Here is a 65,967-nt window from a genome sequence, read left to right as displayed (position 1 = left end):
TACGGTCAATACGTATCTAATAAAGCACAATCCATCCAAATACGTTCAAATTTGGCCAACCTACAAGCAAAAACGGCTTGCCGCCCTGCACCTAGTTCACACCAAGGGGTCTAACAAACGCGTCGGTCATCCAATTTCCATAAACTTTTTTTTTGTCGATCGGTATTCTAAATACCTTTCATTTGACGTATCATTTACAAGTGTAGCCTTTAACTGGCGGCCAGAAATCAAAATTGGTGACACTGTCATTGAACGAGTCGACAGCTACGTATATCTAGGACATAAACTGAAGTCTGGACAACCAAACTGCAGAAATAAGACGTAGGATTGGTCTTGCATGGGCAGCGTTCGGAAAACTCAGACTAATTTTCAAAAGCAAAATGAATAATAGTCTGAAACGCAAAGTTTTCGACACTTGTGTCCTTCCAGTGCTCACTTATGGAGCGGAAACGTTAACTTTAACGAAAGCATCCGAAGATAAATTGAGAGTGACACAAAGAGCCATGGAACGGAGTATGCTTGGAATAACACTCAGAGACAGAATGACGAATCAATGGATTCGACAACAAACCAGTGTCGTTGATGTCATGGAAAGAATAGCAACTCTGAAATGGACCTGGGCGGGACATATTGCAAGAAGGACAGACGAACGTTGGACCAAAAAGATCATGAACTGGCGACCATATAAAAGACGAGCTAGAGGTCAAGAGAGATGGACAAACGGAATTAAGAATATTGCAGGTACAAACTGGCAGCAAATGGCAATGGATCGTACGAAATGAAAAGAAGTTGGAGAGGCCTACATCCAGCAGTGGATATAAACAGGCTGAAAAAGAAGAAGAAGAATGTTCAGCGACCTCTTCGTTTGTGTTGATTGTAAACGTCACAGCAGTAAACGTCGTCCAAAAGCACTTTTCGCAAACAATGCGGTGCACATGATCAAATTTGGACGATTCACATATTTGCCTAGCATAAATTTCATGAAAATGGCTCCATTGTCTTTTGTTTTCAATTTGTTGATTTTAATGGCACTTTCCTAATGCGAACTTCAAGAAAATTAAAAACACTTGTTGAATCGAATTAATGAAACAATTTCGGAAATATTGAGAGCTCTCTGGTTTAATTTAGGCAAAAACAAAAAATCTAACAAGACAATGAAAACCGATTGACGTTTGTTGGTTGCGGTTGTGTATGCGTACGAGCAATGTATTTTTGGAATGACAAATTTTAAGGATTGAATTATGAATTAAAAATTGTGACAAATTAGTGGAAAATAATTAATTTAGATACTTTGCCTACTACATTATCAAATTTATTTAAGTTTTCTTTAAAAAAAGCAACAGCCGAATGAGTTATGTACGAAAACAAATCACTCAAACACAAAGTAAAGTTTACGATTTTACGGCCAAATTGGGGTTTATTAAATAAGAACACATCTAAGACCTGCACAATTTAATAAGACTTTATAACAATTTTAACACAAAACTCGAAGCTGTTTCATTCCTTGTTACAGTCGAGGAAATTTAGATTTCGGGTTTTCCAAAGGTATTAATCTTATTTAACCCACACTTTATCCCACAACAATGGAATCCACAAATTAAAATTTAGTTAACACAACGGTCACAATGACGGCGCTGCAGTCACGATTTCAAAATGTGATATAGGGTGGATAAACTAAATTTTGGTTTTGGTTACATTTTCTCTTGGTTTTTAATTATTACATCAGGCTTCTAAATTAAGAGTACCTTTATGCAATATAAACCGTTTGAGTTTGAAAAAAGATGTTTTGTATCAGTGAACGATATAGGAAAGCGTTCAGTACGTCTCAACATACAAAAGAACGTAAAATATAATTGTACATTTAGCCACCCTACGTCCGTCATCGCTTCTATTGTCTTCAAAAACATATTGTGTGCTTGTCATGATAATTATCAGACGTTTGTTTATTTATGTGTCTCATCTAAAATGCTGGCCAGCAAAATTTTGATCATTAAATTCAACGGCAAAATTGATCTAAATGTTAAAATAATTGTGAATAATAGTGAAGTTAATGTGGTTTTGTTTTCTCTTCATAAAGGAATTTGCATCAGTTCGATGTAAAGTGCGGAGCACCATTGGAAAAAAAACTTGTCGCTGAAGAATGATCAAAAAGTTGCTGGACGCAATAGCTTCAACTAATGCTTTGCAGGATATAGAATCGAAATTAGAGAAACACCAAGAGCCGTCCATTTGAAATCTTCATCATCATCATTTCAACTAAAGGTTTTTTTTAACGAAACGGAAGTTCGCTCGCAGATTCGGATCGGAACATCTCATTCGTTTTCGCTAAAGCTCGTAGCCGTCATTAATCATGATTCCCATGAAGAATCGCCAAAAATACAAAATTGGCAAGGGATGAAGAAACGCCGGCAAAAACAAAGAATGATAAATTTGTCTTTGTTGCGTTTCTTCACACTTTGGCGATTCTTCGTGGTGATTAAACAAATCCTTGGAAATTTATCCTTTTACGAAATTTATCTAAAAGGCGTTATTTGTTCGAAGCTAGTGAATCTATCCTTTTATAAAAGTTACGAAATGCTGCCTGGTTCGATCCTAAGGAAACTCTTATTTTACGTCAGGTAACGGCATCTTGTTCGATCCTAGGGAATTCATACTTTAACAAAAGATCCCGAGGACACTATCATTTTACGAAAGATAATGTAGAGACATTTCAAAAACGTATTTTTACACCTTGGCGTTTCCTCACACTCTGGCGATTTTTCTCTTCTTCTCTTCACACTCTATCGATTTTTCTTGGCAATTCATCATTATGGTTGATTTGTTAAATCAACAAGAAAAATCGCCATAATGTGAAGAAAAACCAAGAAATATCGCCAAAGAGTAAAGAAACTCCAAGGATCATAGAGAATTGAAAATTTGTCTTTATGGCGTTTCTTCACACTTCTGAGACTTTTCTTGATGATTTAACAAATCAACTAAATATGATGAATTGTCAAGAAAAATCGCCAAAGTGTGAAGAAACTCCAAAATATGACAAATCGCCAAATAATACAATATTGTCGATTTGACTATAACTTTTATTTAGAAAAAGATTGTACGGGACAGCAATGAAAGTAAATAGATAGGTATGGCCAAACGTTCAAATTTGTTCTAGCTGGAGCACATACGGACTTGCATGGCGCCACCTCAAACAAACTCATTTCTAGTGCAAATTTCCACTAGAAATGAGTTAGTTTGAGGTGGCGCCATGCAAATCCGTATGTGCTCCGACTTGTATGGACTGGCCATACCTACTTATCTACTTTCATTGCGGGACAGTATGTACTGCATATCATATAATTCCTCTCTCTTGTGTTTATCTGTGTTCTACGAAGCCAAAATATAATTTCGGACTACAAGTAAACCGTCTCGACCAGTAGTTATTTTCCTAAGTTCCTAATGAGTGCAAAAAGGCTATTTCAACATTAGTTAGGAAAGCATAATTTTTATGTGAATGTTTCTGAGGTTTTCCATCTTAATATTTTCATGAAGTTACAAATAATCCACAGAAAATTTTATTATCCTAGAACGAGGTCGGAAATACATCAAATAAATCAAATAGAAAACAGACTTGGAAATTGTTATTTTGTCTAAAAGTTGATATTAAAATTCTTTGGAAATCGTAAATCGCATAATTGCATGAGCAGGCATCTCAGGATTATAAATCAGGAACTTTGAAGTTCGTCATATATTCATATTCTTATCTTATTCCTGACCAGATTCTGTTTTCATGATTGAGCTCAATCATGAGCTTCACTTATACAAAGAGTCTAATTGATTTCCTATGCCAAATTGTAATTTGGCGAAAAAGAATGTTCCGAATCTGCGTTTCGTTTAAAAAAAAGCCTTTAGTTGAAATGATGATTGTGAAGATTTCAAATGGACGGCTCTTGGTGTTTCTCTAATTTTTATTCTATATCCAGCAAAGCATTAATTGTAGCTACTGCGTCCAGCAACTTTTTGATCATTCTTCAGCGACAAGTTTTTTTTTCTAATGGTGCTCCGCACTTTACATCGAACTGATGCAAATTCTTTTGTGAAGAGAAAACAAAACCACATTAACTTCACTATTATTCACAATTATTTTAACATTTAGATCAATTTTGCCGTTGAATTTAATGATCAAAATTTTGCTGGCCAGCATTTTAGATGAGACACATAAATAAACAAACGTCTGATACATATCATGACAAGCACACAATATGTTTTTGAAGACAATAGAAGCGATGACGGACGTAGGGTGGCTAAATGTACAATTATATTTTACGTTCTTTTGTATGTTGAGACGTACTGAACGCTTTCCTATATCGTTCACTGATACAAAACATCTTTTTTCAAACTCAAACGGTTTATATTGCATAAATTTACTCTTAATTTAGAAGCCTGATGTAATAATTAAAAACCAAGAGAAAATGTAACCAAAACCAAAATTTAGTTTATCCACCCTATATCACATTTTGAAATCGTGACTGCAGCGCCGTCATTGCGACCGCTGAGTTAACTAAATTTAAATTTGTGGATTCCATTGTTGTGGGATAAAGTGTGGGTTAAATAAGATTAATACCTTTGGAAAACCCGAAAACTAAATTTCTTCGACTGTATACCAAAATGAATTAAAATGTTAAAATCGAAAAGCACTCGACAAAACCAACAAGTCAACAAAACAAAAATTAGAAGTCAATTACGTAGCAGTCGCTGTTTCTCCAACCACTTGCGTTCCACACATTCCACATGACATTTGGTATCCGTGTTAAATAAATTAACTACGATCATGGGACTTTTTGTATGTTTCGAATCATTTTGCTTTTGTACTAGTCACAATAAGAATATCAATGAATAAACCAGCTCAGGCATAGAAATGCTTACAAGCGCTGAACACATAATAATAGTTGATTACAAACCGAGTTTACAATGATGAATTATTAATAATTTCAGTAAAAAACAATACGTCGTAATGATGACAGTATGAGATATGATTGTGATATTAGCATACTGGAATGCGTTGGAATAAGATGCATTTATAATGCATCGAATGAATGCATCTTATTCGAACGCATTACAGTATGCTAATAACACAACACAACCATATCTTATACTGTCATCATTACGACGCATTTCGTTTCTAATACAATGTTAAAGCTTATGGACCGGTTCTGTGAGCTGAATATTTGTTGTGCGTAAAATAACAGTGAAGCCACGTGTTTGTGTCAACGCTTATACGTGTATAAAAGGACGAGAAGCACTTACAATTATCATCAGAGCAAACAAGTTCTTAGTCCAGATCAAAAGTCTGCAAGCTGAAATTCGATCAGTATCAATAATATCAGTGAGTTTTTATCATCCTGTTCTGCTGCTTCTTCTTTAAAAAAATATTTAATTAATTTTCCATTAAAACAGTTCAACAAAATACAGTTATCACAATGAAGTGCACCTTCGGTTGGATGATCATGGCTGTCTTGGTTATTTTGATTGCAACACCAGGATTATCAGAGCCGGTGCCAGAGCCAGAACCAGTTTTACCAATTGTACCAATTTTGACTGGTCTTGCTGTAGCAGGTGGAGTTGCTGGCGGTGCTTCAGCAATAGCACGAAAAGGTGTATCTGCAAATGCATGTGATAAAAATTGTTTTCTAAATAATTGGCAAGCACGTGATAGTAAATGTGGTGGCGGCGGCGGTAGATATTCTTATGCTGCACCTATTCAGGGAAGATGTTACTGTTGCAAATAAGAATTTTTGATTATTTTCCTATTTTCATTCGTTTAAACTGATTTTGAATCAGTTTCGTTGAAATGTTGATTATTTCTCAGTAAAAGTGTCATTTTTCGTGTAAAATGTACCGATTGAATTGTTGCAATTTTTTTAGAGAGTTTTTTTTATTGATTAAACGCTAATATTGTTGCAATAGTTTTCAAAAATCATGAAAAATATTTGGATGTAAAAGAGAAACGCAAATAAACAAAAAAATGTTCTAAATTCATCGGTTTTTTCTACTTTTTTTCTAAGTGAGAACTTCCTTTCAATATTCGATTTTCAGTCATCAGTGGAAATCGTGTGGAACTCTTCCGTTTGATAGGATTCATTTATGTAGTCTTGTTGACGTGACTCACAGCAAATGAAATTCTTCCGCTAATGCAAATTCTACCGATTACATCAATGCTACTGGGTCACCGAACCGTTAATGGTTAAAGAAGAAGAAAAGTTTCATGAATTGATAGTGTATAAAAAAGTACCTAGCAAGTATTAAGAAACTAGCGCCGGCATGATTGACAATGACACTCAAAATTTAGGTAAATAGGTAAAATAGGTAAAATTACACTATTATTAAATAGTTTGCGATGAAATAGAAGCACTACAAAATAAGAGTATAATTTTGATTATGCAATCTTAAACTCACTTCAAGCATGAGGGGTACTCTAAATCGCACAATGGAACTGGACGGTGTGCTATGTAACTATATTTGTATATCATTATAATGACCCGATGAAACAAAAGTATGCATTAAAGTAAAACCCTTGGAATGAAATTGATTGTAAATTCTGATTTGTTTTTTTATAATTTGAGTTATGATTCACCCTGTGTGTAAGAGAGAGTCCAATTAAAATGTAACAAAAATATTGCATGTTACGGATTCATATAATTAAGAAATAATTATTAAAATTTTATAATTTGAATTACTCTACAGTGAACGACATCTCAAAAGTCTCATATCTTATGATTTCCACGTTTTCAATGAATTCCACACATTCCACACAGCTCACACCGCTGTGGTAGTATGTGTCAGTATCAGTATCAGTATGATCCGCTGTGGTTGCCAAGGTTGTATATTATTCGGAGATAGCGCCAACAGCCTTTTTTCGTGGTGACATTAAATCAAAAAAAAATGGTCGCTGGTGTGTTGTGTTTCAAGTAAGTTGAATTCTTCGTTGTAACATTAACGCAAAAAAGAAGTGACAGCTGCGAAGAATTCACCTAATACAAATAATACCACAGTTGCGGTCATTTCTTTTTCTCGTTTACTGTGACAGTTAATCGCGCGACCATCTAATTAAAAATCTAAGTCGATGCGGTAACTTATTTGGTTTCATTAGACGTCACACGACAATCCTATAGGTTTATTCCGAGGCCATATGATTGTCGAATTTCATCCATAGAGATACAACCTCATCAATATTTATATGAAACCGATCTCTATGGATGAAATTGTGCTCGTTCGGCCAGTGACAATTCGTGTTTACAGCTATTTGGAGCAAAGCTATTTTGTCATTATGAATTTATGAATTTTCAAAGAAAGCAGAACGAAATGTAAAAATTGTGTTGTTTCAGAAATTGACAGATGGTGCAAATGAAATCTTCACTATGAAAATGTTGTGAAATTTTTGTCAGATAAAATAGAGATGCATTTATTTTAACTTGTCTTCCAACAAGAATTTGGCAAACGGATCTACCCTCACCTTTCAATGGACATGCCTTGGTACATGATTTTTTTTTCATTGTTCAACTGTCAGTCAGTTTTGCATTTTCTAATTGATTTCTTTAAATTTAATTTTAATGTTTGTGTACAATTTGTGAGTTCAAATTTAATTAATTTGGCGTGAACGTCGTCGAAAATTCAGCTTGAGGACATAAGTGTAAATGTGTATGCAGAAAATGCGTAAGCCAAGACTTTGCATTATTGTTTACAAAAATATCAACAATCAACGTCTTGGTCGTCTTTTCGCATGTAAATAAAACGACCACTTTTTGTCTTCAAATTATAAACTATGCAAGCCGAAGAACATTATTTTCATTTTCTATAGCGATGTGGAAAGAAACTTGTATTGTAATTGGCTCCGAAACGACGGTCAGTTGTCGCTCGGTGGCTCTATGGAGGAAAGATAAAAAAGAAGTAAAAATGTAATGTAATGAAAATATGAGAGACTAGCACTGATTCCCGGCCTTGGGCCGGGCTGTACTGATGATACTAATTTTAATTTTATTTAATAACGGACACAACTAACTCACACCTAACGTCACTTAGCGAGTTCAAACTTATATAAAATCATCTCTTTGGTAAGACCTACAAAATACATATTAAAAGTCCTTATTTAGATTGAGAATATTTTTCACATACTAACTATGATAATGCCTTTTTATATCGATAGATTTTCCTTCTAAGGCCTCTGACCATGATTTGCGAATAAGTTCTTCTTCGTTTTCTTCTTAATCATCCCGTTCACTGCTGAATGTACTATGTAGGCCCCCTCTTTTGTTTTCCATTCTGAACGATCCATTGCCATTCACTGCCAGTTTGTCCCCACAATTAGCTTGATCTGAGTTCGTCCATCTTTCTCGTGGCCTGCATATTACTTCTGTCATTGGTGGTCTCCAATTCATTATGGTTTTAGTCCAACGGTCGGCTGTCATTCTCGCAATATGTCCTGCCCAATTCCACTTCAGTAATGCTATCCATTCCATCACGTCTACGACTTTCGTTTGTTGCCGAATCCACTGATTCGCGATTTTATCTCTAAGAAAAATCCCAAGCATACTATATTCCATTGCGCTTTGTGCAACTCTGACCTTGTTCTCGGATGCTTTCGTTAGTGTTAAAGATTCTGCTCTATACGTCAGCGTCGGTAGGACACACGAATCAACAATTTTCCTCTTCACCACTGTTGTTCATTTTGCTTTTAAAAATCATCCTAAGTTCCATAGGCATGCGAAAATTAAACCGAACGTAGGTTTAATGAACACGGATCAAGGCAACGTTTCATCGTATTTGTACAATTGTATTAAATAACGTAAATATAGAGAATGTAGAGAATTAGAGTTGAACTTGAACTTGAAAATATTTTGATAAGTTTGTCACAAAAGAAATTCAAATTGATTGATTTTAGATTTTAGTTGTGTGTTGCTGATGATGGAGGATAGGTCCTTCGAAATGCATTCAACGTAATTTTGATAATAATTTTAGAAATTATATGAAATAAATCGGTGAAATCAATAAAGGAGTTTAATTATTTTCCAACCAGTAATTTATAACGATTTCACGTTTAAGATTCTTGATTTAAAAACATTTATCATCCTAAGTTTTCCGCACGTCGCCCATCCAAGACCAATCCTATTTTTGACCTCTACTGTCTGATTGTCTAGTCTATCAATAAAAAAAGGCATTATCATAGGTAGTGTGTGAAAAATATTCTCAATCTAAATAAGGACTTTTCATATGTACCTTGTAGCTTTTACCAAAGATATGATTTTATATAAGTTTGAACTCGCAAGGTGACGTTAGGTTTGATATGTTTTTCGATATTGCATCCCATTGCATTGAATGTAACAATCGTGATTTAAACATAATAACCATTTAGAGTCAGTTTTCTAAGGACTACTTTTTAAATTCCCTATGTACTAACGCTTCCATGGCCATGTATCAGCGCATAGGCGTGCGTGGAAGAAAAATTTTGTGCCGGCCCACCCAAGTCAAAGGCTACTTTTATACAAACAAGGCATCAGAACAGTCGGAGCGTTTGCTGCGACTTAGCCCCGTACGACCCGTAATCCTATTTCGTCCGTAACCATAATACGCCCGTAGCCGTAATACGCCCGGAACCCTAATACGTCTACAACCCTCTAATGCGTCTGTTACCAAAATGCAAGTCAAGTTGGGCATGGTCAAATTTACTGAAAGTGTTCATTTTTAAAATTGCGCACAGCGCAATTACGAAAGCCCGTACGAAGTACCTGTCAAATAAAACCAACAATTCACGACATTATTTTAGAAACCCAAAATTTTTTGCCAACTTTCCATTGGGTATTCAATTACCTCTCAAATGAAACAAAAATTAGCAAAATCGGATAATATTTACTCGATTTATGTGCAAAAAACACTTGGGGCCGAGTAGCGGCCTTAGTCCAAGGGACCAAATTTAAAACTTTTTTCGCCACGTTCTTTTCGGTATTCAATTATCTCTCAAACGAAACAAAAATTAGCAAAATCGGATGAGATTTACTCGATTTATGTGCAAAAAACACTTAGGGCCGAGTAGCGGCCTTAGTCCAAGGGCCCAAATTTGAAACTTTTTTTGCCATCTATTCGGCATTCAATTATCTCTCAAATGGAACAAAATCTAGCAAAATCGGATGAGATTTACTCGATTTATGTGCAAAAAACACTTAGGGCCGAGTAGCGGCCTTAGTCCAAGGGCCCAAATTTGAAACTTTTTTTGCCATCATTCTATTGGGCATTCAATTATCTCTCAAATGGAACAAAATCTAGCAAAATCGGATGAGATTTGCTCGATTTATGTGCAAAAAACACTTAGGGCCGAGTAGCGACCTTAGTCCAAGTGCCCAAATTTAAAACTTTTTTCGCCACCATTCTATTCGGCATTCAATTATCTCTCAAATGGAACAAAAACTAGCAAAATCGGATGAGATTTACTCGATTTATGTGCAAAAAACACTTAGGGCCGAGTAGCGGCCTTAGTCCAAGGGACCAAATTTGAAACTTTTTTCGCCATCATTCTTTTCGGTATTCAATTATCTCTCAAACGAAACAAAAATTAGCAAAATCGGATGAGATTTACTCGATTTATGTGCAAAAAACACTTAGGGCCGAGTAGCGGCCTTAGTCCAAGAGACCAAATTTGAAACTTTTTTTGCCATCATTCTATTCGGCATTCAATTATCTCTCAAATGAAACAAAAACTAGCAAAATCGGATGAGATTTACTCGATTTATGTGCAAAAAACACTTAGGGCCGAGTACCGACCTTTGAGCCCTCCCAACAAGCCCGGGTTGCATCTTACCCAAAAACAATGTTCAGCAACTTTGTTCTACTCGTCAATACCTTTCATTTGATATATCACAAGCAGCTATTGCGTGCGTATTTCGGTAGATATCGTCGAAAGACTGAAAAACACCTATAGGGCCCTAGCTCTGGAAGGGCCGACCCTACCATGTCCATTTTCGAACTTGACCTTACTTTTGTCGATACCAATCGGGGAAAAAAAGAATTTTGAAAAAAGGTTGTGATTTACTCAAGCTAGAGGGGTCACGGACGGACGGACGGACGGACGGACGGATGGACGGACGGACGGACGGACGGACGGATGGACGGACGGACGGACGGACGGATGGACGGACGGACGGACGGACGGATGGACGGACGGACGGACGGACGGATGGACGGACGGACGGACGGACGGACGGACATTTTTTTTATTGCGGATTCGTTATCTATGAACATAGACAAATGCTTTGCCCTTACCGTCTGCTTCCAATTCAACATGTTACAAACGGCATATTAATCTTATAAGCCCCCAGTACTTCGTACGGGGCTAAAAAGGTCGTCCGCCAGACGCGACGGCCGAATTACTGTCAGTTTCTTTAAAAAAATTTCAGCGCCCGCTGGATACCTGTTAGTTTTCTAAAAAGTTTCTGTCCACGCGACACAATTTTATTTTGTTTTTTTTTTTAATTATCTTGTATTTTCGACAGCTGAATCGAAAGTAAATCTTTTTGAAAACTCATAATATTTAACAACATACTTTGATTTCTCTAATGCGTGTCATTTGTGCAAATTTACGTCTGAGAAGTTTGGGTCGCCTACATGGTAGATAAGCTAAGGTAAGTCCGATAAATATTAACCCGTGGTTAGTTTTTTGTGGACATGTAAGATATTGGTATGAGTACCCAAAAAACAACTCAAGCAAATTGAAGAGGTATGAGTGACTTTAACTGTACAATTCAATTGATACAATATCATAAAATCGCTTGGTATATCTGTTACTCCACTGTGAAATTTCAAATACGTAAGTTAAGCTCCGTCTTACTTAGATAAAGTAAGACTTATGAGTAAACAATTTTTTGTCTTTGGCGTGAACGGCTCCTTACTGTTCGACGGCTGTGTTGTTTTTGAAATACATCCTCGGAGGTGTGGCCCCCTGACCAATCGGAGGCCGAGGTACCACTGTGTTTAAAGTAAAGAAGTCTGCCACACCGTGTCGTGGGGCGCATTCGAAGAACTTTTTCGCTGACCCATCGTTTTAGAAAGACACCCTAGCGGGTTCGGTCCACTGATTCATCCTTGGTGCACTGAGGTGAGCCGTAGTGCACCGAGGTGAAGCGTGGTGCACCGAGGTGAAGCATGGTGCACCGTCTTTGTGTTTTATATTATAGACTAGCGTTTGAAGCCGGGCTTCGCCCGGCATAAATTTGACATAAGGTAAATGACATTCTGAGTCTTAGATTATTTGAGTGAATATTGGCACAAAAGAACATTCTGAACATAACACGTATGGAAAAAACTAAAAAATTGACTACCCAAACTTTAAAAGACACAATGAATTCAAAAATATTTTTGATATATTACAACCCTTTATTTCGAAAATAGAATTATGAAAGTTTTACAGAGGAGGCTGTACACAATTTTTTAGAACACTTGTATGATTCACGGCCATTCTCAAGAATATTTGACATATCTGGTACTTAGTTATAGTTTTATTGATCGTCTTTCGGATTTTTTTGACGATATGGAAAATTGCAGAAATTTACTCTATGAACATGAACATTGCGTGTCCCAAAATACATGACAAATGGCTGAAACATGTCTTAACGTTGACATCGGGTGTTATTGCTTTTGATGTAAATTAAATTTATTAAAACCAAAAGATTTTGTATCCTTTTTGACCTAGGCCCAAATTCATTAAAACTCTCATGAAGTTAAGAAGTGCTAGAGAAACAACCCCAAATATAGGGATCGGGACCGTTTCATCACAACAAAAATTTGATAAAAAATTTTTAGAAAGAAAATTTAAAAAAAATCGTTGCAAAGTGGCAGATGATTAGTTTTTTTAGCCCCGTACGAAGTACGAAGGGGCTTATAGGATTACGATGCCGTGTGTAATTGATGGAATTCGAAGCAGACGGTAAGGGCAAAGTGTTTGCCTATGTTCATAGATAACGAATCCGCAATAAAAATTTTGTCTGTCCGTCTGTCCGTCTGTCCGTCTGTCACGTCGATATCTTAAGTAAATCAAATCCGATTTCAAAAAAAAAATTTTTCCCTGAAAGGTAGTTGAAATAGTGAGGCTAAATTCGAAGATGGGCGATTTTGGGTCGACCCCTCCAGAGCTGGGGCCCCATAAGTGCTTTAACGTTTTCCAAAGATTTCTCTGGCCATTTAAAGGCTACACTTGTAAGTGATACGTCAAATGAAAGGTATTTACAGTACCGATCGACGAAAAAAAAGTTTATGGAAATTGGATGACCGACTCGTGAGTTAGACCCCTTGGTGTGAACTAGGTACAGGGCGGCAATCCGTTTTTGCTTGTAGGTTAGTCAAATTTGAACGGATTTAGATGGATTTTAATTTATTAGATAGGTATTGACCGTACCAATCAGGGAAAAAAAAGTTTATGAAATTCGGTTTACCGGAGCGTGAGCTAGGTCTCTTGGAGTGAGCTTATATGTGGCTACTCGGCCGTACAGTGAAGGTGGTGTTTTTTGTTAATATCTCGAGTAAAATTTAACCGAATTTCATGATTTTTTTTTGTTTGAAAGGTACTAACGAATGTAAAGCAGCCGTTGTACTTTCCACCTCCTAACAAAATGGCCGTCGGCCGCCATTTTGGATTTTTATAAAATCAATATAAATCGGTGAAAATGATAATTCCAAAATCACTGATCAGTGGGAAGTGTAGTTTGTGTTACTTTTGAAAGGAACGTCGTACGGGGCTTCGTAATTGCGCTATGCGCAATTTTTAAGACGTACACATTGCATAAGAATTTTACGACGTTTACGGGCGCAATAGGCTTACGGTAAGAGTAGGGCGACGGACGAAGTAGGGTCACGTGCGCAATAGATGTACGGGTTTGTACGGGGCTCAGTCGCAGCAAACGCTCCGACTGTTCTGACGGCTCGTTTATTTCGAATGCCTTTCTTCAGGACATATTTTTCCCTGTAACAATTTCGTTAACTGTAGTTTCCTCAACATCTGCCACGTGTCACCTTTTTTTTAATTTTCTTTCTGAAACTTGTGTATAAAATTTATGTTATTCAAATTTTTGCATACAGGCGCAGAATGCGTCACTTTAAATGATGTTAGTTATTTTGTAAGGACCTTTTTCTCCTACCACCTTCTTTTGCAAGTTCTAAGGTTGAAGTGTTTACATATTAAAAGTTTCTTTTAGATTTTGACTAAGAAACAAATACCCCATGCCTTGTAACACCGAAGATAGCCGTCATCCACCCTCAAAACTCTGAAACTTTGCCGGAGAAACGAATATTTCATCTGCCATATAGTTCGAAAATCGAAAAGCCTAAAATTGAAACACTTTTCCAACTTTTGATCATTCGCTGATATTATTATCCCAAAGCTCTAAGACTTTACCGAAGAAACCAACATTCCATCTGCCTTCCGAAAACCACTCTAAAAACATAATTGAAACAGTAAATTCCACCTGCCCGACATTTTTCCAAAAAACAACATATGGTTAAAACTATTTGTGCAGAAGTTGGAATTTTCTGTGTAACTTCAGTTACAATATTTTAATTTCGAGAAGGTTGATACTTTCGTTTTTTATGTAGATCCTGTAGAATGCTAGTAGACCTGTTGTTATATACTTTATTAGTGGTAAAATTAATTAATTATTATAGAAAAAAGACTAAAGTTGGATCGGTCTTACGTTACAAAATTGATACTTTCACGTGTGGAATTTTTGATAACTTCTTTTAATGTTCAGATATAGTGTTCTTGGATCACATTGATGGGATTACTTCATCAAAATTAATTATGTTCATTTAAATTATTCAACTTTATAAAATGTTCTTACGTTACAATTCCAAAATATTTCGTGTGCGAAACACAGTTCACTTTGTGAAGTTCACATACACATACATTTATCACATATGAAAAACCAAAATTTTAACGCACACGGAAAAACGCTACGTTCACAAAGTTCTGTAGTTTTAGCCATATGTTATCTATTAGAACAACAAATATATCATTTTGTATGTCACACACACATAGCTACTAAAAAAGCTCGCGTACACCCATTTTTCAAATCTTATTTTGATCTAGAGCTTGACCTATAACCAAAATTTCAGGAAAATCTATAGAAACGTTTAGGAGTCACAAAATAGCCACTTTTCTATAAGAACTAACTAATTTCTCCTAAAACTATGATCGTGTGGGAGCTATGTCATTCATCGTCGTGAAACTTTTATAAAAAAACTCATATTTTTGTTTTGATTTCTAAAACCCGAAACGTTTCCACTCATTATTAAACCCCATTAAAACCCTGGCCGGGAAAGCTTAACTGGGAGCCTCCTTGAAATCCTGGCCGGGCCCATCCGTAGACCCGGCTGGGGAACTTGGGTGTAGTGAGATGCACTAATATGTAGTAAAATGTACCTAGGTGTAGCGAAATGTACCAAAGTGTAGTGAGATGCAGCGAAATGCATCAAAATGTGGTGTCATGCACTGCAGTGAAATGCAGTGAGTTAGGGTTTTATATATAAGATATTATAGATGTTTCGAACGGTTCAAAAACTTCGAAATATGTGAGACGTCTGAAGTGATCTAAATATATGGATAAATTTTCGGTCTGAAATGTTCTCGCCGCGGCCGCGGGCGGTATAATAGCATAGTATTAAACGGGGTATTATGTGTAAAGTGCGGTGTCAGATCTGAAAAAATTAGCAGTTATTTTTGTGAGTGCTGGTCGGATCATTCTGCAATCGTCAAAGAAAATTTTATTGGAAAATAGGAAAATTCTGTTTATTCTGTATGTTTTTTGTGAAGTTGTTTGTTTTGTGACGGAGGCACTTATTGATGTGTTTTGCATTTGAAAGGATGGAAGACGAAGTGACAAATAATCCTGTTGTAACTCCGGAAAATGTTGCAAGTGCGGAATATGGTCGAACAGCTGAATATGCCGGTACACCTGGTTACGTAGCAGCGGTCCAATATTTGGTTTCGCCGGAGGCAAAATTGCAGTTTATAGTACAAACCCCGAATGGGGCAAAAGTGAGTGGGATCGATAGGGGGAGGTCCCCTGATGACAAAACAACAAGAATCGGGACGCGGAAATGAATTCCGGACCAGGACTCACAAAAGTAAAGTTAATTGTTTGCGTATGTGTTATGTAGTCGTTGGCACTTCGTACAACGAACATGAAGTTATGTTCAAGCGCGCAGTCTAGTCGTCGGCATCTCGTACAAGGAACATAAAGTTGTGCTGTTGTGGGAGGGGGTAATCTAGTATTGTATTCGTCTAAAAAGCGCGAAAAGTTTAAAAAATATGAAAACTTTGGAGGGCTCTAACGCTTCGGGAGGGGTTTCCACGTCCCAATTATTGTTGCTTTGTCATCAGTGGACCTGTCTCTATTAATTTCGTCAAAAAAACGCGAAAATTTGAAAACAATATGAAAACTTTGGAGGGCCCTGGCGACGCGGGGAGGGGTTTCCGCGCCCAAATACTTGTTGTTTTGTCATCAGGGTATCTTCCCCTATCGATCACACCAACTTTTGCCCCAATCGATGTTTGTACTATAAACTGCAATTTAGCCGTTAATTATATCAAAACAAAGAAAATTCGATCAGTCAAACAATTAGATTTGTTCGATAATTTGATATATATATATTTACTCTTTATATGTTTTTCAAAATGCAACAAAGGAAACCGATTATCCATTGTATAAGTTTTGGAGACTGTTGGTCACATGTACTAACTGTAAAACTCGGGATTGTGCATCTATTTTACCAACTTTATTATTACGGATAGTTGATCCCTTTTACAAACTGCGACATAACAGAGTGTTGCCCCCTATAACAAACGGTAACATTACAGAGCGTATATTCCTTTTACAAACTGTAACATTACAGATTGTCGCTCCCTTTTACAAACTGTGACATAACAGAGTATTAAACGGCATATTAATCTTATAAGCCCCCAGTAGTTCGCACGGAGCTAAAAACGTTGGGGAAACTAGTAGAGAGAATCAAAGTAGACCAGGATAAACTCGAAAATGGTAAGGATGGTCCGGATCAGAAGAAGGCGGAAGCGACCAAATTACAAGAAGATCACAATTTGGACAAGTTGTAAAGACACCAAGCAGATGTAGATGTTAGTTTTTTATTTTTGGAAAGCGGAAACAAAAAAGAAAATGGTGGAAGGATGTAAATACAGAAATCAAAACTCGATTCAAAGCATTGGTCAGAATTCACTGTATTGACAAACGGCGAATAGTGGGATTACATCGCTGAAGAAGTCTTTCATTTTAACGAAATTCAAATATTTTTCACGATTTTTAAGACTATTGTAACAATTTAATCGGTAAATTTTACATGAAATATTAACAGAAGAAAAGACATTTACTTTAGACATAACTAACATTTCAACGAAAATTTATAATAAAATCAAAAATTATTATTTTTTGCAACAGTAACATCTTCCATGAATAGGTGCAGGAAAAGAAAATAATTTTGATTTTCCACCACATTTACTATTACGTACTTGCTCATTATGCCAACAATTGGATAGTTGACATGCATTTGAATTTGGTTCTCTTCTTATAGGAGTGCCTGAAACTCCTCCAGGCCATACTGGTTCTGGCTCTGGCACCGGCTCTGATAATCCTGGTGTTGCAATCAAAATAACCAAGACGGCCATGATCATCCAACCGAAGGTGCACTTCATTGTGATAACTGTATTTTGTGGAACTGTTTTAATGGAAAATTAATTAAATATTTTTTTAAAAGAAGAAGCAGCAAAACAGGATGTTAAAAACTCACTGATATTATTGATACTGATCGAATTTCAGCTTGCAGACTTTTGATCTGGACTAAGAACTTGTTTGCTCTGATGATAATTGTCAGTACTTCTCGTCCTTTTATACACGTATAAGCGTTGACTTAAGCACGTGGCTTCACTGTTATTTCATAACTGAAGTATTGAATATTACAGTTCAGCTCACAGAACCGGTCCATCAGCTACAACATTGTATTAGAAACGAAATGCGTCGTAATGATGACAGTATAAGATATGGTTGTGTTGTGTTATTAGAATACTGGAATGCGTTCGAATAAGATGCGTTCATTCGATGCATTATAAATGCATCTTATTCGAATCGAATGCATTCCAGTATGCTAATATCACAACCATATCGCATAGAGTTGACGAAAAGTTTAAAAGTCACTTTTACTATATTTTCAAACATTTTATTAGAAATTATTACTTTTCACAATAAATACAATTCAATTCTTAGTATTATTAATTTACCAGGGCATGCCTGGTTTACTGGAAATACTCACTCTCCCCTCATACAGCCTCATACCACAAGCTAAACATAACCATTTTAATGCCTTGGGCATAAATTTCGGAATTTTTCTCGCAATTTAGGCCCTCAGCATGAAAAGTTGTATACACATCTGTTGTGTACGGTTTATTTTAGGCACCTCTGTATGTCGACCTCACTTCGTTCGGGCTACAACTCGCGAAATTGCCTAAAATATACCGTCCATAACAGATACGTAAATAACTGTTGTCTCTCAGGAATTATTAATCAAAAACTAAAATGGACCATCGGTTTCTTCGGCAGTTTTGTAAAATTCTCAACGCTCGAAATTCCACTAGTACATTGTTTTCAAAAATACACTCAACTTTGCGAGCTGTGACTGGAAACTTAAAGTCGTCCAGGGGGACTTCTTCCCGGGCTCCACCGGAACTATCAACAATCAGCTCGGACACAGTTTTCGATGATCTAAGTAAACCATATTGAATCGGATAATGCGGAAATGTTATCCGCTTTGATCATATGTCAAATAGACTTACAATATTAAAAATAATAATATTACAAATGAAATCGATTCGAAGCTCACTAATTTGTTCTAGACATATGCATGCAAATCAAGCATGTGCAAGAAAAGGAAAATTGACACAAAAAACAACCATTTGGCATTCGCTGTGGAAATGCATTCGGATGATCATATAGTGATGAAACGATTAGGACAGGACCAATTTTAAATTCGAAGTCAGGAAATAAATTTGCACCAAAAACTTTTTTTATTACATTCTTTCAAAATGAACTGGAAACGATAGATCTAGTACAATTAAATATTTTCGTTCATTCGAGGTTTTTTGATCGGAGTGCACTGTCGTTCGAGTTGACAATAAAAATATTGTCAGTAAAATATTGTTTACGATATGACATGCGAGGACATCCTTTTATTTTATTTCCAAGTGGTCCAGGACGCGATAATTCCTAGTGACTAAATTGTAGTCTTTTGATTATGATAGCGTCTAATGGATAAGTCATAGATATTTTTTGTTCTTCTCCCCTGTTGCAGTTAATATTAAAATCAACTTTAGGCTCGATGGCTAGACAAACAACCAAACTGGAGTGTATGTGTGAATTGCATGTATACAGTGTATGTGTGACTGCTTAGCTTTCTGTCAATTATTTGTTCGGCCCAAGTTAACAAAATTTCCTTCACGTTTTCATTGATTTCTGGGCGCTCACTTTCTTTGATGAATATTTTGTCAATGTCCACGGAAGAAGCTCCAAATTTTTTTAAAATTTGGAGAAAGTATCTCAGTGGCCACACAGTGATTGCAGTACAGCGATAAAATTTGCAAATTTTGATGCAATTGTTCCCTGTAGGCTCGACAGTTTTTCTGTAGGGATCGACTTCGTCGAATATATCGTCTGGAATTACTTCTGCTTCCACATCAACATTTATAAGCGAAGGAGTGAGAAGTTGATCACCATCGGATGTCACTAAGCTTTTTAGTGTGTAGCTGTGACATACGTCGAGAGCATCACCATCCGCTTCAAAAGTAGTTCCATCTACATCATGTTGGTAACTGTCCGAATCGAAAGTGTCATATCGCAATGAACTTGTTTTATGGAACACCCCCAAGAGAACTTTCAAATCTGATGATTCCGCAATGTCCAAGAAAAAATTACCAACAGTCCTATCAGCTGCTTTCAAGTTTGAGAATAATAGGCCTGATTCAGAGTATTGGCCTCTTAAGGCGTAGACCAATTTGCTTTCACTCCTCCAATTTTCGAAAACAGAGCACAAATTTTTCGCACAAACGCTTCTTTGAGGTAGTCTTATTGTTGACGCTCGAACAGGCGCAGTGTTTTGTTTAGAAGACGAATTTTTAACCGATTTGGTAAGGCCATCAGTTTCACAGTTCTAGAACATTCTTTTAACTTAATATTTGAAGGAATAAGGAAGTGGAGCATCAGAAATACCCATTGATTGGATTCAAGCTCTATCACTTTCTGCAAAATGTTCAGCACTTCATTTTTAAATTTTGAATTTTCATTTAATTTACGACGTTTTGGGCCACCAGTATCATCAGGTGAAATGTTCATTTTGGTTGTTTTTTCTTTATAAACAAAATCAGTCGCTTGACGAATTGTTCGTTGACATTATTTGTCACCAAATAGTTTCAGAATACAAAGGATAAGGCAACCTTGGTTCCTTTGATAAAAAAAATTCCGTTCGATCAAAGCACTGCAAACAAAAGTAATCGTTGCCAAGTGGAGTACTATTTTGTATGAAATTATAACCCGAAATTGTGCCCATCTTCATTGGTCCGTTGGTTCGGTCTAACATTGTAATAGAGCGAATCTTGCACCTGACAACACTCTTCAAATAATTATTCGTTAGCTACCCAGTACAAGAATGACATGTGGAACGGAACTGAATAATTGAACCTTTCGATACAGTATTTACAAAAGTTAAATTTTTTCCAGAACTAAACAGCCACAATCTCTTGTGAAACAAGAGATGACTTGGAATGGTTCAAATCGTCACATTTTTGTGAAGCCCAAATGTAAGCCCTTCCAAGTTAATGCCACTGCCAATCCGTCTACTTTATGGATAGATGACACCGAAATTTTCCTTTTTTTACCAGACTTTTTTTACCTTTCCATTTGTACTCAATGATTTCTACGTCTACACATTGAATAGCTGTTGTTGATCTTACTTTGGTCGGAAGCCCACTTAATTTGAAATAAAATTTCTTGAGGTTTACGATTACATAAAATTCAGGAATATTCGAAAATCGAGAAATATTGTGAAATTTAATAAATTTTATCTGTCTAGAACGATAATCTCGAGCTTATCCCTTTAGGGAGTTTTTGTTTATCTCGATACATCTGTTCTCGACAGATAAAATATGATATGCACCTATTGCCAGACTGTTATTTTGACGTGTTGGCATTATGGCCCACGCCTTCGGCTAGGACAATAATGTCCTACACGTCAAAATAACAATCTTGGCAATAGGTGCATAATATATATAATTCTCTTGGACGAGGCACCTCACCCCTTTGAGTATGTTTAAACAATGAAGTAAAAGATTTATTTTATTTTATTGATCAACAATAAATTTAAATGAGCAAAAAATATTTTCAATGGACCCAGTTGTTTGGATTACGTTTGACCAAAACCTTGTAATCGGAAATAAAGTCTTGGATGATGGTCTCGTACTTTTTGATTAAAACCTTACACCCATTTTCATCAGATTCTTCATAAGTTTCTTCGTTAGATTTTTCATCAGATTTTGCATATTTCACTATCATGGATTCTAACGAAAATAAAGTTTTGTACCATTGGTCGATTACAATGTAATAACATTAGTTTGGCAATTCAAAGAAGTGATGTAGCCGCAATTTCAGGAACGTTACCTTCAACCTGCAAATTTTTTTTCATATAAATTAGTAGATTTTATAAGAAGCATTATTCACAGATTGTAAAAAAAATTATCAGAAAATAAAATATGTTTCACATGATTGCAACAATAAATTATTCAAAATTCGAATCGTTTTGCTTTTGTACACAATAAGAATATCGATGAATAAACCAGCTCAGGCAGAGAAATGCTTACAAGCGCCGAACACATAATAATAGTTGATTACAAACCGAGTTTACAATAATGAATTATTAATAATTTCAGTAGAAAAGCAATACGTCGTAATGATGACAGTATAAGATATGATTGTGATATTAGCATACTGGAATGCGTCGGATTAATAATGCATCGAATGAATGCATCTTATTCGAACGCATTACAGTATGCTAATAACACAACACAACCATATCTTATACTGTCATCATTTCGACGCATTTCGTTTCTAATGTTGAAGCTGATGGACCGGTTCTGTGAACTCTTATTACATTTCACTTCAATTATGAATATTTATTTTTGCGTAAAATAACAGTGAAGCCACGTGTTTATGGCAACGCTTATACGTGTATAAAAGGACGAGAAGTACTGACAATTATCATCAGAGCAAACAAGTTCTTAGTCCAGATCAAAAGTCTGCAAGCTGAAATTCGATCAGTATCAATAATATCAGTGAGTTTTTAACATCCTGTTCTGCTTCTTCTTCTTTTAAAAAAATATTTAATAATTTTTCAATTTAAACAGTTCAACAAAATACAGTTATCACAATGAAGTGCACCTTCGGTTGGATGATCATGGCTGTCTTGGTTACTTTGATTGCAACACCAGGATTATCAGATCCGGTGCCACAGCCAGAACCTGAACCAATTTTACCAATTGTAGGTATTCTTGCTGCTGCAGGTTCAGTTGCTGGCGGTGCTTCAGCAGCAGCAGGAACAGGTGTAGCTGCAAATGCATGTAGTAACGATTGTTTTCTAAATAATTGGCGAGCACGTGATAGTAAATGTGGTGGCGGCGGTAGATATTCTTATAATGCACCTATACAGGGAAAATGTTACTGTTGCAAATAAGAATTTTTGATTATTTTCCTAGTTTGATTAAAATTGATTTTGAATAAGTTTCGTTGAAATGTTAATTATTTCTCAGTAAAAGTGTCTTTTCTTCGTGTAAAATTTACCGATTGAATTGTTGCAATAGTTTTGAAAAATCAACTTTTTGAAGTTTTGCAAAAGCGACAGAAATAGGTCCCATTGAAAGACTTCACAAAACCTAAGATTGTATTGAGCCCTAAATTATCTCCAATTACAAATACCACAATAAATTTGACTCTTTTATAACGTAAATGTTTAACTGATATGCCCCGATTACTTTATTTATTAAGAGCAGCTATAATTGGTGAGAATATAGCGTTATTGTTACTGTCTTCCCTATCACCCGAAAAAAACAATACCAGGGGTAAGATGTACTGCTATTTTATACGCCCCTGAATGGGATCCAATTCCATTTAAGGGCGCGAAATCGTCAAAGTAACAAAGTGGTGGCAAAAAAAGAATTTTATCATCATGACCTTCGGTTTTTAAAAGAGATGTCCACAGTTTCTTCTTTTTCAGCCTGTTTCTATCCACTGCTGGATGTAGGCCTCTCCAACTTCTTTCCATTTCGTACGATCCATTGCCATTTGCTGCCAGTTTGTACCTGCAATATTCTTAATTCCGTTTGTCCATCTCTCTGGTGGTCTACCTATAGCTCGTCTTTTATATGGTCGCCAGTTCATGATCTCTTTGGTCCAACGTTCGTCTGTCCTTCTTGCAATATGTCCCGCCCAGCTCCATTTCAGAGTTGCTATTCTTTCCATGACATCAACGACCCTGGTTTGTTGTCGAATCCGTTGATTCGTCATTCTGTCTCTGAGTGTTATTCCAAGCATACTCCGTTCCATGGCTCTTTGTGTCACTCTCAATGGAAGGACACAAGTGTCGAAAACTTTGCGTTTCAGACTATCATTCATTTTTATATGGAGATGAGACTGGATGAGTCTAGTTATTTCGAACCTTTGAGACCGATAATTCATCCAAAAATTCATCGGAATTCATCCGAAAGTAATGAGAGGTCTCATTTCAAAGATTTATGGAGGATATTCGAGGCTGGATGAGTGGTCTCATTTCGGATTTGTTAGACGTTGTGAGACTGGATGAGTGGTCTCATTTCAGGATTTGTTAGACGTTGTGAGACTGGATGAGTGGTCTCATTTTGGATTTGTTAGACGTCGTGAGACTGGATGAGTGGTCTCATTTTGAAATTGTTAGACGTTGTGAGACTGAATGAGGATAAATGAGTGTCTTATTTAAAAAAAAAACTGTTTCAGACGTTTCAGACTTCTAATTTTTGAGTTTTTTCCAGACTGTTTGAGACTTCTCTTTTTTGAGTTTTTTCTAGACTGTTTGAGACTTTTAATCTTTGAGTTTTTTCTAGGCCGTTTTGAGACTTCTCTTTTTTGAGTTTTTTCTAGACCGTTTTGAGACTTCTCTTTTTTGAGTTTTTTCTAGACCGTTTGAGACTTTTCAAATTTGATTTCCTTTTAGGCTATGCTTTGGAACTTTTTTCTTCGTTCGCAAGATTTTTTTTGTACTTCCTCTGTTGAGTTCACAGATGGCCACTGCCCTTTTACTTTTCTTATAATTCGCTAGACCAAATCGACTGAAATTATTTAGAGAATCGTTAGTAATATTTGATTTTTTTTACCTTTTTCTTATTTGTAATGTTTTTTCTGGTCACCCATCCAAGTACTAACCGCGACGAATGATGCTTAACTTTCAATTTGGACTGCCATCGACGTTACGCATGTTGCTAAATCAGATATATCTATTAGTAGTTTTATTTATTAGTATTGCTGAGACCGGTTGAGTGGTCTCATTTGAAGAAAATATTTTCCTCGATTTCTGAGACTGGTTGAGGGGGCTCATTAAAAGTTTTTTTTTTATTCGACTTCTGAGAATGGTTGAGGTGTCTCATTAAAAGTTTTTTTTTTAATTCGACTTCTGAGACTGGTTGAGGGGTCTCATTTGGAGAAAATATTTTCCTCGATTTCTGAGACTGGTTGAGGGGTCTCATTTGACGAAAATATTTTCCTTGATTTCTTCAAATGAGACCACTCAACCAGCCTCAAAAGTAAAAAAAAAAATATTTTCATCAAATGAGATCACTCAACCAACCTCAAAAATCGAAGAAAATATTTTCTTCAAATGAGACCACTCAACCAGCCTCAAAAGTCGAAAAAAATATTTTCGTCAAATAAGACCACTCAACCAACCTCAAAAATCGAAGAAAATATTTTCTTCAAATGAGACCACTCAACCAGCCTCAAAAGTCGAAAAAAATATTTTCGTCAAATGAGACCACTCAACCAGCTTCAAAAGTCGAAAAAAATATTTTTGTTCAATGAGACCACTCAGCCAGCCTCAAAAGTCGAAAAAAATATTTTCGTCAAATGAGACCACTCAACCAACCTCAAAAATCGAAGAAAAAGTTTTCGTCAAGTGAGACCACTCAACCAGCCTCAAAAGTCGAAAAAAATATTTTTGTTAAATGAGACCACTCAATCAACCTCAAAAGTCGAAGAAAATATTTTCTTCAAATGAGACCACTCAACCAACCTCAAAAGTCGAAAAAAATATTTTTGTCAAATGAGACCACTCAGCCAGCCTCAAAAGTCGAAAAAAATATTTTCGTCAAATGAGACCACTCAACCAACCTCAAAAATCGAAGAAAAAGTTTTCGTCAAATGAGACCACTCAACCAGCCTCAAAAGTCGAAAAAAATATTTTTGTTAAATGAGACCACTCAACCAACCTCAAAAGTCGAAAAAATATTTTTGTCAAATGAGACCACTCTGCCAGCCTCAAAAGTTGAAGAAAATATTTTCGTCAAATGAGACCACTCAGTCGGTCTCAGCAATTGAATAAAATACTCGAAAAGTATCTGAAAAATCTTCCACGGTGAGACTGCTCACTTAGCCTCGACAATTCCGTCAAAGAATACCAGAAAAGAGACTTCTCATTCGGTCTCATGCGGTCTGTAAACTTATCCACTGTGAGACTGCTCACTTAGTCTCGACAATTCCATCAAAAAATACTCGAAAAGAGACTTCTCATTCGGACTCAATAGATCTCGAAGATGACAATTTGTTCATCCAAAAGTTTCATCACACAAAAAAAGAATTTTGAGACTGCATTGAGACTACCAACCATTTTTAGACCGAAATGAGACCGTTGAGAATACTTTTTTCGTGGTCTCATGAGTCCGACATTTTTACCCGGGGATACACACATGGCGAATATGTTCTTTGTTCTCAACAATTATTTCATTATTTGCCGTGATGTGGGTGGTCAAAGTTTTACTTTCTGAGCCTGTAATTTGTAATCTGAGCCTGTAAATTAAACATCCAGTTTCAAAGCTGGTATGTTCGACACACTGAAATAATTTGGAAGGAAAAAGTCTGGCCGAATTACTTTAGCTTTGTAGATGGGCAAATATGGCGCGTCGATTGTCTTCAATGCACATTATGTACATATACAATAGCAGTGGTGTGATCAACTGTCAACGATATTCCGAGGTAAATCGGTCTTTGCTCTGAACTGTGTTTTGTACGTGGTAAGTCAGGCGAATTTGTATTGAAATGGAATATCGTGTACAGGCAGTTGCGACAAGCTTTGCTATGCCTAGCTGATGTCCCACTCAGCAGTTATGTTGTTGCTTTGACACTCTGTTGCCTTGTGTCAACCGCCGGTTCAACTTCCAATCGGTTTGTGGAACGGAAGTTTTTGCCTTGGATATGGTTCGCCAACGAGACCGTTCCAGTGAGCGAAAATTACATGTTTGCCTTGGATATGGCTTGTCAGCTAGACTTTTCCGATGCGCGAAACCTTTCGAGCTACAGGGTGGCTGAGGTCAGCGGGTGGATAAGTGATGGCATACTGCAGAGAAGGGATGGCAGGTGGCTCGGTTCTGTTTTTGTCGAGGCCCAAACAGGAAAGTCATTTCGATTTTATGACTAGACCTGGATTGGATTTAGTCGCATAAATAGTTTGGAAGGGAAAATTTCCGGTATTATTGCGAATACACACAGCTCTGTATGAATAAGTTGCGCGTCGATTGTTTTCAATGTGTATGCAATGCATACATCAGCAGTAGTGTGAATAACTGTCAACAATGTTCCGAAACAAATCAGTCACATTTGCTCTGAACTGTGTTTTGTACGTAGTGGACCAGGTGAATTTGTATTGATTTCGGTTTACGTTGTGACAGACGTACCAGCGCTTTGGCTAGCTGTCGTCCCACTCAGTGTCTATGCTATTGGTTTAACTGATATCTCGCTACAGAGAAGAGATGACATTTGGCTTGGTTCCGTCTTAGTCGAGGCACAAACAGGAGAATTTTAACGATTCTACAAATGTGTAGAATACCTGGATTGTCCTCGACACCCGGCCGCTGGTATGAGGCTTGCGATTTAGAAAGGTCGGGAGAGGTTGATGTGTGGAGTGGAGGTCCGGAAAAGGGCTTCCAAAAGATTTTAATGATGACTGAGTAGCACAAAGGATCCCAAGATCTGTGTGCGTCGATCAGAAATGGTCGGCTCAAACTGACGAAATCTACTTACTAATTGAGTTGAGTTGAGATGTGAATCTCAACTCAATTCCTAATTTTCGTCTCGCCGTAAGGGACTGTTCATAAATGACGTCCGCGGTCTGGGGGAGGGGGACTCGAGAAAACGTGGCGGCCCTAACAAAATTGGGTCAAATTTGACCATTTTTGCGTTTTGTTGGTTCCTAGGAGCAATCCGGCCCATTGTCTCGGAGCGATGCGGAGGGCCACAATGCGAGCCGGGCGCCGGACCGAAGGAGTTAATTTTTTAGACAGGCTAGGTCTTTTTAGAATTTTGATCGATGCTACCTAGTGCTTGGCGCAAAGTAGTTAATGAGAACTTAAAATATGAACGTCAATGATGCCGATCGACACAATCAAAAATGAAACTGAATTTGTATTTAGGTGAATTCTTCGCAGCGGTCTTTTATTTTTTAACGTTAATGCCACAGCGAAGAGTTCAACTAATTTGAAACGCAACAGCAACACAGTAGCAACCAGTTGTTTTTGATTTGATGCCACCACGAAAAAAGGATGTTGGCCCAACCTCCTAATAATATACATTCTTGGCAACCACAGCGGATCATACTGATACATAGTGTGCAATAGTACATTTTCTACCTTGGTGTATATTTCGAGAATAACTTCGTATGTACAATTGTGTATAACGAGCGCCAGCGAGTGTATATACAATTGTACATAAGAAGTGATTCGAGAAATATACACCAAGGTAGAACAATGTTTTATCTCCTGCAAGCTGATATTTCATACATTAGCGAAATAACCACAAAAATTTGGATTTAAAATTAATTAATTAAGCATGTTGTTTTAAAACGCATTCACAACAAAAAAACATCATACAGAGAATCCTTTATTTACTTACTCACACACATATACTATCCACCTCAACATTTCGTTCAAATCACATCCTTCCGACTACTCTGATTATTTGATCGATGTAGAAGTGACTAACCAACCACTACCGACACCAATTGCATCTCGTTATGTGATTTGTTGGCGTAGTGGTCAGTATGTTTGGTTGATATGCTGCTGGTCCCGTGTTCGCTTCCGCCGTTCGGCGTTTTTTTTTTTTCAAATATGTAGATGGAAAGTAAATTTACCCTAGGTGGGTTATGTGTGAATTATCCAATCGTATAGGCTGTGGTTATGCATGTGTTTGTGTTTATATGCAGAAACGCGTAATGTATGAAATATCAGCTTGCAGGAGATAAAGTATATAAACATACTGAAGGTAACGCAAACGCTCAGCGGATCACAAATTTTACGGAACCCAAGTTTCGGGTGAGTTTCGTATGTCGCCAATACATATATTTACAACATGTTGTATGTATGTGTATCGATATACAATAAATTCACCTCAAACTTGGGTTCCGTGAGTTTTTGTGGATTTGCATTACCTTCAGTATGTTTACATACTTTGATAGTGTGAGCTGTGTGGAATGTGTGGAATTCATTGAAAACGTGGAAATCATAAGATGTGAGACAATTAAGATGTCGTGGACTGTACAAGCGTAGAATCACCTACAACGATATCAGAAGTTTTGATTGTTCTTGACTTGACTGATAGAAAATTCCTAACGAACGCTATTTTGAATTGGTTTTTTATCTTCCAAAATTTATTTATTACCATTTTCGTCGTACGATTCGTACCGAATTTTTGTTTACAACGTTCAATAGCATCCCGGACTTTATTTTAAGGTCTTTGTATTCCAAATCAGTAGTTACTTTAAAGCGGCGCAAAAAACTCGATAAGAAAATTTTCATTGAATACCATGCGTATTTGGCGCCAATACAATTTCTTGGACCCGCACTGAAACCGATGAAAGCGTACGGATGTACATTGCCATAATTTTCCGGCAAAAAGCGTTCAGGATAAAATAAATGAGCATTTTCGCCCCAATACTTCGGACTTCTTTGAATATTAAGCACATTTATCATCAACATGGCACCTTTTGGCATAGTTCCACCGCGTATAGCAACCTCGGCATCTGTTTCTCGTCCCATCACTGGGAAAGTTGAAATAATTATTGAAAAGAAATTTCGGGCGAAAAAAGTACTTATATACTTAACTGGTAGAATCGGGAACAACCGGACCGTCTCTTTTATGACTACTTCCAAGTATTTCAAATTTGCAATATGCTCCGGTGTTACACAATCATCAGCACTCTCAAACAGTTCGTGCAACTCGGCCTCTACACGATCTTGACAATCCTGATGCGTTGCCAACATTAGCAGTATAAGCAATAGTGTGTCAGCTGAGGTGTTTGAACCACCAACTAAAATTGTTACCAATTCATCCAATACATTTTCCCTCGTTAGCTGTTTCTCGCCCTCCAACCACAGACATTTCTCCAAGTAATTCAATTTGTTCGTGGATATTCTTTCGTATAGCTCATTCTCATCCTCAGTCAGTTTGCCTTGAAATTCAGTGTTTTTATACTCTCGTGTACCAGAAATGAATTGAAAAAATTTCGTTTGAACTTTCATTTGGCGTTTATAAAAATCCGTTAATCTGTATAAAAAATCCCATTTTAAATATATATGAGACACACGGTATAACAAGCACTCATAGTATCCGTCCTGGAACGAGAAGAAATAGAGCAATTTCAAAACGATTGCGCTGAATGTTTTTACACGCTATGGCGACGAAAACGGGCTCAGATCAGGCCGGGCCTCAAATTTTTCGGGCCAGCTTGGATCGGACTTCCTACATGAGAATCGGGCCGGGCCTCGGGCCTTTCGGATTTCAAAAAAAAAAATCTTGACGGTCTCTAGTTTTTTTTTTTGTTTGTTTCAATCAAGTATTACAGTGTTTACAAATATTTCAACTTAAGATAAATTTACAGCCTTTATAGACTTTATCAAATGTATATGAAATTTCAATGTAAATAAAAGAGTTTAATTTAGACTCGAAATTTCGGAGTTTTTACTTTTAATATTTTTTGCAAATGATATTTCAATAGGCTTTTTACCTTGCTGATTGAAAAAGACGTGAAAAACAATCAACATTCTAATTTTTTAATTAATTAATTAGTTGGAGTTTACTTAACCTAAGCGTACAATAGAAACTATTGTGATCAGATCAGACGGTCTCTAGTCTTGACGGTTGTTTTAGGCACTTTTGTATGCAGCACGCAAAATTTCCTAAAATCAATAGTCCTGGACAGATTGGTAAATAACTGTTTCACAACGCATGCGGGATTTTTTAGCTCCGTACGAAGTACAAAGGGGCTTATAGGATTACGGTGCCGTGTGTAATTGATGGAATTCGAAGCAGACGGTAAGGGTAAAGTGTTTGCCTATGTTCATAGATGACGAATCCGCAATAAAAATTTTGTCTGTCCGTCTGTCACGTCGATATCTTGAGTAAATCAAATCCGATTTCAAAATTTTTTGTTTCCCTGAAAGGTAGTTGAAATATCGAGGCTAAGTTCGAAGATGGGCGATTTTGGGTCGACCCCTCCCGAGCTGGGGCCCCATAAGTGCTTTAACGTTTTCCAAAGATTTCTCTGGCTATTTAACGGCTACACTTGTAAGTGATACGTCAAATGAAAGGTATTTACAATACCGATCGACAAAAAAAAGTTTATGGAAATTGGATGACCGACTCGTGAGTTGGACCCCTTGGTGTGAACTAGGTACAGGGCGGGAAGCCGTTTTTGATTGTAGGTTGGCCAAATTTTAACAGATTTTGATAGATTTTGCTTTATTAGATAGGCATTGACCGTACCAATCAGGGAAAAAAAAGAAATTAGGTTGACCGGAGCGTGAGATAGGTCCCTTAAATTGAGCTCATATCCGGCTACTCGGCCGTACAGTGAAGGTGGTGTTTTTTATTAATATCTCGGGTAAACTTTGACCGAATTTCATGAATTTTTTTTTGTTTGAAAGGTACTAACGAATGTAAAGCAGCCGTACTACTTTCCACCTCCTAACAAAATGGCCGTCGGCCGCCATTTTGAATTTTTGTAAAATCAATATAAATCGGCGAAAATGATACTTACAAAGTCACTGATTAGTGGGAAGTGAATAGTTACGTGTGCTGGGTGTTTCAAGGATCCCAAATATGGATATCTATATATAAATATATATAGCTATATTGAGCGGCGGAGCATAGTAACAGCAACTTTTTGACTTCCACCCATTGGCTACAATGACCCCCAAATCAGTATATCTAGAATCTAGGAATCCATACGCGTTCAACGAGCTATAACACGTTACTGCAGCTTCAATATTGGCCGAGATATTGAACTTCAAAATTGATGTTTGTATGAAAATCAGTGGCGCCGAGATCAGTGGGGCGATAGCGGCGCTTGCCCCCTATGACAACGCAAAAAGTCTTCAAATGCCTAGGGTTTTCCAGAATTTTTTATCACTTTGTACTCGTTGCCCCCCATGAGCCCCCCATGAACAAATCTAAAGTCGGCGCCACCGATGAAATTAAGCAAAATTTCGAATTTTCAGATAATGCAAATCGCCTTGGTTAGTTAGTTCCTATGGAAAGGTGGATCCAGCAACTCCTAAACGTTTCTGTAGATTTTACTGAAATTTTGGTTGTAGGCTAATAATGGCCCAAAAATAAGAATGGAATTTTCAAAAGTTGGAAAAAACCCATATCTTGGGAGCTGGAGCTCTCCAAAGTCTCCATACAATACACATGCCAGTCTTAGTCTTCATTTGACTATTGGCACTTTGTACGATTAGTCTCTATTTCACTATTAGCACTTTTCGAGTAAACTGAAAAGCTTCAAATGATGTAGTTAATGAAGCTAGCATTGACATAAATCATTCAAATGTAACCGTTAATGTTTCGTATTACGTTTTGACATATTGTAAAAAGTAGCATCTACTACACACATTTTGTACAGAAGCATCACTTCCCTTTACACATCGCTTATGGAATAACATTAACAGTTACATTTTCATGGTTTAAGTCAACGCTGGCCTTATAAATACCATAATAAAACGAGCCGTCAGAACAGTCGGAGCGTTTGCTGCGACTGAGCCCCGTACGAACTCGTACATCTATTGCGCACGTGACCCTAGCTCGTCCGTAGCCCTACTCTTTCCGTAAACATCGGTAAAGTAAAATTCTTATGAAATTTGTACGTCTTAAAAATTGCGCATAGCGCAATTACGAAGCCCCGTACGATGTTCCTTTCAAACGTAACACAAATTTCAAATTGACCTACAATTAACCTATATTTACCTATAAATAAACAATTTACTGATAAATATGCTAGTATATACCTCAAAATAACTATCTATACCGTTATATAGCTCAATATACTATATATATTTATATATAGATATCCATATTTGGGATCCTTGAAACACCACACACACATAACCAATCACTTCCCACTGATCAATAACTTTGTAAGAATTATTTTCACCGATTTATATTGTTTTTACAAAAATCCAAAATGGCGGCCGACGGCCATTTTGTTAGGAGGTGGAAAGTAGTACGGCTGCTTTACATTCGTTAGTACCTTTCAAACAAAAATTCATGAAATTCGGTTAAATTTTACTCGAGATATTAACAAACAAGGCATCAGAACAGTCGGAGCGTTTGCTGCGACTTAGCCCCGTACAACCCGTAATCCAATTTCGTCCGCAACCATTATACGTCCGTAGCCCTAATAAGCCCGGAACCCTAATACGTCTACAACCCTCTAATGCGTATGTTACCAATATGCAAGTCAAGTTGGGCATGGTCAAATTTACTGAAAGTGTTCATTTTTAAAATTGCGCATAGCGCAATTACGAAAGCCCGTACGAAGTACCTTTCAAATAAAACCAACAATTTACGATATTATTTTAGAAACCCAAAATTTTTTGCCTTTATTCCATTCGGTATTCAATTATCTCTCAAATGAAACAGAAACTAGCAAAATCGGTTGAGATTTAGTCGATTTATGTACAAAAAGCACTTAGGGCCGAGTAGCGGCCTTAGTGCAAGGGCCCAAATTTGAAACTTTTTTTGCCATCATTCTATTCGGCATTCAATTACCTCTCAAATAAAACAAAAATTAGCAAAATCGGATGATATTTACTCGATTTATGTGCAAAAAACACTTAGGGCCGAGTAGCGGCCTTAGTCCAAGGGCCCAAATTTAAAAATTTTTTTGCCACCATTCTATTCGGCATTCAATTTTCTCTCAAATGAAACAAAAACTAGCCAAATCGGATGAGATTTACTCGATTTATGTGCAAAAAAACACTTAGGGCCGAGTAGCGGCCTTAGTCCAAGGGCCCAAATTTAAAACTTTTTTTGCCACGTTCTTTTCGGTATTCAATTACCTTCCATAAAAAACTAAATCTAGCAAAATCGGATGAGATTTACTCGATTTATGTGCAAAAAACACTTAGGGCCGAGGAACCACCTTTGAGCCCTCCCAACAAGCCCACGTTGCATCTTACCCAAAAACAATGTTCAGCAACTTTGTTCTACTCGTCAATACCTTTCATTTGATATATCACAAGCAGCTATTGCTTGCGTATTTCGGTAGATATAGTCGAAAGACTGAAAAACACCTATAGGGCCCTAGCTCTGGAGGGGCCGACCCTACCATGCCCATTTTCGAACTTGACCTTACTTTTGTCGATACCAATCGGGGAAAAAAAGAATTTTTAAAAAAGGTTGTGATTTACTCTAGCTAGAGGGGTCACGGACGGACGGACGGACGGACGGACGGACGGACGGACGGACGGACGGACGGACGGACGGACGGACGGACGGACGGACGGACGGACGGACGGACGGACGGACGGACGGACGGACGGACATTTTTTTTATTGCGGATTCGTCATCTATGAACATAACCAAATGCTTTGCCCTTACTGTCTGCTTCCAATTCGACATGTTACAAACGGCATATTAATCTTATAAGCCCCCAGTACTTCGTACGGGGCTAAAAACACCACCTTCACTGTCCGGCCGAGTAGCCACATATAAGCTCACTCCAAGAGACCTAGCTCACGCTCCGGTAAACCGAATTTCATAAACTTTTTTTTCCCTGATTGGTACGGTCAATCCCTATCTAATAAAGCAAAATCCATCTAAATCCGTTCAAATTTGACCAACCTACAAGCAAAAACGGCTTGCCGCCCTGTGCCTAGTTCACACCAAGGGGTCTAACTCACGATTCGGTCATCCAATTTGCATCAACTTTTTTTTGTCGATCGGTATTGTAAATACCTTTCATTTGACGTATCACTTACAAGTGTAGCCTTTCAATGGCCAGATATATCTTCGGAAAACGTTAAATCACTTATGGGGCCCCAGCTCGGGAGGGGTCGACCCAAAATCGCCCATCTTCGAACTTAGCCTCACTATTTTGACTATCTTTCAGGGAAAAAAAAATTTTGAAATCGGATTTGATTTATTCAAGATATCGACGTGACAGACAGACGGACAGACAAAATTTTTATTGCGGATTCGTCATCTATGAACATAGGCAAACACTTTGCCCTTACCGTCTGCTTCGAATTCCATCAATTACACACGGCATCGTAATCCTATAAGCCCCTTCGTACTTCGTACGGGGCTAAAAACTTTTCAGTCTAGTGAGAAAGTGCGAATAGTCAAAAAAGACTAATCACACTCTGTACGAATAGTGAAATAAAGACTATTTGGGTTTTGGGATTTGGGTTTTTCTCGACATGTGTGAAGTGTTTCAAGGTCAGTTCCTAAATTTTGGGATGACAGATGATTCCTCTGGAACTACCTAACTTCAATCGGATTATTCGATGTGTTTAAGTTATTTTCGAGGGGTAATCACTGATTTACTAGCTCAGTAAATCACGGTAAATCACGGTAAATCACGGTAAATCACAGTAAATCACAGTAAATCAAGTAAATCAAAAATGAAGTTTCTACTAAATTTGAATCTATTTACTTCAATTTGTATTAGTTCATGAAATTTATCCTATATGTTTACGGCCACGATACTTCGAAATGTAATCCTTCTTCTTCTTCTTCTTTTTCAGCCTGTTTCTATCCACTGCTGGATGTAGGCCTCTCCAACTTCTTTCCATTTCGTACGATCCATTGCCATTTGCTGCCAGTTTGTACCTGCAATATTCTTAATTCCGTTTGTCCATCTCTCTGGTGGTCTACCTATAGCTCGTCTTTTATATGGTCGCCAGTTCATGATCTTTTTGGTCCAACGTTCGTCTGTCCTTCTTGCAATATGTCCCGCCCAGCTCCATTTCAGAGATGCTATTCTTTCCATGACATCAACGACCTTGGTTTGTTGTCGAATCCATTGATTCGTCATTCTGTCTCTGAGTGTTATTCCAAGCATACTCCGTTCCATGGCTCTTTGTGTCACTCTCAATTTATCTTCGGATGCTTTTGTTAAAGTTAACGTTTCCGCTCCATAAGTGAGCACTGGAAGGACACCAGTGTCGAAAACTTTGCGTTTCAGACTATTATTCATTTTGCTTTTGAAAATTAGTCTGAGTTTTCCGAACGCTGCCCATGCAAGACCAATCCTACGTCTTATTTCTGCAGTTTGGTTGTCCAGACCTAACTTCAGTTTATGTCCTAGATATACATAGCTGTCGACTCGTTCAATGACAGTGTCACCAATTTTGATTTCTCTATCGTCCCCGATGTTGGTCATGACTTTTGTTTTCGATAAGTTCATCTTGAGGCCAACTTTGCTCGCCTCTTCACTTAACTGTTGTAGCATAAGCTGAGCCTGACCTAGATTCGCTGCTATCGGTACAATGTCATCAGCGAAGCGGAGATTGCTCAGGTACTCTCCATTTATCTTTATTCCCATTTTACTCCAGTTTAACTTCCTAAAAATACTCTGCAGAATCGCCGTGAATAATTTCGGTGAAATGGTGTCACCCTGCCTTACACCTCGGCCAATTCTGAATTTCTCCGTGCTCTTATGAAGTTTTATACATGAAGTAGCATTTTTGTACACATATCGAATTGTGTTGGAGTACCTTGAGTCTACTCTACATTCGTCTAATGCGTCCAATATCGACCATGTTTCCACTGAATCGAAAGCTTTTTCGAAGTCTATGAATAGCAAGACTATGTCGATGTTGTATTCACGACACTTCTCAATAAGCGTTCCCATCACCTGCAAATGGTCGTTTGTGCTGAAACCAGATCTGAAAGCAGCTTGTTCAACAGGTTGGCAGAAGTCGAACTTGTTAGTGTTCCTCTTCGTAATGATTTTCATAAACAACTTGTAGAGTGTTGACAATAGGCTTATGGGTCGGTAATTTTCCAGCTTTGTTATATCTCCTTTTTTATGCAGCAATGTAATTACCGCATTTTCCCAGGCTTCTGGTACTTCTTCCCATTGGAGACATTGATTAAACAAAGCCGTGATTGCCTTTAATAATGAGTCTCCACCTAGTTTAATGGCTTCCACTGGAACACCATCTTCTCCGGGAGACTTTTTGTTTTTCATCTCGGCTACTGCAGCTTTGACTTCATCAACAGTTATGTCGGGCATATCCTCCGATCCCACGTTTCTTATTATTGGTCTATCTTCGGTTTCTTCCGTTGGGCTCTGTCTTGCTGAAGAAAACAAATTCTCATAAAATTCTGTTGCAATGTTTAATATCGCATTTCGATCCGTTTGGATCGTTCCTGTTTTGTCTCGTAATTTGAAGATTTCTTTTTTGGCGTTTGTCATTTTTCTCCGTAGGACTTTCATATTGCAGTTAGCTTCAATTATGTTTTGAGCCAATTGGACATTATATTTTCTTTCATCTGATCTCCTTGCTTTGTTGATACTTGTAGACAGGTTCCGGTATTCCACCGAATCTCGTCCTCCGTTTTTTACCAACTCTGCTCTGCTTGCGATCAGGTCTAATGTTTCTCTGCTGAGTTTTGATTCTTTCCCTTGGACGGATTTGCATTTGGATTTCATGAAACCCATTATTGTATCGACGATTTTGGTATTCAATTCGTCCAATGTTTCACATTGATTGTTGACGTTATCTAATTCGGCAGTCATTTTCGTAGCAAATTCTTCATTTTGTGTGTAAAGCCGTTGTACGTCAATCCTTTCACTTTTCTGAACTAGTTGTGATCTTTGAAATCTGGTATTTAACGTGACTCTTGCACGAACCATTCGGTGATCACTACCGGTTGAAAAATTGTTTAGGACCGTAACGTTCTTAACGGTTGACTTACAGCCAGTTATGATGTAATCGATCTCATTTTTCGTTACACCATCTGCACTAGCCCAAGTCCATTTCCGTTGAGGCTTTCCTGCAAAAAATGAATTCATTGCGTACAAATTGTGTTGCTGTAAGAAGTTGAGTAAAGTATTTCCACGCTCATTTCTTTGGTCGTTGCTAAAACTACCAACAGAAACTTCGGAGTCTTCTTCTCGTTTTCCCAGCTTCGCATTGAAATCACCGATTAGATATTGGTAATGTGAAGGGTTTTCGTCCAGAGCTTTCTCGACATCTTCATAGAATCTTTCTACTTCTTCGTCATCATGTGTGGACGTGGGTGCGTAAACCTGAATTAATTTGACACTGTATCTGTTATTTATCTTCAGGCTTACGTATATCACTCGATCGGATATGCTTTTCGTGTTAATTATGCGATCCGACCACCGCTTGTTTATGAACAATCCGACACCGTGCATCAGCATCTGACTGTCACTTCCTCGGTAGAAGAATGTATGCCCTGATTGTAATTTCAGGAATTCCTCTCCAGGTTTTCTCACTTCGCTCACTCCCACAACATCCCATTTTATCTTTTCTAGCTCTTCTTCCATTTCTTGCATTTTTTGTCTTGACGACAATGTTCTGGCATTATATGTGGCAATGTATAATTCGTTATGGCTTCGTTTGAAGGTTTTTAGCATTAAAACACCACGCTTGCTACTGCGGGTTGGTGAGTATGAAAGCTTTACTTTGCTCGCCCCCGGTAATCCTCGAGCTCTGACCCGCACATTTCTGCACGTTCCGGGACCACAGTGCCTATCAAAGTGCACAGTGCCCGACGGGGTAGTGTTACTCTCTTTGAACATTCTTTTCCATAAAGCTTTGCCCATTCTTTTGAACCTATCTGAGCAAAAGGTTATTCGTCCTTTAAAAGCTTAACCTAGTAGCTAATAAGAATTCTGGGATCGTTCTATCCTTTGGCTTCCTGATCGTGTTGTTTCACCTCAACGTTGGTCCCTTAACCCCAATTCTTTCGGCTTCCAGCTCACGATTCATTCAACCTTAAGATTGATCTATCTAATCCTATCTTATCTACTGCTACGTCCTCGTTAAACTTCATTCCCTCCACTCTTTTTCAAACTGGCTTGGGACAGTCTTTGGCGGTGTTAAATGTAATCCAGTAACAATTAAAAAAATTTCAAAAATTTTTCAAAATTTTTTGTGATTTACCGTGATTTACTTGATTTACTGATTTACTAGTGATTACCCCCTTGGTTATTTTCGACATGAGTGAGGTGTTCAAAGATTGGTTTTTGGGATTCAGGCTGATTTCTCTAGAATTTTTGAACTTCCACAAGGTTTTTTTTACAAAAGTTGTGATATCCGTCAAAAACCCTTAAAAGCAAATTTTACAAAAACAATACGACACAAGTGGCGTTGAGGTGTTGAGGAAACTAGGGTTAGGAAAATGGTTAAGGACTTGCGTCACATTTACCTTTTAAGGGTTTTTTGACTGATAATAATTTAATCAAACAATTGCATTATTGTCTGTAATGACCCACAAAAGTGAAATACGAAGTGAAATCAGAGTTGCAAAATGTTTTGAGTAAATTTGGTTCAGCCAGACCTTGCGCAATTTTCATTGTAAGAATCACCACTGGAATTTGATCGTTCAGTTTGATTGTGCATTACTAACTACATTTCCTGACACGTTTCGACATAAACTTATCATTACAAACGTGTTTCTAAATATTGAGCATTTCAACCTAGTCATCACTATCGAAACCTTTCCTCAATACTCGGTTGCAGAAATGCCTGTTTTCTTCACAGGTGTAAAAACTTTAGGTTTCTTTGTTGTGAAAAGTATTGTTTACATCGGGAATTAAAGTAAAATGTTCGTTTATCTCCTGCAAGCTGATATTTCATACATTACGCGTTTCTGCATATAAACACAAACACATACATAACCACAGCCTATACGATTGGATAATTCACACATAACCCACCTAGGGTAAATTTACTTTCCATCTACATAAATATTTGAAAAAAATAAAATAAAAATCGCCGAACGGCGGAAGCGAACACGGGACCAGCAGCATATCAACCAAACATGCTAACCACTACGCCAACAAATCACATAACGCGATGCAATTGGTGTCGGTAGTGGTTCGTTAGTCACTTCTACATCGATCAAATAATCAGAGTAGTCGGAATGATGTGATTTGAACGAAATGTTGAGGTGGATAGTATATGTGTGTGAGTAAGTAAATAAAGGATTCTCTGTATGATGTTTTTTTTTGTGAATGCGTTTTAAAACAACATGCTTAATTAATTAATTTTAAATCCAAATTTTTGTGGTTATTTCGCTAATGTATGAAATATCAGCTTGCAGGAGATAAAACATTGTTCTACCTTGGTGTACATATATTTCTCGAATCACTTCTTATGTACAATTGTATATACATTCGCTGGCGCTCGTTATATACAATTGTACATACGAAGTTATTCTCGAAATATACACCAAGGTAGAAAATGTACTATTTCTCAGGTTAATTATGACAGTCCCCGCGCTCTGGCCACACAAAACTCACTCGAAAAACAGCTTCTCACTGTTCTTCCGGTGGTTCACAAAAAACTATTTTTCAAATAAATGCATGTCATACCACTAAAGTCTTAATTTCGTCGGCTCTTTGCGATTGGTATGGCCAGCTTAGACCAAATTGCGTTGTTAAAATTTCGTCCACAGTCTTTTTAAAAAGTAATTTATGCAAATCGATGGGCCGATCGATGAACTGATCCACATAATTAATGATAACCCTACTTTTTTCGTTGAATGTTGGTATAAAGGTTGTCACCATTGTCGTATTGAATGTTGGATTTAGTGCCCGTCGATTCGGTTTCCAAATGGGTTTCGGTGCAACCAATATTCCAGGCACTGTAAGCAGACGATACGGAAATGGTCTGTTAATGCATTTATCCGAATTTAAGACAATCTGTGCATCGGCAGGACTGTCGATCAAAAAAACAGGAGTGTTGAAAAACCAATCATATTTTAGCAAATCAGTTGGAAATGACTGCGAAAACACTTCGAAAAGATCGCAGTAAAGGCCTTTGTAAGAAAGACCAATAACCGGCACGGTACTCAGTTTATAAAAGTTTTTAAATTTGGTACGATTTAAGAAAGTCTTTTTAACTTCAATCACACCGATTATTACGAATAACACGACTAGAGGTGTGCGCCGATCTTAAAATAGTCGGCGGCGGTGCGCCGACTGGTAAGGAATCGGCGGCGGCGCGCCGGGAGAAATTTATAGTCGGCGGCGGTGCGCCGATCGGCGCGCCGATAAATTTACAAAAAAATCTAAATTTTTCGAAAATAATGCAAAAACACTGAATTCTTACTGTCTTGCGATCTGAAGTATCAACCACTTATACAAGGGGAATCAACTGAGACGTATCTCACCTTTTATATTTTGAATGTACAATAACTGACCTATTATTTTAAAAACATCTAATTTAATGAATCCAAGAATGATTAGTGAGTTTGCGTAAATGACATATAAGTTAACTTATCAGTTGGAAATTTTAAGTCACATCTTCATACTAGATGTTCTGCAGGTTTCTTATTTCCAACTATAATGTATGCCATTTACGCAAACTCACTACTATTATCTTTCAATTTATGCAATACCCGTTCCTGTTGCCTTTAGTCAACGCACTTCTGTTATGTGATGCTACGATGGGTTTATTCGAAGTAGCTTTTCACTGAAATGTCCTTTCCCATCAGTAGATGGCAAAACGTTTTCATGCAAACTTTAAAATACCAGTTCAAGTCAAACGTTTGCTGCTGTCTTGTGAAGGGTGTTCTTAGAGCAACTGACGATGGCCAGACCACGCTGGCCTGGGACCGCTATTAACACCTGAGGTCGAAACAGCGATTTTTCTCTTGAATCACTCACAATTTGGAGGGAAGAGCTGAAGTAGCTCTGTTTGTTTTTATTGTTTACTCTCGTTTTTTCTTATTTGCTCTCATTTTTCTGTTGTAATCAGGCTGTTGTTGTGTTTGTTTTTGTTGTTGGTGTTAATTTAATTTAGCTAGGGAACGAGGAGCGAGAAGTGCGTTGCTTTAGTCCATCTTCGATGTAGGAGTGAGATCGTAGTAGAAGGTTTTCGCAAATAAGAGATTCAGATAAACTTAAATTTATAAGTAATAAGCGTAATAAGTGTATAGACTACGCCAAAATGATTTTTTCCCAAATTTTTTACATAAAGCAGCTAAAAATTGAAAATAAAGATACCCGTATCTCGTCTTTTGACGAAAAAACTTGAAACCGAAAAGATTTTCCACTTTATAAATTCCTGAAACATGTGATTTGCGCCATTTTCCACCCAAATTCCATATAAGGTCTTAAGTTTGCCACTTTACAATTACATTAGTATCACACAGTTTTGACTGATTCACTGAATTTTGTTCTCTTTCTTCTTCCTCTTATCTGCATCAACAGATAATAAGAGAAACGTCGTCTGCCGCCTGCCGTCTGCCACGCTTCATTCCATTGCACAGAAAATAGAGTAACGTACCCAAGGGTTCACGGTAAGTGAGGATACAGAAAATACAAATGCTGTTTCGACCTCGGGTATCGATGGTGATCCCCAGTTGTATCCATCGATACCCTTCCCAAGACAGCAGCAAACTTTTTCTTTGGACTAGTATTTAAAAATTTGCATAAAACACTTGCCATCTACTGATGGAAATAGGATACGTTATAGAAAGCTACTTCGAAGATAACACTATCGTAGCATCAGAAACAAAATCACTGTCGTACAGTGCAGGTAAGAAGAAAAACCCAAAGTTTTTACAAATTTTTTTTAACCAAAAACTCATTTCTACGCATATAGAAACCTGACTTATAAATTAAGAGAGATAAACATTTGCTAAAACCTTGTACTCAGGCACACACTTTTGTATAGATTTTTCAATTTAAGTTTATATTGCCGCCCATTAAAATGGCTGAAAGCACTAAACGTATAAAATTTCGGCGCGACGAAAATACAATCGGCGGCGGCGGCGGTGTGAGCTATTATTTTTCGGCGGCGGCGCGCCGAAAATATAGCAAAAAATCGGCGGCGCGCCGGCGTAAAATCGGCGGTGCACACCTCTAAACACGACCACTAGTATAGTAAACAGCATTTTTGTAGACACAATTTTTATGATATTTCCTTATCATTACACTGCAAAATAAAAACTGACTGAAAAATCAGCCTCGCGGATATAAAGTATAACTGCGTTGTTGGAAAGATGCAGAACCCGTTTGAAAGTCGATTTTTTTAATCACGTTTTTCAAATTATTGTCCACAATTAATAAAATAATAAAATAAAAAAAAATAGTTGTTTACATAACAAGGGATAAAAAGTTGGAAATTAGAGTTTTCGTGGGAATTTCGTTGATCAGAGGCGAAGCCGAGGTCAATAAACACATTATTCCTGGTTATGTAATGGATTTTACATGTTTTTGAAACCCAAATCAGTTTTCTTGTTTTCCTTTGGTGTGTAATAAGCCACTTTCGACCCTAGAGAAAACAAAAACATTTGTACGCAAGGTAATCTAATAATTACTCCTAAGAGTAATTATTAGATCAACTTGATTGGTTTGACAGTGAAGCCGTGACTTTTGTCTTCTACAAGTTAATTAGGGTACGGGCACCAGTATTCGGCCATTTTAGACTTTAAGATTAAATAAAACGAAGTTACTTTTCGCCCGCAACTTTTAGACTATTCGCCCGCAATTTTTTTTTTTCATTTTCAAATAGGTATCATGCCTATTATGTTAGTTAGCGGGCGTGACGCTAGTCCACTACCAAAAATGTTTTTAAAATAAATTGTGGGGACGGCTGATCATATTTACAGCAACTTTTTGACTTCTCTCCTTAACTCCAATGACCCCTTAAAAATTAAATATTTGGAATCTAAGCATCCATACGAGTTCAGGTTAAGATTTGGCCGAGATATTCAATTTCAAAATCCAGCTTCTTCTTTGTAAATAAGCAAAATTTCGTATTTTCAGATAACTCAAATTGGCTACGTTAGTTAGTTAGTCAGTTCCTATGAAAAAGGCCTCCTGAACGTTTCTTACGATTTTAATGAAATTTTGCTTATAGGACAATCTCGGGCGCTAGATCAAAAAAGATTTTAAATAATTGGGGTATGTAAGCGTTTTTGGGAGCTAGGTCTCCTGGAAGTTTCCATACAAATGACATATAACAGCGTGTGTTATGTGTGTGTGTGTTTGTGTGTGTCAGAAGAAATACATTCTACATTCTTCTACCGAGGAAGTGATAGTCAGATGCTGATGCACGGTGTCGGATTGTTCATAAACAAGCGGTGGTCGGATCGCATAACTCACACGAAAAGCATATCCGATCGAGTGATATACGTAAGCCTGAAGATAAATAACAGATACAGTGTCAAATTAATTCAGGTTTACGCACCCACGTCCACCCATGATGACGAAGAAGTAGAAAGATTCTATGAAGATGTCGAGAAAGCTCTGGACGAAAACCCATCACATTACCAATATCTCATCGGTGATTTCAATGCGAAGCTGGGAAAACGAGAAGAAGACTCCGAAGTTTCTATTGGCAGTTTTAGCAACGACCAAAGAAATGAGCGTGGAAATGTTTCACTCAACTTCCTACAGCAACACAATTTGTACGCAATGAATTCATTTTTTGCAGGAAAGCCTCAACGTAAATGGACTTGGGCTAGTGCAGATGGTGTAACGAAAAATGAGATCGATTACATCATAACTGGCTGTAAGTCAACCGTTAAGAACGTTACGGTCCTAAACAATTTTTCAACCGGTAGTGATCACCGAATGGTTCGTGCAAGAGTCACGTTAAATACCAGATTTCAAAGATCACAACTAGTTCAAAAAAGTGAAAGGATTGACGTACAACGGCTTTACACACAAAATGAAGAATTTGCTACGAAAATGACTGCCGAATTAGATAACGTCAACAATCAATGTGAAACATTGAACGAATTGAATACCAAAATCGTCGATACAATAATGGGTTTCATGAAATCCAAATGCAAATCCGTCCAAGGGAAAGAATCAAAACTCAGCAGAGAAACATTAGACCTGATCGCAAGCAGAGCAGAGTTGGTAAAAAACGGAATTTAGATTGATTTCGTGAAGAGTGCTGGGAATAGCTCGAATTTGTTGATTATTGCGACTAAAGTTTTATTTTTTTTTAATTTTTGAATTGAATTTTCGCAGTTTTCTAGAAAACTTTTCTATTTTCTCTTTAATATTTTCCCAGGCACTCAATTTTTTTTAAAAGGAGGGAGTATTGTAGGATATCGGACAACACTGTTCGGTAACGCATTGTTAACTTTAAGCTCAGTAATAAATTGTTGATCAAACGAAACACACGTCTCATATATTACATATATATATAAAAAACGGAGGACGAGATTCGGTGGAATACCGGAACTTGTCTAAAAGTATCAACAAAGCAAGGAGATCAGATGAAAGAAAATATAATGTCCAATTGGCTCAAAACATAATTGAAGCTAACTGTAATATGAAAGTCCTACGGAGAAAAATGACAAACGCCAAAAAAGAAATCTTCAAATTACGAGACAAAACAGGAACGATCCAAACGGATCGAAATGCGATATTAAATATTGCAACAGAATTTTATGAGAATTTGTTTTCTTCAGCAAGACAGAGTCCAACGGAAGAAACCGAAGATAGACCAATAATAAGAAACGTGGGATCGGAGGATATGCCCGACATAACTGTTGATGAAGTCAAGGCCGCAGTAGCCGAGATGAAAAACAAAAAGTCTCCAGGAGAAGATGGTGTTCCAGTGGAAGCCATTAAACTAGGTGGAGACTCCTTATTAAAGGCAATCACGGCTTTGTTTAATCAATGTCTCCAATGGGAAGAAGTACCAGAAGCTTGGGAAAATGCGGTAATTACATTGCTGCATAAAAAAGGAGACATAACAAAGCTGGAAAATTACCGACCCATAAGCCTATTGTCAACACTCTACAAGTTGTTTATGAAAATCATTACGAAGAGGAACACTAACAAGTTCGACTTCTACCAACCTGTTGAACAAGCTGCTTTCAGATCTGGTTTCAGCACAAACGACCATTTGCAAGTGATGAGAACGCTTATTGAGAAGTGTCGTGAATACAACATCGACATAGTCTTGCTATTCATAGACTTCGAAAAAGCTTTCGATTCAGTGGAAACATGGTCGATATTGGACGCATTAGACGAATGTAGAGTAGACTCAAGGTACTCCAACACAATTCGATATGTGTACAAAAATGCTACTTCATGTATAAAACTTCATAAGAGCACGGAGAAATTCAGAATTGGCCGAGGTGTAAGGCAGGGTGACACCATTTCACCGAAATTATTCACGGCGATTCTGCAGAGTGTTTTTAGGAAGTTAAACTGGAGTAAAATGGGAATAAATATAAATGGAGAGTACCTGAGCAATCTCCGCTTCGCTGATGACATAGTACCGATAGCAGCGAATCTAGGTCAGGCTCAGCTTATGCTACAACAGTTAAGTGAAGAGGCAAACAAAGTTGGCCTCAAGATGAACTTATCGAAAACAAAAGTCATGACCAACATCGGGGACGATAGAGAAATCAAAATTGGTGACACTGTCATTGAACGAGTCGACAGCTACGTATATCTAGGACATAAGCTGAAGTTAGGTCTGGACAACCAAACTGCAGAAATAAGACGTAGGATTGGTCTTGCATGGGCAGCGTTCGGAAAACTCAGACTAATTTTCAAAAGCAAAATGAATAATAGTCTGAAACGCAAAGTTTTCGACACTTGTGTCCTTCCAGTGCTCACTTATGGAGCGGAAACGTTAACTTTAACGAAAGCATCCGAAGAAAAATTGAGAGTGACACAAAGAGCCATGGAACGGAGTATGCTTGGAATAACACTCAGAGACAGAATGACGAATCAATGGATTCGACAACAAACCAGGGTCGTTGATGTCATGGAAAGAATAGCATCTCTGAAATGGAGCTGGGCGGGACATATTGCAAGAAGGACAGACGAACGTTGGACCAAAAAGATCATGAACTGGCGACCATATAAAAGACGAGCTATAGGTAGACCACCAGAGAGATGGACAAACGGAATTAAGAATATTGCAGGTACAAACTGGCAGCAAATGGCAATGGATCGTACGAAATGGAAAGAAGTTGGAGAGGCCTACATCCAGCAGTGGATAGAAACAGGCTGAAAAAGAAGAAGAAGAAGAAGAAATAATTTTTTCAGCTAGTAATTATGAATAGTGATTGGTAAATGTCGGAAAAAGTGTTTTGGTGGATTTGGGTTATTTTCGACATGAGCGAGGTGTTCCAATATTGGTTCCTAAATTTTGGGATGTGAGATGATTCCTCTGGCACTTCCTGACTTCCATCGGATTTTTCGATGGATTTGAGTTATTTTCGATATAAGTGAGGTGTTCCGTGGTTCGTTCCTAAATTTTTGGATGAAAGATAATTCGTCTGGCACTTTCCAACTTCCATCGGTTTTTTTGTTGGATTTGAGCTGTTGTCGCCAAGAGTTGCTTACAAAAGTTATATCAACAAAAAATTGACCCAAAAAATGTAAGAAAGAAAATTTTAGAAAAGAATTGCGTTTCAAGTGGCAGATGATTCAGGACAGGACATATTTTTCCCTATTTTAACTATTTTCCTAACAGTAGTTTCCTCAACATCTGCCACTTGTGACGCAATTTTTTTCTAAAATTTTTTGGGGTCAATTTTTTGGTGCTAGAAAGTAGAAACATCATAAAAACAAGGCATCAGAACAGTCGGAGCGTTTGCTGCGACTTAGCCCCGTACGACCCGTAATCCTATTTCGTCCGTAACCATAATACGTCCGTAGCCGTAATACGCCCGGAACCCTTATACGTCTACAACCCTCTAATGCGTCTGTTATCAAAATGCAAGTCAAGTTGGGCATGGTCAAATTTACTGAAAGTGTTCATTTTTAAAATTGCGCATATCGCAATTACGAAAGCCCGTACGAAGTACCTCTCAAATAAAACCAACAATTCACGACATTATTTTAGAGACCCAAAATTTTTTGCCTTTATTCCATTCGGTATTCAATTATCTCTCAAACGAAACAAAAAGTAGCAAAATCGGATGAGATTTACTCGATTTATGTGCAAAAAACACTTAGGGCCGAGTAACGACCTTTGAGCCCTACCAACAAACCCACGTTGCATCTTTCCCAAAAACAATGTTCAACAACTTTGTTCTACTCGAAAAACACCTATAGGGCCCTAGCTCTGGAAGGGCCGACCCTACCATGCCAATTTTCGAACTTGACCTTACTTTTGTCGATACCAATCGGGGAAAAAAAGAATTTTGAAAAAAGGTTGTGATTTACTCAAGCTAGAGGGGTCACGGACGGACGGACGGACATTTTTTCAGTCTTTCGACGATATCTACCGAAATACGCAATCAATAGCTGCTTGTGATATATCAAATGAAAGGTATTGACGAGTAGAACAAAGTTGCTGAACATTGTTTTGGGTAAGATGCAACGTGGGCTTGTTGGGAGGGCTCAAAGGTCGTTACTCGGCCCTAAGGGTTTTTTGCACATAAATCGAGTAAATCTCATCCGATTTTGCTAGTTTTAGTTTTTTATGGAAGGTAATTGAATACCGAAAAGAACGTGACGAAAAAAGTTTCAAATTAGGGCCCTTGGACTAAGGCCGCTACTCGGCCCTAAGTGTTTTTTGCACATAAATCGAGTAAATCTCATCCGATTTTGCTAGTTTTTGTTTCATTTGAGAGATAATTGAATGCCGAACAGAATGATGGCAAAAAAAGTTTCAAATTTGGGCCCTTGCACTAAGGCCGCTACTCGGCCCTAAGTGCTCTTTGCACATAAATCGAGTAAATCTCAACCGATTTTGCTAGTTTTTGTTTCATTTGAGAGGTAATTGAATACCCAATGGAAAGTTGGCAAAAATTTTTGGGTTTCTAAAATAATGTCGTAAATTGTTGGTTTTATTTGAAAGGTACTTCGAACGGGCTTTCGTAATTGCGCTATGCGCAATTTTAAAAATGAACAATTTCAGTAAAGTTGACCATGCCCAACTTGACTTGCATTTTGGTAACAGAAGCATTAGAGGGTTGTAGACGTATTAGGATTCCGGGCTTATTAGGGCTACGGACGTATTATGGTTGCGGACGAAATAGGATTACGGGTTGTACGGGGCTAAGTCGCAGCAAACGCTCCGACTGTTCTGATGCCTTGTTTTTATTGCGGATTCGTTATCTATGAACATAGACAAATGCTTTGCCCTTACCGTCTGCTTCCAATTCAACATGTTACAAACGGCATATTAATCTTATAAGCCCCCAGTACTTCGTACGGGGCTAAAAAAGTAGAAACATAATTACATAATGTGACACATGGAGTTTAATCAGTCTGTTAAAAAATTGGACGAAGAAGCTCGTACTCCTTTCGCACTATGTAACTTACGAAGAGAAGGATGTCTGTTAGAAATTTTAATGCAATAAACTGAAAGTGTGGAGTGATTTAATTTACAAAATGTAACACGAGGAGCCATTGGCCAAAAATAAAGACAAAGGCCCTTAGAATAAAAACAAAATTTAATAATACCACGCTAAGCTTTAAGTTTAGAAACAAAAGTTGTTCAAATACCACTTTTTTCTTGGTTCGTTTATTACATTTCATTTGTTACTCTGAACCTGATCTATACAATTCTACGCTATTTTTACAATTAGCATTTTCTCTAACAGTATATAAATGTTTATCGCTTAAAAATATTCATTTGCGGGCGGATAGTCTATAAGATGCAATTAGCAATTAGCAACGGCCTGAATAAAACAATTAAATCAATTAATAATTTGAATAAAATTATTTATCATATAAAGATTATTTGTGTATTGTTATAGCTATTGTTAACTATTTAGGTCACCAAACAGAACAAGAGTTACCTGTGTTTTAAGCAATCATCGAATTGTCGGGCTCTAATTAAGAAAGTTTTTTTCGTGTGAAATTAAGTTTTTCTGTGCGTGTAGTTATGTGTTCTAATCAATTATTAAGGAATATTTCATTGATTGATTATAGATTTTGATAATTTTTCACTGCTGAAGACGTTAAATCCATGTAATTTATTTGTGACCGGAAATAGGGTACATGTTAGAATATGAGATTCTACACAGCGGATAAATAAAAGTCGACCGACTTGGGTGAAGTCACAAACAAGAAGAACATTTATTGACACATATGATTACGACTATGTACAACAATATGACTAGACCGATATGTCCATATGAACAAAATTGAAATATGAATTCCTAAATTCAACAGTACAGGTATTCTCTACATAAACTAGTTATCGGCCACATTTTATTCACATTTAATTGACTTTCGATTGATTGTTATTGCGGTTTTTACTCGATGCTTAATTAGTTTTAGTCACTAAACATTAACTGATACTGGAAAAAAGTAAAATTCACTGAATTATTAGCCATTCAAGGCGATGTGAAAATTGTATACAAACTCACGATACACCCGTCGTTATTTCTTTATGATTCATATATGTATTGTTGTGTCGTGAAAAAACAGCGTAAATAAATAAATTAAACATAGCTAACGCCGACCCGTACGAAACACCTATTCGTATCAAAAGCCTTTAATGTTGAACTCTTCATTTCTCTTACTTCATTCTCTACTGAAAAGCAATTCGCCCTTTAAAATCACTTACATTATGCACTCTTTGCCTTGTTATCATATACAAATAAATTGCCGGAGGCAATATAGACAGCCTCGTACAAAGTCAAATTTCATAAATTCCTATTTAAACAGCTATATACCGCTATATTTACCTATATTTCACTGTAAATAAACATTTCACAGAGGAATATGCTATTATATAGCTCTATATGCCTGTATATAGCTCAATATAGCTGTATATAGATATATATAGAAGTCCACATATGGGATTCCTAAAACCCCCCACACATAACCAATTACTTCTTTGTTAACAGAAACTCTCTAAGTACAATTTTTCACAAGATATATCACTTTTACTAAAATCCATTATGGCCGCCGGAAGCCATTTTGTTAGGAGACCGGAAATTTTACCGATGCTTTACATTCGTTAATACCTTTCAAACAAAAAACGAGCCGTCAGAACAGTCGGAGCGTTTGCTGCGACTGAGCCCCGTACGAACCCGTACATCTATTGCGCACGTGACCCTAGTGCGTCTGTCACCCTAGTTAAAGTCAAATTATTATGAAATGTGTACATCTTAGAAATTGCGCATGGCGCAATTACGAAGCCCCGTACGACGTTCCTTTCAAATGTAACACAAATTTCAAGTTGACCTAAAATTTTAATTTATTGAGAGGCCTAAGGCCTAGTTACGGCCTTAGTCCAACGACCCAAATTTATTTTTTTTTCAACAGATTTCAGATTTACTCGATTTATATGCAAAATACACTTAGGGCCGAGGAGCGGCCTCAGTGCAAGGACCCAAATTTAAAACGTTCTTCGCCACATTATATTCGGGCTTCGATTACCTTTCAAATGAAACAAAAATCACGAAAAAAGGATGAAATTTACTCGAGTTATATGCAAAATACACTTAGGGCCGAGTAGCCTTTCACTTCTAGGGCCCTAACTCACGGGCCATTCACCCGATTTTAATAAACTTTTTTTTCCTGGATTGGTATCGACATTACCTATCTTTTGCCGTTTCATTTACATTTCCAACGTTTTTTTGCCGTAAATATCACCAAAAGACCTTAAAGCACTTAGGCGGCCCTAACTCACGAAGGGCCGACCCAAATATGCTCATCTTCGAACTTAGCCTCACTATTTTGACTATCTTTCAGGGAAAAAAAATTTTTGAAATCGGATTTGATTTACTCAAGATATCGACGTGACGGACAGACGGACAGACGGACAGACAAAATTTTTATTGCGGATTCGTCATCTATGAACATAGGCAAACACTTTGCCCTTACCGTCTGCTTCGAATTCCATCAATTACACACGGCATCGTAATCCTATAAGCCCCTTTGTACTTCGTACGGGGCTAAAAATTCATGAAATTCGGTCAAATTTTACTCGAGATATTAACAAAATACACCACCTTCACTGTACGGCCGAGTAGCCGATAAGAGCTCACTCCAAGAGATCTAGTTCACGCGTTGGTTAACCGCCTTTCATAAACTTTTTCCCTGATTGGTACGGTCAATACCTGTCTAATAAAACAAAATCCATCTAAATGCATTTACATTTGACCAACCTACAAGTAAAAACAGCTTGCCGCCGGGTACCCGATTCACACCGCTCTAACTCTCGAGTCGGTCATTCAATTTCCGTAAACTTTTTTTTGTCGGTAGATATCTGCGAAAAACCCTAAGGCACTTATTGGACCCCAGCTCGATAGGGGTCGACCCGAAATCACCCATCTTCGAACTTAGCCTGTCTTTTGACATTGCCAAACGGGACAAAAAGGAATTTTCAAAAGCGGATGCGTTGTGCTCAAGTTAGAGAACCCACAGACAGACTGACGGACATTTTTTTCTCGCTGATTTGGCATCTCTGGACAACCACCATAGGTTTCCTTTTACTCGGTTCATTGCAAAAAGGTTTCGGTAAACTAGTTAAGTCAAAGCTATTTGGTGATTTTCTGCATTAATATTAGTTAATCTCAAGAATGTGTTTTAACTGTGAAAAGTAATAATTAAATAAAATAAAACTAATAACATGCGTGGCCGATAATTATAATTAGAACAGAGTAGTCGAACACTGAAAATTGTGGCCGATAACCAGAAAATGGCTGTTTTTCAACTTTGAGATTTAATTAAAAATTTTAAGTTTTCAATTGACTGCCGCAGGGATCTGTTCTATCAAGCTTCCTGTATTCAGTTTACACCAGCGATTTTCCAGAAACTAGGCATGTTCACTGAAAAATATCATCAATCGATGATAAAATTTCCAAATAATCGATACTATATCAATCGAATGTTTTATCGATAATCGATAAATATCGACTGATAATCAACAAATATCCACTGAAAATCGAATTATAAGTCTATATTTGCCGATTATCAGTCGATATTTATCGATTATCGATAAAACATTCGATTGATATTGATTTTCTGAAAATATCGTTAATCGATTCCAGGGAAATAATCGATATTTTATCAATCGAATGAATTATCGAACATGCCTACCAGAAACCCTCTCGAGAAAGTTCATCGAGAAAGCGCTAACCGATGATTTGTGCAAACTGAACCACTACTTCAAAAGCTGGAGGCTCAAACCACATGCGTAAAAACCAACTTCATGCGTTTTCCACTTTAATAACCAGATGGCCAATAGACACCTGCAATTGAAATTCACTGGAGAAAATGTCAAACACGACAATAATCCCAAGTATCTCCCTGGATAGATGTTTAGCATATCGACGCAACATAGAATATGTTAATTCAAATCTCAAACCTAGTGGATCTATTGTACAAAAGCTGGGGTAAAGCATTCAGGAATAATGGAATCATAGGAACTTACCTATGTTTACTTCAAAAATGCCAAACCCAAAAAAACTTGATGGAAGTAAACATAATCCGTGATTTCTAGGATTGGTAACGGGTGGAGTATTGAAAGTAATTGTAGGTTCTACTTACTAGTGGGTATTGTAACACTTTGTCCACATTTTGGGCACAAAAAAATCAAAAAGCACCACTTTATAGGTTAAAGAATATACGAAACGTGACAAAAAAAAAACTTTTGCTACTCTCAGTTTCCAGGCTCGTATCTATGGTCCCTCTGAAAAGCTCAAGCTCGGCCGGCTAGATCTGAAAGTGCTAGTTCTTAGCTTTCCAAAGAGCCCCATATCAATAAAATATGTTTCGATTTGGTCAGGGAAATTGAGGTCAAAATTAGCGGTTTTTTTGGGTCACTTTTTTTGGTATCCCCAAATATCAAGAACACTTTTAAAGTCCCAGAAAAAAGTTCTTCCATAAAATCTCGGCAATTAATGAGGCTTTCAAGCAAAACAAACCCCATAAGAAAATGTTGCTTTTTAACGGAGATATTCAAGTTTTTAGTTTTACACTAAACCGGTTATTTTACCGTTATTACCGGTTCGCGACACACCAAAAAAAAAATAGTTCCACAACTTTGACCCCTCTATCATATGCCATTGTCAAATTTTCGATAAGATCCCCAGCGCGCGGAACGGATTTTTCGACATAAGAACCCAGACTATTACGTCTTTTAATGGTGGAATATTATGAACCAACTTCAACAACATCAAAGGTAAGGAAGGGACCCCAGAAAAGCTTCATGAATCCTTAAAATTCCTTGAATCGTATAATTGGGTAGATGGTGGATCATCTGCCATTGTCGAATTTTGGGAACCAACACGTGGAACGTAAATAATCCCAAAAATCCTGAAGAGAGAACAAAAAAATCTCAAAAATCCTTCAAAATGCCAAATTTGATTGCTGCAACTTAAGGACCTAAACACCACTTCAACACCTTTTTAGACATTTGGTATTATTGATGTAGTAGCATGTTGGATCGCATAGTTCCAGCACCTCACACTCACATGGTCAACAATCTTCCCAGTTCTAGAACTTCAGGATTTTGAAGGATTTCTGATGTTTTTTGGGTGGTCTTGTGGACATTTGGTATTATACAGGTAGTATCGTGTTAGTTCCCAAAATTAAGGTCCACCATCGTCCCTGTTCAAGACTCAAGGAGTTTGAAGGATTTCTGATATTTTTTCGGGTTTACTTGGACATTTGGTATTACTGTGGTGGTAGCATATTGCTTCCCAAAATTCCAGCGGCCCACATGGTCCACAATCTTCCCAGTTCTTGAACACTTCAGGCCTTCAATTAATTTTTCCATCGGTCGAATATAATATACCATAAAATTAGGGCCCCAAGTGACCTTTGCTAAATTTTCTTTTATTTGAAAGATACTTAGTACGGTCTTTTGAAATTGGGCTGTGCCAACAGTACCACGTAAGGGGCTAAAATAATGGTTTTCACATTTGTGACGATTTTCTTTCATTACGACAACTATTCACGTCTCTAGAACGTGATATCGTTAAAACCAATGGTCAACACGCACATTAGAAACGCTACCGTTAAGCAGACGAAGAGGATGACTTTTCAAAAAAAAAAATGTCTGGCAGCGATAAAGAGAATCTAAAAGTAGAAGAAAAGGTTGTGATAGTCCAGTGATAAGTGTTGAAGATAGTAGACGAATTTTGACGTGTTTCACTGTGTCATTGAGAAAAGTTATCCGCAAAGATAATCTCCGATGGTCTGTCTCTGCATCTTACGAGAAAAATTATTTTCATTCAGTTGTCGATTGTTGTTAGCGAAGTGTAGCAGCAATTTTCTGTCGTAAATTCTCCCATTGAGAAACTTTTTGTCTTTTTGTACCGAGAAACGAAAATGAATCTTCGATTGGTCTTTGTGGTATTGATGGCCGTCTCATGCTTTGCAGCAAAGGCACGCTACGACAATTACAAATTGTATTCACTGCAATTGGAAAGTGAAGAACAAGCAAAAGCTGTTGTCGAATTGGAACATCAGACCGACGCCTATGATTTCTGGTCAGGAGCGAGTTTGGTACGCGATGTCGATGTAATGATTCCACCTCACAAATTTGGCGAATTTGAAGATTTTTTGGAGCGATTCAACATATCGTTTCACATTAAAGTGGAAAATATTCAATCGTTCGTATTATAGAGATGGGCGCTCGCTTGAATCGTATTACTGTAAATCACCATTATCTTTCGATCCGCAGACTCGTTGATCAACAAGATCCGGAATTGACGGCACGCAAAACCGCTGAGGGCCGAAATGCCTTCGATTGGACATTCTTTAATACATTCGATGAAATTCAAAGTTGGCTGGACGGTCGTATCGCCGCATATCCCAGTGTTTTATCTAATATCGTCATCGGAAGATCACTGCAAAACCGCGTACTCCGCTGTGTCCGTTATTCAGAACGAGCTGTATGTTTTCATCGTTTGAAAAATGTGAACGGCAGCTCATGAGCCGACTGGGCATGGTAAAACAGACATGTGAATGACAGCTGGCTTGTATGGGAAAGAATCCTTCGAAAATCAAGTCGAGTTGATTTTCTCCCGCACAACCCAGCTATCATTCACATGCGCGTTCTACAGAGAAAAACGATCAGTTGGTTCGCCTTCGGCGAGATAGCATCCCAATGCGAATCGCAGTTGGATTTTATGGGATTATTGTGGCTCCATCCCCTTCCAAATAACCTAAATGTCATTGTGGATTCTGTCTCGGTGAAGACGTCCTAACTTATTATTTCTCTGGTCGGTCAGATTCGGTGCATGAGCTGCCGCCATCCTTTTAAACAACGCAATTAACGGTTAGTTCATCTACACACAATTCTTAGAACAACCCAGCCGTTTTCATTGAGGCTAACTTCCATGCACGTGAATGGGCCTCATCTGCCACTGCTACATGGATTATAAATGAATTGCTGTCTTCGACAGATCCAGAAACTAGACAAATTGCCAACACCGTTGACTGGTCAGTGGTTTGTTGACTCATTTTAGAATTATCATTGAACGTTCCCCTCTTTTAAAAACCTCTTCTAGGTACATATGTCCAGTCGCCAATCCTGATGGCTTTGTGTTCTCCCATGAATCGGTAAATTAGAATCTTATTTCGCAATTGTGTCGCTTTCTCACATTGCGTTACGTTCTAGACTCGGCTATGGCGAAAAACTCGTCAGTCGTGGGGAAGCTGCATCGGAACCGATCCGAACCGAAACTTTGACTTCTTCTGGATGTGTGCGTATCTTTCAAATTGAACCCAAGTTATCAGTGCCGCCTTTATCTTTTTTGGCGCAAAAGTGTTCATTTTTGTTGGAGGGAAATATTCATTGTGTGAACCAAATGTTCATTCTGCTCGCCAACTATTCATTGTGGGAATCAAATGTTCATTATGGGAGGTAAATGTTTACTGTGGGACCTAAATGTTCATTCTCGACGTGAAATGTTCATAATGTGAAGCAAATGTTCATTATGGGAGCCAAATGCTCATTGTGGGAGCCAAAGGTTTTTTTGCAATTTGCTTGGGCACCAAGGGTTAAGTGTCCAAAAAGAAAGGGCGGCACTGAAAACTATGACATAGACGAAAATGACCGAAATCGTTCTTTGATAGCTGCTGGTGCATCTAACAATCCATGTTCCGATACGTATGCCGGTCCGAATCCATTCTCCGAACCAGAAACTGCTGCCCTCAGAGACTTCTACGGTACCATTGCATCGCGTACTCGAATGTTCTTGTCGATTCATGCATTCGGCCAATATCTTCTGTTTCCACTGGGTCACACAACGGCTCAATCGAATAACCATGCCAATTTGTTGTCCGTTGGCAATGCAGGAGCAAATGCAATTCGTGCCACTGCTGGTGCCGATTATTTGGTTGGAAGCAGTTCGGTCGTTCTCTGTTAGTAGATCTTGCTTACAATTTACGAAAAACAATTTTTCATTTTCAATGAAAATTTATGGTAGACGCCACATCGGGATCAACGCCAGATTGGGCATTTGGCGTGCATAACACGCGTTTGTCGTATACCTTTGAAGTTCGGCCGATCCGAGGATCGAGTAACGGTTTCTTGTTGGCGCCGAACCAAATTATTCCCAACAATCGTGAAGTGATGAATGGAATCAAAGCTATGGTTGCACAGGCTCGAGTACTTGGAGAAATGTAGTATGCGTGTCGACGGTGATTTTTTTCAAAAATGTAAATCTTAAATATAAAATGGTTTTGCATTTACATGCACATTTCTGGTTGCGTTTCGAAGATGTAAACGTTACCGCCACCGATATCAGCTCCTTTATCAGTGTCACACTTCCACTGTAAGTCATATCAGTTCTTTTGTAAGTACTGCGTTATCTTTTCAATCAAATTTTCATTGAAACAGGGCTACGCAGACCCGTACGATTGTATCCACCTCTTAAACTACTTAAAACACCCAACTAAGCGAATTTTTGGAAAAACCCTGAAATACGTGTTGTTGCCTTAGCAACCACTTCAGCACTCGCCCAGTAGATTATAATTTGAACAGCAGCCGTGAAAGTCGACAACTTTCTTGTTTACCAAAGTTGCTGTATTCTCTTCAACCCGGCCTCAAATTCATACGGGTACAAATTCAGTTCAATTCAATTAGACTCTAGCTAGTGACCTTCATACAAATGAATTCATACTTTCGTAGATACAGCGCAAATAATAATTTATCGTGATAAACAGAGCGGCTTGTGACCTTGTGAATATAAGCTAAACTGAGACTAAAAGGGAAACAACAAATAAACTCAGTTCACTCAAATACTCACCTTAACTCATTTCGTGTTTATCTGTGATAGTCCCAGTTCAGCGATATATTCCCCACAACCAGAATATAATGAACGAAAATGTGAGTTTTGAAACCAATCTAGTCGAGGGGTGAAGCACTTCCATTTAATCCATTTAATCCATTATTTCCAAAAAAAATTTAGTTTTACCGAAATAATTAGGCTAACCCACCTGAAAAATTTGTCAACTAATTACGAAAATTAGATTTGCACGATCCCCAGGTCGTTTAAGTACTCGTGAGTTATAGGAAATTTTTTTTTTTGTTAAAAATGGTATTAAATTTATTTAATCCATTTAATCCACTTTATCCCAAAAACTCCTAAAAGTGAATTTTTTCGCTTTTTAACATTGTAGTATGAGTTGTAGTACGTGATTCGATCAAAATCAACCATTTTTAAGACTTTTACAGTATTTGGTAAAATGAACTTTTTTCCTATTTAATCCATTTAATCCAATTTTTATTCCATTTAATCCAATTAATCCATTTAATCTAGAAGTGAGTCACCCCTCGAATCTAGTACTTAAGGCTAGTCCAGACGTCCCACTGATTTTCGGGGTGTCCAACTTAAAACAAGTCGGACATTTTTCTTGAAAAATTCGGACAAAATCGGACATATTTTCGCTAAAAAGTCGGGCTAAGTCGGAATTTTTTTTAAGGAAAAGTACCTGTATTTTTTCAATAAAATGCAAAATACTTATTAATCAAATTTCGAGGCCTCAGGAATGAAGTTTATCTAAAAGATAAAAAACACCTCTAGCAAGTTTGCTTCACTGTAAAAACTCACCAATATATCCTGCTTTTGGTCTACATCGCAGGCTTTTTAAAGACTATTTTGGATTTCTGCCTGAATATTAAGGACATTTAAACAGATGCATGTCAGTTCCTTCCAAACAAGAAATCTTCAAATTACGAGACAAAACAGGAACGATCCAAACGGATCGAAATGCGATATTAAACATTGCAACAGAATTTTATGAGAATTTGTTTTCTTCAGCAAGACAGAGCCCAACGGAAGAAACCGAAGATAGACCAATAATAAGAAACGTGGGATCGGAGGATATGCCCGACATAACTGTTGATGAAGTCAAAGCTGCAGTAGCCGAGATGAAAAACAAAAAGTCTCCCGGAGAAGATGGTGTTCCAGTGGAAGCCATTAAACTAGGTGGAGACTCATTATTAAAGGCAATCACGGCTTTGTTTAATCAATGTCTCCAATGGGAAGAAGTACCAGAAGCCTGGGAAAATGCGGTAATTACATTGCTGCATAAAAAAGGAGACATAACAAAGCTGGAAAATTACCGGCCCACAAGCCTATTGTCAACACTACAAGTTGTTTATGAAAATCATTACGAAGAGGAACACTAACAAGTTCGACTTCTACCAACCTGTTGAACAAGCTGCTTTCAGATCTGGTTTCAGCACAAACAACCATTTGCAGGTGATGAGAACGCTTATAGAGAAGTGTCGTAAATACAACATCGACATAGTCTTGCTATTCATAGACTTCGAAAAAGCTTTCGATTCAGTGGAAACATGGTCGATATTGGACGCATTAGACGAATGTAGAGTAGACTCAAGGTACTCCAACACAATTCGATATGTGTACAAAAATGCTACTTCATGTATAAAACTTCATAAGAGCACGGAGAAATTCAAAATCGGCTAAGCTGTAAGGCAGGGTGACACCATTTCACCGAAATTATTCACGGCGATTCTGCAAAGTATTTTTAGGAAGTTAAACTGGAGTAAAATGGGAATAAATATAAATGGAGAGTACCTGAGCAATCTCCGCTTCGCTGATGACATTGTACCCATAGCAGCGAATCTAGGTCAGGCTCAGCTTATGCTACAACAGTTAAGTGAAGAGGCAAACAAAGTTGGCCTCAAGATGAACTTATCGAAAACGAAAGTCATGACCAACATCGGGGACGATAGAGAAATCAAAATTGGTGACACTGTCATTGAACGAGTCGACAGCTATCTAGGACATAAACTGAAGTTAGGTCTGGACAACCAAACTGCAGAAATAAGACGTAGGATTGGTATTGCATGGGCAGCGTTCGGAAAACTCAGACTAATTTTCAAAAGCAAAATGAATAATAGTCTGAAACGCAAAGTTTTCGACACTTGTGTCCTTCCAGTGCTCACTTATGGAGCGGAAACGTTAACTTTAACGAAAGCATCCGAAGATAAATTGAGAGTGACACAAAGAGCCATGGAATGGAGTATGCTTGGAATAACACTCAGATCTCAGAGACAGAATGACGAATCAATAGATTCGACAACAAAACAGGGTTGTTGATGTCATGGATAGAATAGCATCTCTGAAATGGAGCTGGGCAGGACATATTGCAAGAAGGACAGACGAACGTTGGACCAAAAAGATCATGAACTGGCGACCATATAAAAGACGAGCTATAGGTAGACCACCAGAGAGATGGACAAACGGAATTAAGAATATTGCAGGTACAAACTGGCAGCAAATGGCAATGGATCGTACGAAATGGAAAGAAGTTGGAGAGGCCTACATCCAGCAGTGGATAGAAACAAGCTGAAAAAGAAGAGAAGAAGAAGAATGCAAAGGCAAAACTTCAATTTATGTGGATCTTACTACATTAATATTCGACAGAAGCTTGGCAAATGTCCAGGTCCACTCTCGAATGGTCTTCTCGTCCGCTTCGAAAATTGAACGCCGGTAATGTTCCGACGAATATTCTTTGAAAAACGAAAGACACCATAAAATATGCTTGGGCAGAATGCTGAACATAAATACTATATTACTACCTGACAGTGCGATGGAAATATGAATTGTTTGGAATATACCAATTCTGATGGTTCTACTGTGAACCATGCAAAAATCAACGATGTTTTTGTTTTGTTTTGTTTCACAAGCTGCAAATTGAGTTTTCAGATTAAATGTGTTTTAAAAGTGTTTTAAAATATGGTGTCAGATATCGATAGATAATAGAGAACGTTAGCTAAACGGCCGCTAACGCTAATTTCCAACGCTAAATCCCCCGCTAACCCTAAAATCAACGGTAATGCCCAGTCAATAAATGGTATCATTGTGAATGCATACACATGGACGACACAATTTCGGTGTGTCTCGGTGTCGGTGTGTTTCTCGGTGTAACACATATATTGACGAGTTATGATTCACTTCAGGTTATACCAGGGCCTATTTTAAGGAAATTAAATTTCCAAAAATTCTCCAATTTTTCCATCACTTTTCGTCATTTTATCTAAAAACACAACAGATTGCATCGTAAATGTTGTTTTTACTGCCTTTTTAGTTGTTTTTCATGTCTTTAAGCTTAACTGATTACTCTGGAATGACATCTTTCAGAAAACCAAATTTAGAAATTTTAAGAATTTTTGTGAAATTTGTGAAATTTTGGAAATTTTTGGAAATTAAATTCCTTAAAGTAGGCCCTGGGTTATACTCTTCAATGAGTATATAGAAGAGAAACGGGCAAGACAGGTAACAACCACACCGAGTCGTCCCTGATGAGTTCCCCAATGTGTTTGTCTTCACTTTACATTTCACTGGAATTGTAAAGATGAACTGCGAAGTTTTTGAATTTAGCGGAACAAAACGGTGTCTCTGGGTACTCTAGGGATAAACGAGACTCGGACGACTTTTTGTTTTTGTTTAATTCGCTCTTGCGTTTTTACGCGGATTTGACTGTACTTAGACTTAAAATATGGCCCTTCTGTCGTGGTTTTTATTGTTCTGTTTAGCTCGGTTGAAGTCTTGAATATGGTAAAAACTGACGCTGAGGCTGTGAGTGAACGGTGGATCAATGGACGAGATTTCTTTTCTTACACAGATAATCCGTAGACGCTCTAAACCCCTATGCGTCTTTCTTAATACGACAGGTAAAAAATTCCATTCTCATTTCGAGATGTATCAGATCAGAGCATTGTTTTAACTGTATTTCTATATACAGATGTGGTATTGGGTTCAGGAATGAATGTATTAAGAGGTAGAAAAGACGAGAAGAAGACGATTGCTTCATGGATCGGCGAGTTATGGTTCACTTCAGGTTATACTCTTCAATGAGTATATAGAATAGAAACGGGCAAGACAGGTTTAGTCCCAAACACACCGAGTCCCAAACACAGCTGACATAATTTTGTGATTATTCCTCCCACAATGTGATCGGATTAACATTTTATCAATGGAATATGTAGATCTGACTTGTAGGAAGCCAGCGGTATTAAGCTGGAAACGTTTTTTATTCTCTTTTTAATGTTACAAATAGTATCCTCCACCCGCCGAACACGCAGTTGGAAAATGTGATTCGTTAAACGTTTTATTGCAATCAAAAGTGAATAAAACTTCTCCAGCTTAATACCGCTGGCTTCCAGATCTACTAATTGCATTGATAAAATATTGATCCGATCACATTGTGGAAGTAATAATCACAAAATTAATTTCATGTGTTTCAATTGCAGGTTAACCACGTGTTTGTTGTGTAGTTGAGGATGTTTGTCGTCGAACAGCACATTGTAAAGTTTATAGATTTTTTCCAACACAGTGTCGCTGCCTTCCTGCAAATTAGATCTACGGATTGCAGTAATAAAACATTGATCCGGTTGACCTTTTAAAATAATAAATGAAAATAAATCGAAAATTGCGTCGTCCATGTGTATGCATTCACAATGGTGCCATTTATTGACGGGGCATTACCGTTGATTTTAGTGTTAGCGGGGGATTTAGCGTAGGAAATTAGCGTTAGCGGCCGTTTAGCTAACGTTCTCTATTGAGTCTTGTTCGTTCGAACGGTAATTAACAAGTGGTGCGGTACATAAAAATGTTCTAATTCAAAACAAGGCAAATTTCTACGTACAAGAATGTGTGAGTGTATTAAGGCTAGGCAATATAAATTTCAATCTGTAACATGTAAACAACATTATTGCTGACTCTGTCATTTTTACTTTTATATTTTTTCAAAATTGTTTTTCTTTTTAATGCGTTCCATAAAGCTATCTGAAACCCAAAATTTTTCGACTGTTCTTTAGACCCGTATGAAGTACTGGGGTCTTATAGGTTTACGCAACACGTCGAATTGGACTCCCTGAGTAAGGGGAAACCTATTGTGGTTGTCCAGAGATGCCAAATCAGCAAGAAAAAAAATGTCCGTCTGTCCGTCCGTCCGTCCGTCTGTCTGTCTGCACGATAACTTGAGTTAAACGCATCCGATTTTGAAAATTCTTTTTTTCCCCGTTTGGTAATGTCAAAAGACAGGCTAAGTTCGAAGATGAGTGATTTTGGATCGACCCCTCCTGAGCTGGGGCCCAATAAGTGCTTTACGGTTTTTCGAAGATATCTCCGGACATTTAAACGCTATACTCGTAAATGATACATCGAATGAAAGATATTTACAATACCGATCGACAAAAAAAAGTTTATGGAAATCGGATGACCGACTCGTGAGTTAGACCCCTTGGTGTGGAACAGGCACAGGGCGGCAAGCAGTTTTTGCTTGTAGGTCGGCCACATTTGAACATATTTCGTCTGTTTGAGCTTTATTAGATAGGTATTGACCGTACCATGGAAAAAAAAAATTATGAAATTATGTTCTCCGGAGCGTGAGCTAGGTCTCTTGGAGTGAGCTCTTATCTGGCTACTCGGAAGTACAGTGAACGTGGAGTATTTTGTCAATATCTCGAGTAAATTTTGACCGAATTTCATGATTTTTTTTTGTTTGAAAGGTATTAACGAATGTAAAGCGTCGGTACTATTTTCGGTTTCCTAATAAAATGGCTGCCGGCGGCCATATTGGATTTTATTAAAAGTGATATAAAGTGGGAAAAATGATGCTTAGAGAGTTTCTGTTAACATGGAAATAATGTGTTAAGTGTGAGGGGTTTCAGGGATTCCATATATGGACATCTATATATACCTACATACAGCTATATTGAGCTATATACAGGCATATAGAGCTATATAATAGCATATTCATCTGTGAAATGTTTATTTATAGGAACATATAGCGGTATATAGCTGTTTAAATAGGAATTTATGAAATTTGACTTCGTACGGGGCTGTCTATATTGCCTCCGGCAATTTAATTGTATATGATAACAAGGCAAAGAGTGGATAATGTAAGTGATTTAAAAGGGAGAATAGTTTTTCAGCAGAGAAGAAAATGAAGTAAGAGAAATGAAGAGTTTCACATTAAAGGCTTTTGATACGAATAGGTGTTTCGTACGGGTCGGCGTTAGCTATGTTTACTTTTATATTTTTTCAAAATTGTTTTTCTTTTTAATGCGTTCCATAAAGCTATCTGAAGCCCAAAATTTTTCGACTGTTCTTTTTATTCGACGTTTTATTTAAAATATAAAAAAATATTTGGCCTGTTATTTTCCAGATTTTCACACTTACAATAGGGAACTTTCAGGAATTGAATAATTTCCAAATATATGACTTCCTAATTTAATTTCCTAATTATAGTTTCCTGTTTTTTTTTCAAATTTCAGGTTTTCGAAATTTACTTTTTCCTGATTTACTTGATCAGTCAGATTTCTTTGTTAATGTTGTTGTGATTCAGTTTTCAAGCGCAAAAATCGTCGTTTGTGACTCGTGATGAAAGCTGAATTTTTCGTTACACGTCGTAAGATTGTCCTAACGCCGCATTAGGACAAGCTTACGACTAGTACCGAAAAATTCAACTTTTCATCACTCATTAAATGTACTATTATTGTAACCTCTAAAATTTGACTTTAAGTAAGAAAGTGAAAACTTATCTGGGGCCCCACTCAGTTTTTATTATGAACGATGATTGAATCAATTGCGACCCAAACATTACCATCTGCTTTCGGTAAATGCACAGGTAAATAGAAATCAGGTAAAAACTTCGCTCGGAACGTAGATTAGCAGTTATAACCTCAACGCAGACTATTTCTCAGGCATAGGATGAGCACATCATCATTGTTTTTACAAAAAATAACATTTATCGTTAGTCACATTCCGATTATCTATCGCATAAACCAATGTCTCGAGTAGAGGTGTGCGCCGGTCAAAAATTCTCGGCGGCGGCTACCCGAGTGTAAATGTGTCGGCGGCGGCGCGCCGAAAACGATAATTCTCAGCGGCGCGACTCAGCCGCGGCGCGCCGATAGATTTCAAATAATTTTTTTAAAAAATTCTAAAAACACAAAATTCAATGTTTTTACAGATAGTTCGACATAATCTTTAATCTTATAATCTTAATCTTAAAAATTTAATTCTACTAGAACAATGAACTGGGTGCGCTAATAGTCGAAAGAACAACAAAACTTCTAAAGTTCATTGTTAACAGCCAATAGTATTTCCTAATTACTTTAATAGTATTCGTCGAGTTAATCTCCATCTCCATCTCTTAGTAACGCAAAAGAGTCATAGATGTAGGTCTGGACATTTTGTTACAGATAGTACAAAATATTCAGAACTATAAGAATCTAATTATTTTTAGGAAAGTTATTCCTACGGTGGGAGAATTATAAGAATTTACGTGTTACGGCATGTTTCATTTTCATTTACATTGCCTAATCACGTAAAGCATTGTACTTACGAGGTTCCAAGTTGTTATTTGACAAGTGGGGAATACAGCCCTCCCCTTCGGGTAACACCCCACTTATCAAATACACAACTTGGAACCTCGGAAGTAATATACTATTACAATTTCAACAATTACAATCCAATCGACGTTATTCATTCCACATACGATTTACACGTTATAATACATACGTAAATGTCGTAACGTGGGTAATGCATGTGGAATGAATAGCGTCGATTGGATTGAAATTATTGCTACGTATTATAATTCGGAGACTGTACTATGAAGTCACTAGAGAGTAAAAAGCTCTTAAAATGCAAGGTGAAGTTGTAGTCGACTAAAATTTGTTTTCAAAATTTTTAAAGACATTGAATTTGACGAGTGCTACCAGTCTCGCACGGTAAAAAGTAG

At 37.5% G+C, this 65,967-nt stretch overlaps 2 protein-coding genes and 2 long non-coding RNA genes across 4 annotated transcripts; 3 read left to right on the top strand and 1 right to left on the bottom strand.

The window, feature by feature from the left end:
* Positions 1-5,260: 5,260 nt before the first annotated feature.
* LOC119073110 lies at positions 5,261-6,018 on the top strand. The gene is made up of 2 exons (XR_005086992.1): positions 5,261-5,365; positions 5,437-6,018. It is a non-coding gene; the product is annotated as an uncharacterized LOC119073110 (long non-coding RNA).
* Positions 6,019-22,300: 16,282 nt separating this feature from the next.
* LOC119073109 lies at positions 22,301-23,064 on the top strand. The gene is made up of 2 exons (XR_005086991.1): positions 22,301-22,399; positions 22,472-23,064. It is a non-coding gene; the product is annotated as an uncharacterized LOC119073109 (long non-coding RNA).
* A 5,936-nt stretch (positions 23,065-29,000) lies between these two features.
* Positions 29,001-40,763, bottom strand: LOC119073097 (probable cytochrome P450 4ac1). The gene is made up of 2 exons (XM_037178411.1): positions 40,207-40,763; positions 29,001-29,968 (listed from the first exon to the last, which is right to left on the bottom strand). The coding sequence occupies exons 1-2, from the start codon at positions 40,399-40,401 to the stop codon at positions 29,012-29,014; spliced, it is 1,152 nt and encodes a 383-aa protein (XP_037034306.1). The 5' UTR covers positions 40,402-40,763; the 3' UTR covers positions 29,001-29,011.
* A 14,201-nt stretch (positions 40,764-54,964) lies between these two features.
* On the top strand, positions 54,965-57,403 carry LOC119073095 (zinc carboxypeptidase-like). Its single transcript, XM_037178410.1, has 7 exons — positions 54,965-55,349; positions 55,421-55,631; positions 56,045-56,181; positions 56,250-56,301; positions 56,360-56,444; positions 56,818-57,105; positions 57,171-57,403. Exons 1-7 carry the CDS (start codon positions 55,066-55,068, stop codon positions 57,368-57,370), a joined length of 1,257 nt encoding a protein of 418 aa, XP_037034305.1. The 5' UTR covers positions 54,965-55,065; the 3' UTR covers positions 57,371-57,403.
* The last annotated feature ends 8,564 nt before the right edge of the window (positions 57,404-65,967 follow it).

The sequence above is a fragment of the Bradysia coprophila genome, unplaced genomic scaffold, assembly GCF_014529535.1.
Source record: "Bradysia coprophila strain Holo2 unplaced genomic scaffold, BU_Bcop_v1 contig_137, whole genome shotgun sequence".
Taxonomy (NCBI): domain Eukaryota; kingdom Metazoa; phylum Arthropoda; class Insecta; order Diptera; family Sciaridae; genus Bradysia; species Bradysia coprophila.
The sequence above is the reverse complement of the archived record's forward strand: the minus strand, read 5'-3'. Positions and strand labels throughout refer to the sequence as shown.

Coding starts and splice junctions, on each gene's coding strand:
- LOC119073095 (XM_037178410.1), top strand. CDS start 55,066: ATGAATCTTCGATTGGTCTTTGTGGTATTGATGGCCGTCTCATGCTTT. Junction 56,302..56,359: donor TTGTGTTCTCCCATGAATCG/GTAAATTAGAAT, acceptor GTTACGTTCTAG/ACTCGGCTATGGCGAAAAAC. Junction 57,106..57,170: donor AAGCAGTTCGGTCGTTCTCT/GTTAGTAGATCT, acceptor AATTTATGGTAG/ACGCCACATCGGGATCAACG.
- LOC119073097 (XM_037178411.1), bottom strand. CDS start 40,401: ATGGTGACAACCTTTATACCAACATTCAACGAAAAAAGTAGGGTTATC. Junction 29,969..40,206: donor ACGAAATTAAGACTTTAGTG/GTATGACATGCA, acceptor TTCTCGTTCCAG/GACGGATACTATGAGTGCTT.